Source organism: Hippopotamus amphibius, chromosome 10 (assembly GCF_030028045.1).
Source record: "Hippopotamus amphibius kiboko isolate mHipAmp2 chromosome 10, mHipAmp2.hap2, whole genome shotgun sequence".
In the NCBI taxonomy this organism is placed as follows: Eukaryota; Metazoa; Chordata; class Mammalia; order Artiodactyla; family Hippopotamidae; genus Hippopotamus; species Hippopotamus amphibius.
In genome coordinates this window covers 62,872,979-62,945,067 of record NC_080195.1, presented here as the reverse complement: position 1 = coordinate 62,945,067, position 72,089 = coordinate 62,872,979, and the positions used below count along the sequence as shown (strand labels likewise).

General features: G+C 44.7%; 2 long non-coding RNA genes across 2 annotated transcripts; one reads left to right on the top strand and one right to left on the bottom strand.

Moving 5' to 3' along the window:
• Positions 1 to 20,121: 20,121 nt before the first annotated feature.
• LOC130830406 (uncharacterized) lies at positions 20,122 to 25,303 on the bottom strand. The gene is made up of 4 exons (XR_009047787.1): positions 25,150 to 25,303; positions 21,984 to 22,093; positions 21,286 to 21,458; positions 20,122 to 20,381 (listed from the first exon to the last, which is right to left on the bottom strand). It is a non-coding gene; the product is annotated as an uncharacterized LOC130830406 (long non-coding RNA).
• An 18,876-nt stretch (positions 25,304 to 44,179) lies between these two features.
• Positions 44,180 to 71,884, top strand: LOC130830292 (uncharacterized). Its single transcript, XR_009047774.1, has 5 exons — positions 44,180 to 44,276; positions 46,821 to 46,928; positions 49,733 to 50,040; positions 52,387 to 52,427; positions 71,750 to 71,884. It is a non-coding gene; the product is annotated as an uncharacterized LOC130830292 (long non-coding RNA).
• Positions 71,885 to 72,089: the final 205 nt, after the last annotated feature.

Below are 72,089 nucleotides of genomic sequence, written 5' to 3'. Positions count from 1 at the left end.
ATATCCCACACAATGATGTGAAAAACAAGACAACAAGCCCAAAATGGAGTCACTTATGCTAAGTTCCATGTCACCAAACTAGACTTAATTTAATTACAGCTTAAGCTCTCCCAGAAATGGAATCTTAAAACCAGTCCGTCAGGAACTGCCTGATCAGCACTAGTTAGGTCATCTGCCGGCTCGACCTCACCATCCCCTAAAGGAAAGTAACGTTGCAAAAACCAACCTGATTTTTTGCCTAGTATAACTTTCTTGTAACTTATTCCTTCTGCCTACGAAAGTCTTTCATTTTGTACAGCACCACCGAGCTCCTGTCTATCTGCGAGATTGGATGCTGCCCCATTCATGACTCATTGAATAAGGCCAATAAAATCTTTAAAATTTACTTACTCGAATTTTGTTTTTTAACAATAATGATTTTCCATCTATGCATTAGGACCTACCAAATATTCCTGATAGACTGACTGCTTACCCAGTTCTAGACATAGCAGAGCAATAGCTTGGGTGGAATTAGAAAGTCAGATACTGAGGGATGAATGCTGTTCCAATAAGAATTCCCAGTCCTGCCTTCCCAGCTTTCCTTAGGGAATTCTGTGCATTGGGCACCATGATCCCTTAGCACACAGGAAGTGGTTTTGGGAAGGACATTCTCTTCCAGGCTTTCTACAGGTTCTCACATCAGATTAGATACGTTGCACAGGACCAAATAGTCTGCGAAGTAAAGGAAAGTGTACCGATGAGATCGTAATTTATAATAAGAAATATGTATTTGGTTTTCATCCACTCTTCCTAGCACAGACCTCCTAGAGCCTTTGAAATTTCCTAAGTACTGAAAGCAGTAAAGTGTCTTTTGTTACATTAATGAGGTGACTTTTGGAAAGTCCCTAGGTAACCAGAGGATGGTAGTGATGAGAGGGTTGGAACTTTCAGTCCCCCCCTCCCCAGGCCAGGAAAAGGAGGGGGCTGGAGATTGAGTTCAATCACCAATGGCCAGTGACTTAATCAACCATGCTTAAGTAATAAAGCCTCCATGGAAACCTACAAGGATGGGATTTGGAAAGCTTCCAGGTTGGTGAACACGTGGAGATCTGGGGACACTGGCACCCTTGGAGAGGGCATGGAAGCTCCTTGCCTCTTCCCCATACCTTGCCCTATGCGTATCTTCCGTTGAGCTCTTCCTAAGTTACATCCTTTTATGATAAACCAGCAATTTTGTAAGTAAAATGTTTCTCTGAATTCTGTAAGCTGCAAATTAGTTGAACCCAAGGAGACAGGTCATTAGGACCTCTGCGTGATGACACAGGTGACAACCTGGACTTTCGAGCAGCCTCTGAAGCGGAGAGAGGGGCAGTCTTTTAGGACAACCCTTAACGTGTGAGATCTGATGCTATCTCCAGGTAGTGTCAGAACTGAGTTGTTGAATGGTGTGGGAAAAAACATATCAGGGTACCAAAGCAACAAGTTTTGGACTTTTAACGTCATTTAGGCCACAGCCAAAAGAGAGGAGCAAGGGAAAATCTGCTGCTCTTGGAACTAAAAAACATAGAAATTTAGAGTCTAGTTCTGGCTTTGCCCCTCATTCGCTAAATCTCTCTGTATTTCAGTTTTTTCAACTGTAAAGAGAGTATAATATGACCAAATTGTGTTATGTTCATTTTACAGGTGGTTGTAAGAACCAGAGGGGCAATGTTTATAAATATAAAGTATTATTATTGTTTTGGTTAAAAGGGTAATTTCTTTAAGGGTTGAAACAAGGGTTCTAAATTGACTTTATTTTTCCACTTCACTAACTTTGCATCACTAATGGGCAAATTTTTCCAAATTATACTTACTATTTTACCTGAAAATTGTTGTTTTCATCTCTCTTCAGGATTCTAAAGATAATCCCAAAAGAAACCGTGCCAGGTGTGAGCCATTGGTCATCAGTCTAGGATGCTTTGGTTTGGAAACCTCCCCTTGATGGTATAGAAAGGACCAATTTCAAACAAACCACTTAATAAATTGCTCCTAAAATGAAAAAAGCCCCTTTCCACAATAGCAACCAGGAGCAAAACCACGAGTGATGGTCACTGAGTCTCCCAGGAGAGCAATCCTCTGAAAGAGAGGGAGAAAAGGAAGACGGGGGAGTGATAGTAATACTTTATGTTCATACAGATTTTTCCCTCCATCGGTTTCCAAGCACCTGGCAAACTTTAATTGGCTAATCCTCACATATCCCTTTAAGGTTAAGTAGGCAGCAGGTATTATCCCTGATTTTCAAATGGAGGAATAAAGGTACAAAGAGCTTAAGTGCCTCCCTAAGGTCAGGAACATGGGGCCCTGACTCCCAATCCACAGCCCAAACTCCAAGATCTCCCTCTGCAGAATCATTTGGGTCTTTCATTGATCTTTCTGAAGCACAATCCTTGACAATTCATTTTCCCCAAGACAAAAGATATGGTATCTTTTTTCCTCTACAGCATTTGCTTTGGATCAAAGGCAAAGACACATATTTTCAGCCATGATGAACTATTCTACAGTTAAGCAAAGCTCAATGTGGGCAGAAAAGAAGCCTTTTGTGTGTGTGTGTGTTTAATTTCCAAGTAAGACATTGATGTTCTTTTTGGGGCTGAACAACTCTTCGAATCCAACAGCGAGACAGAGCTTGCGAACAAAACCCTTCCTATTCACTTCAAACTGTAGTATCTTTGCTAAACATTCTTCGGAAAATTCCCAGCTTTGTTTAACGGATTACCAAGGCGTCTCTTCAAACTACCCAGCTGACCCCCATTCATCTAGTACCCTTGATGTTGCTGGGAGAAACAGACTGTCCTCACCAGATTAAAGCTTGCTGTGGCACATAAGACAATTTTGCATTAAAAAAAACTCCTCTGACCAGAATTGGAAAAAGCCTTTAGGTATATAAGCAGGCAGAAAATTGTGAGTCAGGAAGAACAGAATTATTTCACCTTAACGAGACTCACAAAACATTGACCGTTGAGAGCCCAGGCATTATGTGGAGAAGATGAACTTTTCATCCAGATTCCGTTCAGCTCTGAGACACATTGAGGACCTCGTGCCAGGGCCTTTATCAGAGTCCCGAAGCCCCTCGGTTCAAGGCCCACGGCACCTATGATGCTAGCACACACCCGCAAGGAAATAAAAACCTGAGTTTCTTCCAATTGGGAGTGCAGAGGAGGAAGGACGGAGGGGACTTCTTGGGGAGGGAGGAGAAAATGCAAATTGTTAACCAACAAGTTGTACCACAACAGATCGGTACTAATTCCCAAGTCTTATACTGAAGTCAAACCATGTCCAGTTTCTGCTGCGTGTACGAATACGTTCTGTTAAAAGATAAACGGAGGCGTGTGGAACATATTAAGCGTTTATCTGAGCATTCTAATGGGGCAGTGGCAAACCTGAAGAGATCAGAGGAAAGACTTATAGAGGGAAAGTGAAGAAGCAAAGAAAGGCAATGACGTGAGTCGCTGTAGCGTATACCCCAGTTAGCTGTGCGTGGTCGGTTGTCCTAGCGTTCCGATTCGGTAACCCTGAGGTGTTTCCAGGCTTAGAGGTGGGTGTGCTTACGCGGGTGGGGGCATCGGATGCCCCTCAGTCTCACAGCCTCCTTGTCAACAGGAGGGGGTGCAGAGCTCCCCGGACGTGTCCCCAGAAGTCCTGAGTGGAGGTCAAGCTCTGCCGTGCAGTACGCCTGCGACCTAGCGAGCAGGTTTCCCACGTTTGTGGACTCCAGTTTCCCCAGGTTTATCTCTGATGGTCTCTGAGTGACTAGCAGCCAAACAACCGGCCACCCCTCCCCTCCGCTGTCACGTCCTCCCTCCTGATCCGCTCTGGGCCTGAGATGAGATCGGGATTCTTTCCGTCAGGGTGCGTTTTAGGGCCCCCTCTCCTTTCCTGAGTTGCTGCCCAGAGCTGTCAAGGTCCGTGTTTGAGGAAAGCAGGGGAAGAACCCTTGAGGGAGAGGGAGGGCCGTCCCAGCTGGCGGCTCACTCTCTGCAGCAGGCCCTTCACGGACAAACCTCGTGTGCTCTTCAACCCTGAGAGGAAGATATCACTCATATCACTTTGCAGATAGGGGAACTGAAGGGCAGAAGAGATGAAAGGACTCGCTGAGATTACACAGTCATAAATATAGGGTGAGGCCTGGCTGTGCAATTTGTGGGGCCGAGGGCAAAAGGAAAGCACGGGGCCCCGTGTTCAAAAATTATGAGGAATGTCATGAGGACGGCGGCAGAGCACCGAGCCAAGCCTGGGGCCCGTCCAAGCTCAGGCCCCCCGACCGCACAGCCCGGGAGCCGGGGAGGCCGGCCCCGCGTGGGCTCGGAGTACAGACCTGTCTCCGTGGACGGTCCGCATTGTCTCCGTTTGCTGCCCTGGACCCGCTCCAGACTCTTCTCCACGTGCCCCGTGCCCTGTGCCCAGGAGGCGGACCTCTAGGATGTGCTGCTGGCTTCTGGCTGGTGTGGCCAGTGGGGGGCACGGGCAGGAGGCTGGAGGGCGGGACAGGGGGAGCTTCCTCCCCGGCGGGTGGCAGTTTGGCCGTGGCTGTGTTCTTCCCCCACTCTCCAACCCGGTGGCCCATCTCACGGTCACAGCTCCTGTAGATTTAGCTCACGGTCCCCTCCCTGCCCCTTCAGGCCTAGGTTTCCTCCATCCCGCGCCACGGACCATGCCTTTGGAAAGAGCCCTCTTTTAAGAGTGTCATCTTGTTTCCTGTGGGTTTTCTGTTGGTTGACTTGCCTGATTCTGCCTCTTTCTTTTGGGAACTGCAACCTGCTTTTTCTTGGTAGAACAGTCCTGCCCCCCAAGAACCCAGGGGTCATATGAAGCAAGCCTGGTCCATCAGAATCCCTGGACCTCTCTTGCCACAGTGACTGCCCCAGGAATTTGTCTCTCAGGGCCATTTCTGCTGGAACTGGTGGAGGGGGTGAAAAACTGTCTTTTTCTCTTCAGGAGTCAGACCATTTTTTTTTTGGTGAAGGGCCAGATAGTAAATATTTTAGGCTTTGCAGCCCACATAGAGTCCTGCCTCATAGCTTTCCTTGTTTGCTGTTTTACAAGGCTTTAAAAATTTAAAACCATTCCTAGCTTGCCATGTGTGGAGTTAGGGACGTGCAAAAACAGGCCACCAGGCCAATGATTTGCTGACCCCTTAGGGTCACACAAGAGAAAAACAAGTCAAAGAGCTCCTTGCAGCCATTATCTCTAGTGGCAAAGGGGAAACCAGCCTGAGTGTATGTAAACACACACACACACACACACACACACACAGAGAGAGAGCAAGGAGAGAAATTCCTAGAAGCATTACATCATCTCTCATTAGAGTTCCCAACACCCTGGTTCTCAACTCTCTCTTCTACCCGTGAGCCAACCAGCACTCTTCCCAGTTACTAAGTTAACCTGAGCTGGTGTGAGTTGGGTTTCTATTACCTGCAAAAGACCAACCTCTGAATGACTTTCTACTTTCAAAACCTGCAGCCAGCCCCTTCCTTGGTTCCACTGGTCTCGGACCAATTCCCATGCAGCCTATGAACTGCACAGGTCTTGGTTAAGGATATGTGATGAAGTTCATTCCTGCCGAAAGTTTCACACAGTAGACAGACATATTTTTTTAGGATAGCAAATTGGAAAAATAGGATATTTTAACCAAACATGAATTAGATCTCTGTTTGCACACATCTTCAAAGTCACCGCGTGCAGTCCAGGCAGCATTGCTGATTCGAAACAGGGTCTGCATGGTGTCACAGATGCTTGGCAGAGGCCTTGGGCCAGGAAGCTGGGTTTTAGGAGTAGCAGCTGCCTCTGCCTCTAATTCAGTGGGTCCCGATGAAGAATTGCTGCAAGAATGCAGTGTGGGTCACGTCCCAAAACTGCCGCTGCAAATGGCCCGGTGTCCTGCATGTGCAGATGTAAGAAAGGGGCACTTAATAGACAGAATCTGTGACATTCACTGCAGGGGGAGGCCAGGTGGCCACGCGGACCAGCTCCATCAGCACGGCGACTGACCTCCAGGAGCCAGGTGGGAAGGAGACAGATTCCCATGGTGTGTCTGGTAGGGACTCTTTTTTTTCCTTAAAAGAAATGTTTTGGCAGAGAAGTCTATAAAAAGCCACCATACAGCATCATCCATGACTCAACTGGGGAGGAATGTTTTGAAATAATTCTCTACCCTTTTCAGAAAAAGGAAAGCAAAATGGTTATGAAATGGAGGTTAAATATGGTGATAGCCAATCTCAATGTCAAATGTTCGGTCCCACTGTTCCCATTAGGTCAATTCATATCTGATTGGACCACGTGTCCAGATGCGGGTTGTAGGAAGACTGTTCACCACAGGGAGAATGCCGGGGGAGACTGCTCTTCTGAATAAGCAGAGTGGGTGGGCTGGCCCTTTCCAGGAGGCAGGAAGTGTGACTACTAGGCTTCAGGGCCTCTCAAACTGTGCACGTGGGAACCTCCTGGGATCTTGAGAAAACACAGATTCTGATTCCATCATTCTAGGGTGGGGCTCAAGAGTCTGCATTTCTAATAAGCTCCCAGGTGGTGAAGATGAACCTAGTCTACGGATGCGCTGTGAGAAGCAAGGGACAAGAGGACAGCAGTGCCTTAGGGCTGGGGACATCTGGCCACTAATACCTGTTCATTGTAATAGCTAACAATGCACTGAATGCTACGTATGAGGAAGAAGTCGCGGCACTAGTAAGGAAAGTTGCTAGAAGCTCTCTGTAAACCCAGGCTCTCTACCGCTTCACCCCGGCTCACTGCATATTAGAGGGGAATGGGAACCTCCGGTCCTCACAGCCCAACACGAGGTCCTGACTGCTAGCGGCCCGACCTGCCGGCAGCCCAGGGGCAGCACCTGGCTGACTTGCCGAGCAGAACCTTCTGGATGGAGGCGTGGCCTCGTTCAGTGGAAAGCAGCCCAGGGTTTAGAAGAAGTCCATCTGGCATTTCCAGACACTGGGATGAACAGGCTAGTATTTCTGCTCAGCCAACCTGCTTGATTGGGCGGAAATGGACTACCAGGATGAAGGAAAGTAGCAAAACCTCTATCTGATTGATAAACGGTTGATTCTACACAAAATACAGTAGCAAGATGAATTGCTCCTCCAGGGCAGAGGTGGGATGTTTCCCCACAGCTCACAACACTGCCTGGTGTCTTCTGAAATCCCCAGAAGATGGATCCCCAGGACGAGATGCTGACTCCCGCCTTTGCTTCCTCAGTTGACAGCTGCACATAGGGCTGCAATGAACAAAGCCTCTAGAGAGAAACTGTACATTTCAAGCGATTTTTGTCTCTGAAAAGAAGCCTGGATTCCAGAAACTTTTGTGAAGTAGGTTTATCGTCTCAGTCTTTGTGCAGGTTGGACATGGGTGACTGTGGACCTGCATGATTGGGAAGAAACACAATTAGCTTTTCAGACGTGTCTATGCCCGGAAAGCTTCACAAAAGAGTTTTTCTCTCTTTGGCTTCTTTTCTGAACCGTTTTTGTTGTAGAGCTCCAGGCAGAAGCAGCTCCGGGCAAAATTGGGACGCAAGGGAAATTTCTCTCTGACATTTTCCCACCTCTTCCATCTGGATCCTCTCTTCCTGCCCTCCGCTCCCTCCAGCCTCCTCCACTTCCAACACTGAATTGCATCCATGGGAACAGGATGACTATAATATTTGCCGGGGAGGGAGGAAGTGGAAACTACCACTTGGAGAGGGTAGTGATCTGTATTTATTTTCTACATTGATGACAAATTAGTCATTTTTTAAGTTGTCACAAAACAAATAGAATCACGAATTATGTTTTATAATTTATGTAACTGAGTTTTTGTACTTCTAAAATTTGTATCAGATTTCTGACAGTAACAAATCATTTCCCCTTCTAGAAAGATGAAGGAGCATGAGTCCCCCTTCTGCCCAGCTGCGGCCATCTGTGAGCATACACTTCCACGTGGTTCTTCCTGTGTAGTGTTGAAATAAGTTTCTTGACCCAAGGTGGAACTGCTTATGCCCAGGGTGCCAGGTCAGCAAATCAAAACTTAGACAACTTCTGTGTCCCTGGAAACGCTCCAAACACGAAGCCAGCTCTGGGGTCTCTACTTACTTCCTTGCTCCTTCCTCATCCTACAAAAGCTTCCTGACTCCCACCCCATTTTGACGTTCTCCAAAAGGAGGTTGTTCATTTCATGAAGTGTTAAATAAAGTTTGTTTGTATCACCTACATTGTCTTCTTTGATCATTTTTAACAGTGGTAATCAGTTACTTGTAACTATTAACTGATGAAAATTCAGGTTGTATGGATCCCAAAGACTATAAGGCCTGTGGGGGTGGAGGACTGTCTGGTAAGAGGCCTTGAAAAAGAGTCAAGTTAAAGACAAGACGGCCCCAGGACATTTGCATGGGGCAATGTAGAAGATCACTGAGGAAGTCTGGAGACCAAAAACCATGATATTTTAGAGAGTAATTGAGACTGTCTTCTATTAAGGGAAGAGAGAAGTATCTGGGGTGAATGTAGTTAGAGCTACATGTGCTATTAGACAAAGGTCTCTAAGCATATTGTAAATGGGGAAAATAAGGAATGCATAATTTACACCTATTTGTTTTTGAAAAATAAATATATCACTAGATATACACATACAATTTCTAGAGTAAAACAAAATATTAATAAATGTTGTTATTGGTAAGAGAAACCAGTGTCTTCAATATATACCCTTTTATAATATTTTTGCTGTTATTAATAATATTAGTTAACATTTATTGAGTACTTACCCTATGCCAGGCCGTGTTTTAAGTGCTAGGTATGTATCATTTCATTTAATCATCCAAATACCTGTAGGACAGATTTTGTTATCTTTAGTTTACCTTTGTATAAACTGAGGCACAGAGATGCCAAGTAACTTGCCCAAGGTCACACAGCTAGTAGGTGGCAGAGCTGAAACTTGAGATCAACCTCTTTATCACTTGGGCTTAATGGCTATACAATAGTGCTGCTATTATTACCTCCACTTTCCAGATGTGGAAATGGAGAGCCAGGGAAGTTAAGCAGTGAAGCCTGGATTCAAACTCAGGTAACCCTATCCATTATGCTGCATGGTCTTCCTTCTTATACTGTTTGAATTTTTACCGAGCAGATGTACCAATTTTCAGATTTAAAAAATCTTGGCAAAAAGTGGAAGATATTCTATTGTTTTAAAAATTCTCTGAGAAACTACAGTAAGTTAGTTCTATGCTAGCAATACAGAAATTGGCCTCCCTATCTTGCCCTTTAGGGCTCACAGGGGAAGGGGCGATACCTACAAAAGAAGAGACAGTATAAACACAGTAGTAGAGAGAGAGAGATGTGAGATGCTTTGGAGCCCAGGGAGCTCCAGAATTATGGAATCTCAGAATTAAAACATCTGAGCAGAGTTCTAGAAGGATAAGTAGAGAGGAGTTGGCAAATTAAGAAGCTGGTACTTGGAGCTTGTGGGACAGGGAGGGAGAGACAAAGACAGGGGCATAAGATAACAGCCACCTCCAAGAACTGCAAAGTTTAAGATGGTTCAAGAACTGCAAAGTTCAAGATGGTTCAAGAACTGCAAAGTTCAAGATGGTTCAAGAACTGCAAAGTTCAAGATGGTTCAAGAACTGCAAAGTTCAAGATGGTTCAAGAACTGCAAAGTTCAAGATGGTTCAAGAACTGTAAAGTACAAGATGGTTCCAGCACAAAGTTGAAAAGTTTGAATAGCTAGAAATCAGACTGGAGAAGTGGTCAGGAGCTAACCAATGTATTCCAACTCAAGAGCTGTCGGTCTTTGAATGGGACAGTTCTTTGGACAGAACTGCATCTCCCATTCAGGATATTCAGCATCCCTGGTCTTTTCCCACTGAATGTCAGTAACGTCCTGAACACTGAGAAACCCCAAATAACCCTAAATGAATGATACTGCTAGATCCATCTTCCTTTGAGAACCATGAGATACAAAGTCTTATGGGCCACAGGCTTCCCTAGTGGCGCAGTGGTTAAGGATCTGCCTGCCGGCGCAGGGGACACTGGTTCAATCCCTGGTCCAGGAAGATCCCACATGCCACTGAACAACTAAGCCCATGTGCCACAACTACTGAGACCAGACACTGCAACTACTGAAGCCCGAGCGCCTAGAGCCCGTGTTCCACAACAAGGGAAGCCACCACAATGAGAAGCCCACCCACCAAAGACCCAATGCAGCCAATCAATCAATCAATCAAATATATTGTTAAAAAAAAAGTCTTATGGTCCATAAGGGGTGAAGACTTTACCATAAAGGCAACAGGAAACATGAAGAGGAGCAACAATCAGATCTGCATTTCAGAACTCTTCCTCTGAAGGACTCCACATGATTTGGGGTGTGAGAAAATGGGAGGCTGGGAAAACAATTAGGAGGCTGTTGCTTAAATACAAGCAAGAAATTCTGAAGGCTTGGAAGAGGGCAGTGGGGAAGTAGGAAATAGATTGACCACTGCTAAGGAGATATTATTAATATATGTGTCTATCAAGTGGACGTGACGATCAAGGAAAGAGCAGCCAAGAAGTCTCCTGAGTAGACCTTGGTGACTTTGGGTAGACATTGGAGCCATATGTCATAAGGAATATAGAATGAGTAGGTCTGAGAAAAGGAAGGAAGGGTGATTTTAGTTGGGACATATCAGCAAATCTGTAATGAATTTGTGACATCCAAATGTGGATGTCTGGTGGGTCAGGAGAGAAGTTGGAGTTGGAGATACACGCTTGAGTCATCCATGTGTGTGCTTTGCTAAAATTGTGGAAGTTGACTTGGGGAATGGATGTGTACCCTACATTGCCTTCTGAGGCAGGAAGAACCATTAGGTGAATCATATCAAATTGCCAATACTTACCTGTTTTTTGATTATCAAGAAAAGAATTTCACATGGTTCAAACAAAGAGTAGCCCCATTTTTATATCTCATGAGATTATTTTCACCCTCTGCAATATTGCAATTTATAAGCAATATGTATTTGGTCATTTAGGTGACCAAAATGTATTTCTCATATGTATTTGGTCTTTGTCCATGGCTCCTGACTCACAGATCCCCAAACCCTTTTCGGTCTCTTGTCCTAAATTCCTGAAATTGCTTCACAGTCATAAAGGTGAGATAGGTCTCTTGTTATTCATAATAAACTCCTTTCCACTACAACTGGGTTTATATTAATGAGGTGACTTTAGGAAAGCACCTAAGGATGGGAGCTTGTTGCTAGGGGAACCAACCATGAATAGAGGAACTTTCAATTCATCCCCTGATTTCCAGGGAGGGGAGAGGGACTGAAGATTGAGTTCAATCACCAATGGCCAATGATTCAATCAGTCATGCCTATATAATGAAGCCTCCATAAAAACCCAAAAGGAGAGGGTTTGGAGAGCTTCCAAGTTGGGGAACCAGAATGCTTCCACAGGTTCCAATCCCGTGAGGACAGAAGCCCCTTTGTTTTGGACCTTGTCCTACGTCTCTCTTCATCTGCCTGTTGATTCATGTCCTTTTAATATTCTTTGTAATAAACTGGTAATCCGGTGAGTAAATGGGTCTCCTGAGTTCTGTGAGCTGCTCCAGCAAATTAATTAAACCCAAGGAGGGGGTTGTGGGGACCTCAGATTTATAGCCAGTGAGTCAGAAGCAGAGGTAACAACCTGGGCTTGCAATTGGTGTCCTGTGGATCTGATGCTATCTTTCAGGTAGATCATGTTAGAATTGTGCTGACTTGTAGGACACCCACCTGGTGTCCTGAGTATTGCTTGGGGGTATGGGGGGGAAATCCCCCAATGACACACGTTGGAAATTGGGTTCAGAACCCATAATGCCCTCCCCACCTACCATAGGGGTTTAGAGGAAACAATAGAAGTTGTGGGTGAGCTGTTGGGCAGAAGCTGGAAATCTCAAACTGCAACTTGACAATCTGGGGGGCTTGCGGGGGTCGGGCACGAGAAGGTCAGCCCACACTGAGGCAGGCGAGTGCTGGTGAACCTCTGGACTGCACTGCCAAGAAGGGCTTTCATCTTAGGGCAGAACTCCTTCACGTCTTCTGGAGAAACAAGCCCTCCGTCTTCCTTTCAGTGAAGCCCAGGGAGACAGTTAGCAAAAGAGCCATCTGTGGATAAGTCAAAAACGTTTTTGTCTGAAGAGGGTGGGTGAAGAGCCAAGCTTTTCAGGCTGGGCTTCCTCTGATTGGGGACGGTCCAGCCTCTCTCCAGGCCAAGGAGAGGAATTCATCAAGCCAGCTCACCTTGGAGCAAATAAGGGTACTCTTGTACTTCAAGTGTAAGTCTCCCCTGCTTCACGAGTCCCATTCTTCCATCATCCCTTGAGAAAGAAGGAGTTTATCTCATGTCTCCCATTGAATCATCCACTGGACAGATGTTCCTTCATGTTACATCTTATTGCCAGTCCTCTGACCACCATCCGTGTTACTGATGGTCACGGTCTGGAACAGCTGGACTCCAGTGTCCCTTAATAGGATGTCGCTTTCCTCACGTGGTCCATATAGAGGAGTAAACATGGAATCGGTCACACTTTCCTTTACTTCCCTTACTTCCATTCTCCAAAATGCTACTATATAAGGTGGTATAATTATATAAAATGTTCCTGAAGGGCTGTGCATAACGAAAGGGATTTGTACTGAGGGAGGAGGTTTTTTATCTTACCTACATGTTTTTGTTGAGAGAGAGTTCTCCATGAACATCGCACCTTTCTGAACTATCTGGGTCCTCTAAGCAAAGACATTTGCAGCTGAATTAGGGATATTTGAGCCAGCAATTCCATTCCTGGGTATTTATCTGAAGACAATGAAAACACTGATTTGAAAAAGTGTATGTTCCGCCATTGTAAGCAGCTCTTTGCAGAAGGCCCTTTGTCTTATTACTTTAGCAAAGCTATAGATATATACTTAAGTTTTTTATTGTGGTGAAAGTCACATAATATAAACATGCTATTGTAACCATATTTAACTGTGCAGTTCAGTGGCACCAAGTCCAGTCACAGTGTTGGGCATCTCTCACCATCATCCCTCCCCCGAATTTTTCACCTTCCTACACTGAAACTCTGTCCCCATTAAATACTAACTCCCAATTCCTCCTCCCCCTCCACCCCCACCCCTGGCCCCTGGAATCTACCAGTGTACTTTCTGACTCTATGAATTTGACTGTTCTAGGTACCTCGTGTGAATGGAATCAAACAGTATTTAACAAATCTATATTTTAATCTAACCTTTACACGAGGTGCCCCCATGCTTCACTAACCTCGAGCCCAAGCACACCCTTCAGATCTTTTGATCACGCAGTGCTTTGCCTAATTGTTGATACTTTTCTTAAATTAAAGAAGTAGAAATGAAGCATAAGTAATTAACAGATGACTAGATCTTTTCCCCAGCTTCCCCTCCAGCAATCTTATGAGCAAACTGCACGAACAAGATAGCATCTAAAGAAAGAGCACAGGTATTCAGCAAGTCTTCACGCGGTGAAAGATGACGAAGATTCTCACCCCCTCCCCAGATGATTAATAGTGACTAACTTCCCCCTTTCCCCCTTAAAAACTTTCATGGTTGACCAGAATCTTCAGAGTTGGTGTTGGGACACAAGTACACTTCTCCCAGCCTCCTAAATAGAGCAACCTTTCCTTTCCTAATCAACATTCATCTTTGTATTGACTTCCGAGTGGCGACCAGCCGAACCTGATTTTGGTAACACGGTGTTCTTTGTACCATTATTTTCAATAGCTAAGGTATGGAACCTGCCTTAGTGTCCATCAATGGATGAATGGATAAATGAAGTTATGGTATATATATAGACCGGTATACTATTCAGCCACAAAAAAAGAACGAAATATCATTTGCAACAACATGGATAAACCTTGAGGGCATCATGCTAACTGAAACAAGTTAGAGAACGACAAATACCATATGATCTTGCTTATGTGTAGAATTTAAAACAACAACAACAACAACAAAAACAAAATCCAAGCTCATAGATAAAGAGAACGGCTTGAGGTGGGCGATGGAGGGGCTGGGAGAAATGGGTGTAGGGGGTCAAAAGGTACAAACTTCTAGTTAAAAAATATGTCCTGGGGATATAATGTACGGCATGGTGACTATAGGTAATAATACTCTATTGCATATTTGAAAGTTGCTTGAGAGGGTAGATCTTAAAAGTCCTGATCACAAGGAAAAAACTTCTTTGTAGCTATGCTCAGTGACAGATATTAACCACATTTATCGTGGTGAACATTTTGCCATATATGCAAGTATCAAACTATTATATTGTATACCTGAAACTAATATAATGTTATATGTCAATTACACCTCAATTAAAAAAATACTTAAAATAATAAAATAGGGGCCTCCCTGGTGGCACAGTAGTTAAGAATCTGCCTGCCAATGCAGGGGACATGGGTTCGAGCCCTGGTCCGGGAAGATCCCACCTGCCGCGGAGAACTAAGCCTGTGCGCCACAATTACTGAGCCAACGCACCGCAACTGCTGAAGCCCAGGCGCCTAGAGCCCGTGCTCCACAATAAGTGAAGCCACTGCAATAAGAAGCCTGTGCACTGCAATGAAGAGAATGAAGAGTAGCCCCTGCTCTCCGCAACTGCAGAAAGCCCACACACAAAAACGAAAACACAATGCAGCCAATAAATTCAATAAATAAATAAATAAATAACATTTAAAAAAAATCTTGTTAAAAAGAAATAAAATAGAGAATATTTGTGTAAGGAGACATTCTGGGATACTGAAACTTAGCCACATCTCTTTCCCTAGAGATACTTCAAGGTAGGAAAGATAAAGACCTCCTTTCCTGTACCCAAAGAAGAGTAGCTTAAATTCCAGATTAAAGTTAAGATTTTTCTCTTTCCAGAGGAGAGGATATGCAGGCCACCAGTAGCCCTCTGATGCAAATCAGAGTTTCCTAATTGTGGGAATCGTCTCTAATAATTCATCCTGCTGCATGAGTAGCCCTCATTTAGCCCTCACTGCATAGCCCTGTGGGCGCTATTGTACAAACATCACACTGCTTTTGCTGAGAGCAATAAATGGTCTTTGTCTCTGACACAGAAGTCTCATTTTTTCTGTGCATATGTGTAGATAGATATATATATATACACAAATACTCACCTATGTGTATACAGATCTATTAGATTTATATATATTTGTGTGTATCATAAATATTTAAATAAAAATATGCATCATGGTACACATAAATAAAAGTTGGCAGGCTTCCTTGTTAGCTTGCAGGCAAAATAAAATCTCAGACCCTTCATAAATTCTGACTTAATAGTTTTATGTGTAGATTCCCCTTAGGAAATCCTTCCCCACTTAGAAGGATTATCCTGGCCTGGGATCCGTCCCATCTTTCCCTCAGAAAATAGTGGGAATAGGGACGTTTAGGATAGTTCAGGAAGGATTTGGCATCCATGTCCAAGGCTCTTAGTGCTGCTCCTACAGGTGTGAATTGTCTTATCACTACTCAAGGTCATCCCAAAGGTAATCACTGGATCAAATACATCACACTTTCAAAGGTAGTAAGGCCTTCGGACAGTCATTAATACTGACAACAGCAAGCCCTGGACCTTACTGAGGAGGAGACCCTGTTTCCTGATGGCATGACCAGCCCTGCACAGCTCACACTCCATTGGGAGTCTGAATACTTGCCATCTACCTCGAGCACCTTCAGAAACTCTTTGTTTCTCTTCCAGCTTCCAGATCAGGCCTTGGGGCCTGCAGATGTCAAACGGAGGGCCTATTCCTCAGGCAATACCCCTTCATAGTCACCTCTCAGCTACACGAAGATCTGGCAGCTTTGTATGTGTGCTGACGCGGAAAAGATTCAGCAGCGTTGAAATGAGTGTCTGCTTATTCAGAAATACTTTTTAATGACCACCTGGCTTCCCCTCCCCACCTAGAACATTCTGCAGCTCCCAGCAACTCTCAGCGCTCACCGAGGCCCAAGCAAGTGAGGATTATTAAGCTCTATAAACTTTGCAGGAAAATCGACATCTGTTTACATCTTCCCTTTCATGAGGCTGCTTCATGGACGTTCCCCCGATTTTGCAATATTTAAAAGCAAACAAACCAAAAGCAGATAAGGCTTTGCAGCAGGGCTTCACGTTTCTGATCAAGGATCCACTTTCCAAGCACCTGCATTATTGCCCCCGCCCCCCCGCCTCCCCACCACGTAGTTGCTCATCTCCAGCCAGTGAAGCCAGTCTGGACCATGTATTGAGATGGTAGCCAGTAGGGCAGATTCCACACTGATAATCACCTCCATACTTTCCTCCAGGATGAAATTCACACGATTCTCCCAGTTGTCTGCCCTGTCATTCACTAATAGAAAAGATTTTGTGCTAATCCTCCTTCTTCCGTCCAGGAAGGAAAAAAGAGCTCATCCAAGCCCTGTGGTGCAGTACCACCTGCCCATCTGTCCACAGCCAAGTAATGATGGATTTGGAGCTGGGGGACGAGTGGGAATTGTGTTTGTTTTATGAGCTGCAGAAAGTTGGCTGGGGAACCCAGTGGGAGGCTTAGCTGGAAAAAAAATGATTTGAAATTATGCTGTGTGTCTTCTCTTTAGAAAAACACACAGCATTATCCTTTCTTGAGAATGGGAAAGAAAAAAAGGAAGCCATGTTCTCCAAATACTGGGTTCAAGGTCTGAGTAGCTTACAGACATAAGCTTTTCTCTGCTTTCAGGGAAGCTCCACTCCAGCTAAAGCCTGCCTGCCCAGACTGGGTGCCGGCGAAAGGGAGAGTGGGCCATGTGGGGTCTGGAAGGGCCCTGAGAGAGGGTCCCTGGGTCAGTGCTCAGTGGCCTGAAGAGGATCCCACACTTGGGGCAACTTTTTGGATGGCAAGGAGGAGTAGCTGTCCTCAAAAACTGAGTCTTTTCCTCATGGCAGTATTCTGGCATGCATTCTCATGGAAGTCACCACAGTTACCTTAGTGAGAACTTTGCTAAACAATTTAATACAGAGCAGCTTTGGAGGATGTTACGAAGAAAAATACCATGCTGAAGTCTTTCCTTTTGGTGTTGATTGATAGGTGGGAGACAGTTTCTGGGTTGCCTTCTTGCTAAAGGAGTTTCCTTGTTTCAGTTTGTACAAAGTCCGGGTTAACTTGGGTTTGGGAAGAGGGCTTTGGTGTGGGTATTTTAAGAAACATCTTATTGGCAATTCCTGGCTTAAAAGCTATCAGGGAGGAGAGAGAAGAAGAGGAAAAATGGTATTAGTGAGGAAAGTTTCTTACTACTGAAAAGAAATAGTGCCAACAGAGTCAGAGCCAAATGGGATTTTGTCTTTGTGTAGGCATAACCATATGTCTCATTTCTTACTATGTCTTTTTAAACACTAATTAACTTAATTAATTTGTAATTTTTATTGACATATAATTGACATATAACATTATATTGGTTTGAGGTGTGTAACATAATGATTTGATATATGTATACAGCTGTCCCTTAGCATCTGTGGGAGATTGCTTCCAGGATAACTCTTGGATACCCAAATCCATGGGTGCTCAAGTCCCTTATATAAAATGGTGTAGTATTTGCATATAATCTAAACACATCCTCTTGTACACTTTAAATCATCTCTAGATTATTAACAGTACCTAATACAGTGTAAATGCTCTGTAACTAGTTTTAACACAATGTAAATGCTATGTAAATAGTTGTGTGGTAAATTCAAGTCTTGCTTTTTGGAACTTCCGGGAATTTTTTTTAAATAAAAAATTTTTGAATCCAGGGATATGGAACTCGTGCATAAGGAGGGCGGAGTGTATGTTGCGAAATGTTCAACACAACAAATTGAACATTTTGCAACATACCTCCATCAACACACAGTCACTACTTTTATTTTCTTGTGATGAGAACGTTACAGATATACTCTTTTAGCAGCTTTCAAACACACAATACAGTATTGTTAACTACAGTCGCCATGCTGTATGTTATGACATCCCAGAACTTCTATCTTATAACTGGACGTTTGTACCTTTTGACCCCTTCTCACATTTCCCCCGCCCCCAGCCTCAACCCTTTGCCTCTGGCAGCCACCAATCTATTTTCTGTAACTACGAGCTCATTTTCTTTCCTCACTCTTTTCACGCCACATGCGAAGAGGCTGAGCATGACAAGGCAGGAGAATACAGATGGAAGTTGTTTGGGAGCACGAGAAAGCAAAGGAAAGCTGTCCCTTTGTGTTGCTCTAACAGCCCAGGCAGTGGGTCCCTGTCCACGCTGGGTGAGCCGAGTGCCACTGCAAACCCATGCAGGGCCTTCGTTCAAGTTAGAGAATGGCAGTGCGGCTGGGTGAGCAGCGCAAGGGCTGACCTTCAGCCTCTCTGCACCCCACTGGGATAGTGCCTTGAACACCCACAGCACTGGAGAGGCGCCCCTGCGGCTGAGGAAAGGCCCATGAACTTGGATGTCTTCCCTGAGGTCAGTCTTCCTGGGAGTCCCAACTCTCCAGCCTGGAACACAGAGCCAGGACTTCAGGGTGAGCCAATTAGATGATGGCACATGTCACAGCCCCACAGTGCCTTTCCCCCTCTTCTTCTGTAAGAAGCCCTTTCCCTTCAGAGGCCACTGTCATTAACCCAAGAGAGAATAAGACATCCTTCTAGTCAAGCAAGAAGGTGCTGTCATGGTTGACACATTCAAACGGAAATCCCATTTTCAGGGATTTCATGTATATGTCCTTCCGTGTGAAAATCCTTATAGGTGATGTTAAAAAAAAAAAGAAAAGCCATATTAGTATTCCATTCTGCCTCTGCCCCGTCCTCCTGTATCCACACCAGATCTAACAGTTCAGTAATCTATACGTAGGAGCTGCTCTGCTCATTAAGGAATCAGTCAATGACAGTCCCGTTTCCTGAGCCAGAGTGGGTGCAGTGCTGTGAGCTGCTTTGTCTAAATGCCACAAATTGTTATAGTTTTGCTCTGCACTTCAGTGTTGGCCTCATCACCCTTTAATGGGCCAGAAGGCTCTGCTGTAACATTCAAAAGGAGTAACAACATTCTTGGTCCCTGTCCAGTTTTCAATATAATTGTTTGCCAGAATCACATTAACCTGATGTATGACAAACCCATAAAATGGATTCATTTAGGTCTCCAGGAGTCCTCCCTCATTAACTCTGATATTTATAGCTATGGCTTCGATGCTACAATCCCTCCTCCTGTGAAACATAGAGCAGGGATGTCAGATTTCCCTGACACTGTTGGGGCGGTCATTTGTTATCTAGTACTGCAAAGAGGAGCAGAAGAAATCCGGCCTCGGGTCCAGGCCCCCGTGAATCTTGATTGGCTCCCCTGACGTTTCCTCTCTTTTCTGGGAAGGGGGAAAAAACTGAAACTAAACACTTGCACACAAATCCTAAAGGTTTAATAACTTTCCCAAGGTAATGAGGCAGAACCAATGACTCTGAAGTATTCAGAGAGCTGGTTCTGTAAATCAGACTTCCTGGAATCATATCCTGGCTTTACCTTTTATCATACTAGCTCGGGCAAGACACTGAGTGTCTGTAGACCTCAGTTTCCTCACCTGCAAACCTCAGTTTCCTCATCTGTAAAGTGGGGGTTGTTGAGGGGATCCAATGAATTAACACAGGGAGAGTGCTTAGAACAATTTTTGGCCCATAACAAGTGCAAAATAAATGTTACTTAAAAGTATGGTTATAATAACTATTATTACCTTAGGCCACAGCAAAACTGAGTTTTCATTCTGCAGATCTAGAGTCCAGCCTAGTCGCTTTCACACCGCGTTCTAGGGAGCACTGGGCTTGAGCAGGGGTGACTCAGGAACCCCAGAGGTGGAGGTGGGGTAGGGGTGGAAAGTGCAGAAGCAAAGGCCCATCAGAAAGGATTCCCCCCATATTGGTTAGTCAGAGCCTTGACGCTTGCACCCATTTCAGGTATTGGAATCCTAGATGAGTTTTCATTTAAATAACTGGGACTGAAATGAAATAGACTGAAAACGGCAGCTCAAGGTACTTGTGGCCTGTACAAGTCCCCCAGCGAACCCAAGGGGCCCTATGAGCACTTGTCTCTGCTGCTCACCCCAAATTCATAAAACTGTCATCATGAGGCCGTTGGAAGTTTTCTTTTACTTTTAATATTTTGGGAGTGACAGGGCTGGGACTTTGAATTCCTGGTATTGCCAGAGGCTACGGGTGTTTCCAAGGGCTTGTGGGTGGCTGTGTTGGAAATGTTGTCCGTGATGACAGCCAGAACCGTGAGCTTTCATTGCATCAGGGCTACCAGAGATGAGCTGTTAATAATGACGGGGTCTGAGTTCACGGTGGTGTTTCTTTCGTTGCTGTCTTCATGGCCGAGCTTGTTGCAGGAATCCAAGGCCCAGTGTGTTCTCAGACTGTCCACCTGTCTCCTGGCGACCAAGCATTAGGCATTTGCAATCAGCTCATGTTCTCAGGGAGGGCCCGGTTTGACTCCCTCAAAGCCCTTTAGGATTGATTCATTAATTCTAAACAACAATGACAATGCAGTGAAGCCTTTTCTACTCATTCCAAAAGATCCAAGTAGACACCAATGTCTTCCCATGATCTGTTTCCTCGGAACTTTAGTTTCTCCCCTGTTAAGTCTGTTGGATAAAGTTCAAACTCTTCAGCCTGACTTCTGGGCTGAACTAACCCAAGGCAAACTTTCTGATAGAGCAGATAAGATTCATCACCACCCTCCATGCCATCTGTTTCCCACTCTGTCCACCTTTCCAAAACCGATACATTGTTAAAGAACAATCCCTGGCCCCTCTTCTGTTCTGAGCCTTCTCTTGACTACTCAAGACAATTTCTCCCTTCTTTGATCTACAACTGTGTGTTTGCCTGCTTTGCTCACTTAGGCCATTATTCCATGATGGCAGTTCTAGGAGTGAAATGATGATGCATTAGAGGCACCATCAAAGAAGGTCAGTTGCAGTTACCAAGACAGGATCCCAAAGATTGGCATCTGGCTTGGGAGACGAAGTACCACTAACCTGACTCTCCCAGCACTTACCCTCATGTGTAAGTCAGAATGCTCATTGGAAAGACACACAGCCCATTCACATGAGCAGAATGTGTGGGTCCCCTATCCTGGGCTCTTTTCTCCCACCATCAATATATGAGGGAAGCTTAGTTGGTCATCAGGAGATTGACTAGACATTTCAGCAAAGAGGGAAAATAGCTTTGCGGACTATTTAATAGGGGTAACAGTGAGAACTGGCTAGCCTCCTCTGTTCTCCAGCAGGAATGGCGACCCCACTGACCAAATGGTCTGGCCCCCAAATAACTTACTTCACTCTGTATGACAGTCTCTAGGTCCATCCACATCTCTGCAAACTGCACAGTTTTGTTACTTTTTATGGCTGAGTAATATTCCGTTGTACATATGTACCATATCTTCTTTATCCATTCTTCTGTTGATGGACATTTAGGTTGCTTCCATGTCCTGGCTATTGTACATAGCTCTGCAATGAACAATTAGGGTGCATTTATTGTTTCAAATTATGATTTTCTCTGGATATATGCCCAGGAGTGTGATTGCTGGATCATGCTATTTGAAGTATAATAATACTGAATTATTAAAAACCAGTATGAGTGAGGTCAGCTTAATTCTGATTAGTCTTTCTTTCCTTCAATGCTTAGGATAATACCCATTCCCTAGTAGGTTAGGTGTTCATTATATGTTGTCCTTATTCGTTGTAATTTGGTTTTTATGAAAATAGCCATATTGCTTATCATCTGATTGTGGAACATGATGTTTCTAAAAACTGGGCACATTTTGGAGGGTCTAATAAGAGATGCTGTGGGCAGTTAAAAGAAATGAACAGCAAAGTTCGTTGCTTCAAGATATTTACACTTTTAGGTGTGTATGTACAATATACTCAGAAGACTAAATGACTTTATTCATACACATGGGACATTAGGACTCATTTGATCTTGCTTTGGATGCCACACTTTAGAACATGGAAGAGGCATGGTTGATACAGCACCTGAGATGTGAAATACCTAAACAACTCTCCCAAGGGACAGCTCCATGCTGGGTTTTGAACTCAGGCAGTCTGGCCCTGGAGCCTGGCTCTCTTTATCATTGGAGAGTGACCTAAGAGAAAAGGAACATTTCATGGGTAAAGAGGGAAGAGTAGAAGTCTGGAACTCTGACCCTGAGAGAACCAAGGTGAGCATATAATTCTGCCTGACCCCAGAGTCTGATGCAGACACAAGTATGTCTCCTTTAATGGGAAAGTGATGGGAAGGTACTAGAGGAAGAGGAGAGAATCTCTGTTCTGCATGTTCTTTACTCTTCTTTTGTTTTTCTTTCTTCCCTCCCTCCTCCCTCCCTTCCTTCCTTCCTTCCTTCTTGCTTGCTTCTTTTACTTTTATTTGCATTAATTTTTTTGCAGCATTTATTCCTGGGTCGTAAGTTTTGTTTCTTCAGTTTCTTCTGGGATATCGTTGTCTTCTGCGCAACCTCCCCAACAGTGAAAATATCTTCTCTTTTCTCCCATTTTTCTAAGCTCACGAGGCTTATTTTTTCTCTTCTATGACTCATTAGCTTTATCCTTTTATTCAAGAAGTATTTGTTAAACATCATTACTATGTACGAAGTGCTAGGAATATGAAAGTGAACAATACCCTGGATACGTCCACACCACTGGCTTTACTACAGTCAAGTTTGAATAAAGATCTGAAAGGCATTCTCTCTTTTTAAGGTGACTTTGGTATATGAAATCTGATTCATTTAGGCCTTGATACCAGAATTCTGCATAACACCATTACCTGACTTCGCTGAGTGCATAGCTTATTGCCGCAACGGTATTTCAAGTTTCTAGAAGGCAGAGAACAGCTCAATATTTCTCACATATCCCTTATAGTAGGTAGGGTATGTTCTACACATAGTAAAAATTAAATATTTGTCTCTTTGCAAGAGACGCCATTATTCTTACCAGCCATAACGGAAGGGGTGAGGGGCAGTTTACCTAGTTTTATTTCAGAAATTCCCCACATATTAAATCCAGCCAGCAGATATGTTTTATTTGGTCTATAGACTGTTATTGTTTGTTTTTTTAAATTGAGCCAACATTTAAAAAAATTAAGATCTCTGACGCACGTGCGCGCACACACACGCTAGAATTCCAAGCTCCTTTGGATTTTCCACTTCCTTTGAAAAACTGGAAGACCTGCAACTCTTGGCCTCGTACCCATTGAACGAAAGTGCTGGCAGGAAAGTATGCAGGACCACTTCAGAGAGCAATCGTTCCCGGTAGGCCGCAGTCCCTTGTCGCTCTGTGTTTCATCACACTTGGCCTGCCTCGCTCACATAACAGCCAAATCCTGAGACATTTGAGTCTGTGACCTCTGTCTCACACGAAGCCAGTATATTGGGAAAGGGGAGCGGAAATGGCCCCCTTGACCCACAGAAAGAGAACAACTCTGAGCCGACGCTGAGTGTCCTGGCGCTCCGGACCTGAGGACAGCCTGGCCGCCGGGCCTGCCCCTTGGCCCCGGGCCTTCCTTCCAGCTAGGCTTCTCTGGAACGTGGGGGCTCCCTGCTGGGGAGCCTACTGGGGCTCCAGATGGCCCGTCTCATGGCATCCAAGCTCCCTGCCTCCCAGGCCCTTCTCCAGCACAGCCTGGACCCATCCGAGCAGTGTTTTGGCTCGTGACTTGCTGACTACCCTCTAACCCTGCCAAGGCGATCTGCTGGCCTCACGGCCCCCTCCCCAGGGCCCGTCTTTCTCATTTTCTCCTCAGGAATCACGGAGCAGGACGGTGCTGTCAGGAGGAACGTGAAAAAGGGAGGAAGGAAGAAGAAGGGAGAGAGAAAACGTTCCGAGAGGCGGTTTTGTATACTTCATCCTATTTGATCTCAGATTTATGTCCAGAAAGATTTTAGTCATGTTTGTGGGTGCGTTTGTGTTCATGTATGTTGTATATATGGGGGGGGGTGTGTGTGCATGTGTGTGTGTGCAAATAGACCCGCCACTATTATTCAAGCTAGAAAAAGAAAAGCAATAGGAATATTGAACTTGTAACATAAGTGGCAACCATTGTGCAAGAGCACGCTGCTTTCCTGTCAAGGTACCAAGGGTGTGTGTGCCCGCACATGTGCACATTAGGAATATACGTGCAGGTGTGCTCACACACACATATGCATTTCTTTTTTTTTAGATTATAACTTAATTACTTGCTTATGTAGAAATTTGGAACATAAATCTAAAAAAGAGAAAGAAAAAGGAATAAAACTCAAACATAATCTTATCACTCAGAGATAATTTTTCATCTATTTCCTATTTCTACGCATAATGCATGTTTTATATAGCTAGAGTTTACATTGCATATCAAAGTTTACTAGCTTGCTTTTCCCTCTTAAAATTATATCATAGGATAGACCAATGACATAAAAAACACTTTGGAACTACCATTGTAGTAGTTCCATTACATCCATAGTGAGGATCTTCATAATTTACTTAACCAATTTCTAATTTTTGAGCATTTAGACTGATAGAAATTTTTTGACTTTTGTAAATAACATGATAATAAACATCTTCACCCCAGGATCTTTGCATTAATTATTACTTCTTTAGGATGTTTCCAAAAATGGAATAACTGGACAAAGAGTAAAAGTACCTTTAAAATTCATGCATAGTATATTGTTAAATTGCTTTCCTAAAGGTGATACTACTTTATCTTCCCAACACCCTAATTTGAAAGTAGGCCCTAGAAAGCTCACAGAAGTGTTCAATTAGATACACCTAGCCAAGATGTCTAACAATACACAAAGGACTTAATTTATTGTATAATTTATGAGTTTCAACAGAATATATCATTTGAGAATATCAAAGCCACTGGCTGAATGTGTGTTTGCCCAGGTGACACAATTCAGTCTTTCTAAGAGAAATAAAAGAGTAAATCTCTTCTTTGTCCCCAGATACAACTCCAGGATGTTCATCCTTCTCTAACCACCCCCAACCCCACCCCGCTTCATTCCAGGGCAGACCTGCATCATGTCACACAAGTGAAAGTGACAGAAGTCACATGTTCTCCACTACTGCCCACCACACTACTGGCCAGCGGAAGAAGTCCCTCAGCTCACTGCTGTAGAAGCCCCTGCAGAGCCCGTGGGGCCCCATTTCCCTTTACCCCTCTCTTCCTTACAAATTCTCTCTGGAGCTCCAATGTGTCACCATTGCTCTTTCTCCTTCCCACTCCAAACTTATCTTCTGAAGTGAAAGGGGAGAAATATCCCTCCAAAGGATACTTTCAGGTTTCACAACGGTGCTGTCTTGGGCTGTTAGATTTTTCATGTGTGTGTTTCCTTCTTCTTATTTTTAATTATCATTTGCTCTTTGTTGTAAGCCCTCATTCCCTGTAACTTGCAGAACCAGTCTAGCCAGGGCTGGCGTGGCTCCAGCCAGAGGGAGCTCTAAGGGCAACTCTCCTGCCCCTGCTTGGAGAGAACTTGGCGCCATCCTGGAAACTCCTCCGGCCAGATGGGAGGAGAATATTGAAAGGTAACCTTTGTTTTCCTCTTCCTTAGGGACTTTAAGATCCAGCATTCAGAAGTCGTCCTCAAAATGTCCAGACAATTTTCTATGACAGGAGGCTCCCTGGTCCCCCATGTTAATAACTGCTTGAAGTTTGCCCGCAGGCCTACTAGGCATCCTAGAAGTTTCAGCTCGTGTAGAACCTAAGCTTTTACTGGGAACCTAATTACAGACCATTCAACATAAAAGACAGTGAGTTTCTGATGTTAAAATCCAATCCTTCCTCCTAAGAAATAGTAAAGTATCTCTGTCTTCTTTTTTTCTTAGGGATTGTCACCCTGATGCTCTATCTTCTGCCAGTCTGCTTATATATTTTCACTCAGATAGCAGTCTGTTTCAAAATGGTCATTTCCTTAATCCCAGGAATTTTTATATTAATTACGAAAAAATTCTCAATCTCTCTGTCTCTGAGCTTTAACTCTTTCTGAATTTCCCAATATGTGAAAGGTTTGGATACTTCCTCCTTCGCTGGCCAGCAGACAGCAACTGGCAAGCCTGAACACGACCTGAAAAAAATTTCCCTACTGCTCACAAATTATAGATCTATGATAAGTCCTGAGTCATAACATCAATCATTTTCCCGGGCTCTCTGAGGATTTTACTGTTTAAATGAACTGATTCTCAGGGAGACAGGCTCTACGTCCCCGTCTGAAATTCTGGGTTCAGGTTGATAGCAGTCCCACTTCTTGTGCAAAAAAAAGCACTCATCACTGAAGGTAACTCACCTAAATCTTTCTTGCTAAATTAAAAAACCTGCTTAATAGGCTTTAGAACTAAATCCAACATATCTATTTTAAATTTTTTTCCTCATGTTATAAATGTAATTCAGGTTTATTATAGAAAATTTAGAAAAATGAGTCAGCAAAAAAATTAATAAATAGATAAAAGTCAATGAAAACTACCTGTAATTCACCACAGATTTTTAATTTTTTGCATATATCCCTCCAGACATTTAAAAGGAATCTGTTAAATGAAAATAGGATTATACTATTTGGTAATCCTTTCTCTTTTGTAGAATGAATAATGTCTGTGTTGGATTTGAACATCAGAATGGGAAGTGAGAATTCTTAAATTTTCTCCACCGTAAATAAATTTTTCCTGAAGTCAGGTGAAAATAAACCAAGAATAAATGCAATAGCTTGTAGCCTAAACTGTATGCTTGTTACACTACTTCTTTTCCTCATTTTTCTGGTTTGGGTAAACAAAAGTAAAGATGAAAGGACAGAGAAGAAAGCTACCTATGTCTGATCAGGTCATTGTGCTGTCTCCCTCTACACTGGGTCTTAAGCTATTTATTTTTAACAAGGAAGGAGCCTCCTCTAGGTAACATGACAGGTCTTATGCAGCTAATGGTTCCTGGGCAGGCAACAGTTAATGGTGACATAATTCTGCCATGAGAAGTGGCCCATGACCTTGCCTCCCACTGGAGTGCCCTATTTTGACTTGCAAACACTCAAGTGGATGTGACTGTGACATGGGAGATGATGGCCAGAGTCCCTACCAGGGTGGGGGCCCGTCCTCTTGATCCACTGATGATGGCTTCTTCTTCTCTGCATGCATGTTCGTGCTGTCTCTTCTGTATGTTGAAATCCAAGACTGACAGACATTTTTAAGTAAGTATTTCAGTTATTTCAGTTAATGTCCTTCTCTTCTATCATCTTGAAAATGAGTCCCTATGGGACTCCTGCGCATAGAAGACTTTCTGCTTCCCCCATTCTTGTTTATTGGAAATAGGCTTCAGCCTCCATCACTTCCCCTGCATTCCAAAGGGCAGGTTCAAACAATTGCTAATCAGGGAAGGGAGGTGATACAAAGACAGGGGAGGAGAAGTCAAGAAACACTAGTGCAGGGCTTCCTAGGTGGTGCAGTGGCTGAGAGTCTGCCTGCCAATGCAGGGGACACGGGACTGATCCCTGCTCCAGGAAGATCCCACATGCCGTGGAGCAACTAAGCCTGTTCGCCACAACTGTTGAGCCTGCGCTTTAGAGCCTGTGAGCCACAACTATTGAGCCCATGTGCTGCAACTACTGAAGCCCATGCACCTAGAGCCTGTGCTCTGCAACAAGAGAAGCCACGGCAGTGAGGAGCCCATGCACCACAACGATTACCACAACTAAAAGAAAGCCTACGCACAGCAAATAAGACCCAACACAGCCAATAAAATAAATAAATAAATAAGTAAATTTATTAAAAAAAAAAGAAAGAAAGAAACACTAGTGCAGCCTTAAGGCAGGGTCCTTGTTCTGCCTCAAGGCATACACATGACAATATCTTTGAGCTCTTTTGCAGAACTAAAACTCCCAACGGAAGAGAAAATATTAACTACTCAATGAAGCATTCTTCATTCCAGAGAGAAGGTCACAGTTTGATAACCTCAGGAACTGCAGATGCTCAACAGGAAACCGGATTAAAGGAATGCAGGCCCTGCACATGTCCTGATCCTCATCAGCAACCCCGCCTTTGAACCTTTACTATAAAACTCATCACCAAACCCCACCTTCCTCCCCAGGGTTGAGACACACAATTTTTGAGGTCACAACCGCTGTGTCCCTCTTTGCCTGGCAAAGCAATAAAGATATTCTTTTCTACTTTATCCAAAACTCTGTCTTTGAGATTCAACTCAGCACCACTGCACAGAGGCTTAGTTTTCAGCATCAATCTTAGGCAGTTTATAGAGGTGAACTTGTTATAATTTCCTACTTTATAATCATCATGACCCATACTAAGAAATATTTCCACAGCTGTACTGTATGAGATAGCGCTTACCTTTATTTTGAAGGCTAATATTTTCAGACAGTTTAATCACGACATTCATACAAACATAAAATGAACACATGCCAAAGATTTTATTTAACTCACTAATTAATGAGAAAGTCCATAAGATGACACAACGGGTTCAAAGGAGAATGCAGAGCAGGTGTAGATATATAGGTATGCAACCAGAAATACTGAAATGAATAGTTGAAAAACTGATGGTGACCCACGAAGCAATAATCAATTGCATTCAAGTAGACACCATTTGTCTGCAGTTCTATGGATAATCGTTTGCATCACTATCAGTTTTCTACAACTTGCAGAATTACAAAATAGCTCAAAGATAACGAAAGATGGAGATGAGCCCTAGACTGGACGCAAAGTAGTCTTTATTGCCTATTTCAAAATTAGTCACGTTTCTAATTGGAGTGTGTGTGCCGCTGCTTTAGCTGCAATCAGAAACATGAACGATTTCTAGCTGTGGCCTTAAGCAAGTCCATGCGGGAAAGGAGGATGCAATACCCAGTGGGGAAGCTGTCCTCGTACATAAGTCTGTTGCCATAGCCCCTAGATCATCAACTGGTCCATGGGTGATTGGGGAGAAGAAGGAGAAGGAGGCTGCTCTTTGGGGGAGTTCCCTTAGTGGCAGCAGAGTATCTGAGTGGTCAGCTGGGCCCCAGAGAACACAGGAGACAAAAATGTGAACCCTGTTCCTTCAGATCCTCTTCTTTCAACCGCCCTGGGTTAGGATCTCCTTTGCTAGCATGAAACTGTGACATCAGGGTCACCTACGAGACTGAGCCAGAGGGTGACTGCAGGGCAAAATGGACCAAATTCACACCATTTCAATACACAGCTTTTACAGCCTAAACAATTTAAATGCTTAAAATATTTAAATCATTCCTGCCAGCATAAGCTTCACTGGGATTGTAACATCATCTAATTTTAACCACTACATTAAATGTATTTTCAAACAGTCCTACCAGTGCTCAATTTAAATCCTCTCTTGAAAATATTGTGTTCACAGAACTACTCAGCCTAATGAGTGGTCTCTGGAGAACATCAAAGGGGGAAGCACTGCACTATTTCCTGTCAGCAGCAGCAACCCAGCCGGCAAGAGGATTTCCCAGGCTGTCCAGTGATGCCAGACCTCTTGGACAAGGTCCTTAAAAAGTGGCTATTTGTTTTGGAAACACCCTAGATACTCACTTGTAGTACTGTCCTCTAAATTAGTTAGATTCTAGCTTGATTGAAACAAGACACTCTTTTCTGTTTACTTTGCCTGATTGGGAGTTCTGTGTCTCCTAGAAAAAGGGGGCAAAGAACAGGTCTTCTACCATTCTGACAGCAAGAAATCTGCTTTCCAAGAGGATGTGGGTTTCAGACAGGAGTTCAGCAAGACCCTGGGTGGAGATATTGGACAGCTTCCTGGCAACTCGTGAGTCAGGTCATTATCACATAGTTTCATCATTTTGTTTGGAGAGAACTCCTAGGACTTCAGCTGCACTCACATGCCTGTGTTATGCAGAAATGCATTCTAAAATCAAAACCACAGTCACTGGGATGTGGGGCTTTCCACTCCCTGGCTCCTTAAAATCTACTAATATAATTCTAAAGGCTATTTTGGGGTCCACATTTGTATCCTCTCATATGTGGTTTGGTACACATTCTCAAACCTAATTTGTGGGCTCAATAAGCCATGTGACCATAGGCAAATTTCCTCTTGACTCCGTATGTGATTCACTCATCTTTGCACAAGGGGCAGAGTGACCAGATGGTCTTTCAAGTCCTTCCGACTCTACATGTACTTTTGCAATTCTCCAAACTAAGTCTGAGTTCCTTAAAAAGCTTGTCAATTCCTTAAAAAACTAAAAATAGAACTACCATATGATCCAGTAATCCCACTACTGGGCATATACCCAGAGAAAACAGTAATCCAAAAAGAAACATGTACCGTAATGTTTATTGAAGCACTATTTACAATAGCCAGAACATGGAAGCAACCTAAATGCCCATCAACAGATGAATGGATAAAGAAGATGTGGCATATGTATACAATGGAATATTACTCAGCTATAAAAAGGAATGAGATGGAGCTATACGTAATGAGGTGGATAGACCTAGAGTCTGTCATACAGAGTGAAGTAAGCCAGAAAGAGAAAAACAAATATTGTATGCTAACTCATATATACAGAATCTAAAAAAGAAAAGGTACTGATGAACCCAGTGATGAGACAAGAATAAGGATGCAGATGCAGAGAATGGACTGGAGGACACGAGGTTGGGGGGGGGCAGGGGGTGAAGGGGAAGCTCGGAGGAAGTGAGAGAGTAGCATAGACATATATATACTACCAACTGTAAAATAGATAGCCAGTGGGAAGTTGCTGTATAACAAAGGGAGATCAACTTGATGATGGATGATGCCTTAGAGGGCCGGGATGGGGGGGGGGGAATCGAGGGAGGGGATATGGGGATATGTGTATAAATACAGCTGATTGACTTTGGTGTACCTCAAAAACTGGTACAAGAGTGTAAAGCAATTATATTCCAATTAAAAAATAAAAAATAAAAATAAAGCTTGTCAAGAGCCCTGTGCTCAGCCAAGCCCTTGGAGGACCACAACATTGCACTTAAGCTAATTTCCCAATTAAAATAAACTAGTATAATTATTTATTTTACTTGACATCTCTCTCCCTTGCTAGACATTAAACTCCAGAAGGACAGGGTAGATTTCTTTCTTACTCAGCACCACCTCCTCAGCACCTAACAAAACGCCTGGCACATTCCAAGCACTCAGCAAGTATTTGCTGGACAAATGAATTAGGGCACCAGCGGCTTGGGTTCTTATCTGCTAGACAGTGTCAGTGAGGAAGCTTGCCGAGAGTGGGATGGGGCAAGCTTCCCCAGCTGCTCTCACCTCAAAGGCAGAAGATCGCTTCGGGCACCTGTGATCATTGTCTGGAACCTCTTCTGACTGCTTAGGCTACAGGATTTGCAATACTGCATCCCTAAAACCTTCCTAGCTGTGATTCCACACTCTGAGATGGATAGAGCAATACATCAGTTGTGCAGCTCTATGCTTGCCTGGGCTCTACCTGCAGAAATTCTGGGTGGGCCTGGGACTCAGAAGCCTGCCTCTCACCTCTCCGCCCTGGCCCAGACTGGCCAGACCAACTGTGACTCCATTCACAATGCTCACCCTCATCTCCTTAGCACTGGGTACTCTCAGTCCAATCCCAATGCAACTCAGCAAGTCAGAGCCACCACCAGGGCACCATGCCCAGGGGACAAGTGAGGTCTGAACCATGCCCAAATTGCCCTCAACAGCAGTGAGCCCTGCCTGGCCTGGGGTTTCGTCCACCAGGAGGAAAGGGTAACCTTGAGGGGTGTGGTTAGACCCACAGAGGAGTAAATTTTTAATACTTTGCACAGAGGCAGCCCTGCCAGAAGCATCTTTTCTGTTTTCTTTGAACTTGAAAGAGCTAAATGTCCTGTATACAATGCTCAGTCACTACATGTTATATTGAAAGTGCAGGATTTGGGCTGTATGTAAAGTGTAGGATTTCCTCCGCTTACGTCTGCCATTGTGTGGGCAGTCGGTAGGCATGCTTGAACTTTCTTCTTCCAGGCTCATCTCAAAAGAGGGGGAGAAGCCAAGAGAAGGCCTGAGAAGGCTCCTCTCCCCTCTGATCTTGGGATAGCATTGTTTGCCCAATGGATAGAGGAGAGCTGTGCCCCCTACAAATATAAATGTCCTCTCATCACAGCACAAAGCAAGATATTTTCACCTAATGTCAAGTTAAACTCTAATAACAGTTTTAATCTTAAAATCTTCCCTAATGGTTTCCATAAGCATTTTGTTTCACTCTTGAAATCTACTAGAGATTCCTAAGTATAATATTCAGAATTTGGAATAACAGTGATTGGGGGCACACTGGGGTTGAGTGGGGACAGATGGCAGAGAAAGAGCTCGGCCGTTCTTGGACAGGCTCATTCTTTGTCCATAGGGTCAGACGCTTCCCAGGTTGAAACTATCTGATCAGTATGCGATTTTTCCATAAACAGTGTCCGGCAATTATGATCCAAGGCAGTGTGTGCTTCAACAAAGAACTGTGAGAGTGAAAGCGTTTTCTTTCTTTCCTTTGCTGAATCGCTTCTGAGACTCACAATCCTGAGCCTTGGGGGATGTGTGATGATGTCAGCAGCCATTTTCAAATGCCCAGCAGTTGATACGTGACAGACATCTCCTGGATGCGATGAAAATGAACAAATGCATCTGTTTTGCAAACTGCCGAACAGAACTTGTAATTATAGCATGTATCTGAAATTTGCATTTAAAATATTTTTACTGAGACTCTACAGGGAAAGGGAAAATTGGATTTTAAATGCACTTGTGTGTGTGTGTCTGCGCGTGTGTGTGTGCAAACTCTGGAAAGTACAGGGGAGGGCAAAAGGAGAAGTGATGGCAGAAAGTGCCTCTTTTGTAACAAGAAGCAACAGAAACGGAGATGATTTGATCCAGGAAGCCTTACTGTACTTCTGCGAAGTCATTTGTATATTGCTAAGTGATTTGCATATTGCTGGGGCCACCAGGTCCCTGCACTGCGCTCCCCTAGGCCGTTCTTCTCCTGCCTCTTTCCCACTAGGAGGATGGTAATAATCAAGCTAGCAGGGAAACACGAGAGAGAACAAAAGATGCAGAGGCAGGAGCTCAAAGTCACCTCTCACTTTCAACTCCGTAAAGATCTGGGGACAGATCTGCCCTGTCAGCTTCTCAGGAGACGAGGCAGACATTATTTTCTCGCCTCTAGAAAGGAAACCCATTCAAGGGATTATGAATGTTGCTCTGTGTCTCGGTCTGAAGTTTAAATCTTTTCAAGCACACAGTTATTAAGATGCCAAGTTGCCTCACTTAATTATAACCTTTATTATGGTACTGAATACTTTAAATGCACTATTTATCATACCTGAAGAGAAGAGCAGTTCTGCCTTAATGGACCCCTCTCAGTGGGCTGCTATGACTATCTCTTCTGCTGGCTTAATTCCTAGCAATTGCCTAGTGAGCACTCATTAAAGGGAGCCCTTCCCATGAGTGCAGGGCTGGGGTCGCTGGGATGGGACTGGGATGGGATGGGCCTTTCAAAGAGCAGTAGCGTTTCCCTCCCTTGCTGCAATTGGAGCCCATGAAGTCAAGAAAGGGAGGCCTTGAGTCTAAGCTGGTATCTCCACCGTAGAAAAGCTGTGTTTGTAAGGGTCCACCAGACAGAGCAGAACAAATCAGTTCCTTCCTTAAGAGTTTCTTCTAATAAAGCCAACTGCACGTCATCACTCTCCCCTGAAGACCCCTTCTGGCATCGAAACAATGAGGCTGGTCTGTTGAAGAAAGTCCAGCCCCAGAGGAGGTCAGTGCTTTGGGAGTTCCTACCATGTGCTGGGTGCTGTCTTGCCTCATTTCACTGAATTTAATTCAGTCATCGATGGAGTCCCTCATTTGTAAAACCAACTTCAAAGTATGTATTTTGGGCCTACTCTTTGGATGAAGTACCTGAGGTTCAGAGAGGTTGTGTCCGTGTGCCAAGCAAACAATAGCTGGGAGGTGGTAGCTCTGTCCGATTTCAAGGAGACTTTTAGAAAAATGGCATACTGATGGTACTGATGAGAGGGACAGGAAGGCGAAATCCAGAACTATCTTTCGGTCCTTCCTGGGTGCTGGAAGGAGGTCCCAAGGGACCTCCATTCTCGTGCCCTTTTACACGTCCCATTCAGGGGACACTTTCAGCACGAGATAGAGCACGAGATAGAGCTGTCACAGCCACCTCAGCCTTTTACGAATGCACTGTCTCCTCTAATCCAGTTCCACGTGGCACCCGGTGGCTAGTGGGATGTATCTTTGCAAAGCTGGAAGGATCAGTCTGGCTGGCGCCTCTTTTCAAACTTCCCTTTCCTGTTCTGGACCAGACCCAGGGTACCGTTCCCTCCCATGACCTTCTCTTCTGAAACCAGGTGACACGCGGTGCAGAATGGGGGTGGAGGCTGTGGTCAGAGATGAGGAGCTGGCCCTGGAGATTGAGATGTTTCCAGACAAGCTGCCAAGTCAGAGTTCTGGGTTCCCACGGGGCCTCGATAAACCCAACACAAAGGTCAGTGGCGTTAGATCTGGCCTCCCTAGAACGCCTCTAGGTTTGTATTTATGACCTCTGGTCTCTCTCCTTGCATCTTTTTGTCCCCTTGTGGTATCTATTAATAACAGCAACAATAATAATAGTTTTTAAAAATATCATTTATTAAATGCTTATTAGGAACCAAGCACTATGTTTGGTGCATTATATATATTATCTTGCTTAATCCCAACGACAGCCTAATGAATTAAGCGTGATCACCTCATTACTAAGAGAGAGTCTGTGGTTGTCAGCCCTAACTACATATGATAAGCACTCAGGAGTTTTTCTTTTTTAAATGTGGTCCCATGGAGATTGTTTCAGTTGCCTGAAATTGGAGCCTGGCCACTAATGGCTCTTAACGGCAGCTGTGCATGGAAATCACTTGAAGAGCTTTAAATGTATACCGAGTCTTGGTCCCACCCCTACAGATTCTGACTTGGTTGGTCTGGCATGATGCTGAGGGAACTGGGGTTTGTAAAAGTTTCCCCAGGTGAGTTTAGTGCACAGTCATGGTTGAGCTCCATGGCTCTGGACAGAATACTTTGCCCAAGATCCACGCAAGCCGGGGAGTGAGGCTGGGATTTGAAATGGCTGAGCCCAGTTTGCTCCTCTGTTACAGCTCTTTTCACGGACCATTCTCTGATCATTCCGACATCCAGCTGGAACCATTCCTTATTGATATCGCCAGCTGGATGAGTTCTGGGAGCAGGTGAAGCCTCCTTTTACCTATTTGTAGAAGGAAAATCAGCGTATTCCACAGGAAGCATTTTAGGACCCAGAGCAGAGACTAAATGTGCCCCAAGCCCATGGGAATATGTGTTCCTGAGCCTCTACTCCCTCAACTCATGCCACATCATAGCTGTTCTCACTCTGCAGCTTAACCCTCTCTCAAGGGGTAAAAAAACCTTTTCATTCCAATTTTTTTAAAAAGTGGAAACCTTTTAATCTCAGTGCTTTAGCCGTGTGAAGGCCCCTGCTTTTGGTGTGGATCTCCCCTATCCCTGCAATCCTGACATTTTGCCCTTCGTAGTGGCCACCGCGGCCACACCTGGGGCTGTCCCGGCTGAGGGTGGGCTACCAAGCCTCCTCCAGGGTCTGCGTGGGAGGGGCAGGCTCTCGGCAACCTTCGCAGGGCAGGCTGGCCTCCGGCTGCTTGAGACATCACTGCTTCGCTGGAGACTCACACAGTCTGTGCTTCACTAGTGTAATTCTTAACCCGAGCCAGTCACTTTGGTCCCACTGGTTCCCACCACGTGTTTCTGGGGGTGCCCAGGGGTGTGCCGCATTCACGTACAATGACCCCGGTCTACTTATTTTTGTTCTACTGGGTGGCCTTGGGCCAGCTCCGTGGGGTGGTGGGGAAGAGGAGGCGCGGGACAGGGAGACCCTGGGACCTAGGGCCCCAGCTGGGTACAGCTCGGTCCGGGGGCCTTACCGAGATGTCCGTGAAAGCTGCTCTGCCTCAGGCACTTCCCATCTCTGTCTGCCTCTCCCTCTCGCTCTCACCCTCGCTCTCTCTGGGACCCAGACAGAAGTCACTGGAGCCCTGGGCTGGGGAAGAATCTGGGCGTCAGTGGTACAGGCTGATTCTGGAACTCCCCCCCACCCCCTCCCGTTACGGAGGACTGTTTGTCGTTGGTCTGATGACGCTTGCTTTCTTTTCCCTTGGGGGAAGTTCTCTGCCAGGGAACACCTCCGTTCCTCAAATAATCGGACTCCTGGCCGCCTCCCCCTGCTCAGTGCCTCCCTGCATCACATGCCTGGGCTTGGATGGCCTGCAGCTTGGGCGTGCCCAGCCCCGTCCCCAGACACACCCCAGGAATTGCCTGTGGCTGAGAAAGCCTGACAGCCCATCTGTTCACTGAGGCGGCATCTTCATCCCTCCAGGATGAAAGTTTACCGAAAGAAGAAATGAGATGGAGAAGACTTAGTAATGCCAGCTTCGTTCTTCCATGGCCAAAACCTTGGCGTTACCTTTGTCTCTCCTCCTGTCCCTTATTCCACCAGCCCACAAATCCTGAGGGTTCTACCTTCAAAACACATGCAGAATCTGACCATTTCTTGCCATCTCTGCTGCTCCCACCCTGCTCCAAGACACCATTGTCTCTTTCAAAGCTCCTGACACCGCCCTTCTCCCACCTTGGCTGCGCTGTGGTCTAATCACAGCAAAGTGATACTGCCGTGGTTAAGTCAGGTTGTCATTCCTTTGCTTACAACTTTCCCGCCAACGACGTTCTGCTGTTACCGAGCAAAGGTCTCTCTGCCCGATGTAACGTGTGTAGAAGCCAAAGCTCTGGCGCTGGCTGAGACAGGAGGCAGGAGTCACTTCTGTCTCCCTGATCTGGGGTTCGGTCACACCTTTATGAGTTAGGGGAGGAGGGCTGGGATGCCGAGGCATTGGTGGGGCAGGTGTTGACTGGAGGGCTTTGGAACCTGGCCATTTGTGGTGAGGATGGTAAAGGGCATCAGATCTTCCTGGACAGCAGATCTTTTTTTTTTTTTTAAGATTTTTTTGATCTGGAGCATTTTTAAAGTTTTTATTGAATTTGTTACAATATTGCTTCTGTTTTATGTTTTGGTTTTTTGGCCCCGAGGCGTGTGGGATCTTAGCTCCCCGACCAGGGATAGAATCCTTAACCACTGGACCACCAGGGAAGTCCCAACCCTTTGCTTTTGAAAGGGTTCCCATGTTCAGGTTCCAGTCATGTCCCAGTCCTTTGGTTCCGTGGAGGTGGAGAAACTTTGGTTCTGTGTGTGGAGGTCAAAATTTTCTCCTCTGCACATTTCACCTGCGTGACTTGTGGTTTTGATCAGTTGTCTGCGAAAAACAACTCAGTGTCCTGTTAGGGAAAGGATAAGGTCAGTTTTGGGCTGGTTCTGTGGTTACACAACCTTACCTAGAGTAAAGTCTTTACAACGGCTACAAGGCCCTGTGAGATCCCGTGACCTGGGATTTCTCTGAACAACTCGTCTGCTCCTCTCCTGTGACTCATTCCACTCCAGCCACAGGGCCTTTGTGCTTGTTCCAAATTCCTTTTCCTGGAACATTCTTCTCCCAAATACACGCCTGGCTCACTGCCTTTGGGCTTTACTCAGATAGTTAATTGTTCAATTGCTTTGCATTGCATTGAATTCTAAATCCATGTGTTTGACTTTAAGCCTTTGTTTCTCATTAGTCAGTTAAACTTATATGTAAAAGGAGGAAATTGGCCCAAATCTGCACAGTCAACTCTCCCCCCCCCAGCTCCCCCCCACTTTTTTTTTTAAAGAAAAAGAAGCTATCTGTTCATTGAGATATGACACGATAATACACACACACACACACACACACACACACACACACAGATGCTATCTTGTATTTGGCCACATGTGGGCTATATATTACAGCATATGGAAGAAATCTGTCCACTCACTAATAAGCCCATCTCAAGGGAATATCTAGATGAACCCTGGGCAAGTTCTGACAACCATTTATGACCACTGAGAACCAAGTGAAGTGTGAATTTACTTTGAAAATGGCTGTTAGTAATGAAAATGTCAAGCGAACTCTGACTTTCTGTAACCAGAGCAGATGGATTCACCTTTTCATGAAGCTTCAGCATGTAAACACAGGTTCTGATCTTTCACCAGGATAAAAACTTATTCAAGGCTATGGCTGGAAGCCCCTGGTAGCAGTAGCTCAAAGAGGAATTTAATGGTTTTTAAATTATGGCTTTGGATGCTTCTAAATTATTCTCAGAACCTGGGTAGGGCTAGCCTGACCGCTTGAATATACTCATTTTCAAGTGGGCACGTTTTGCAGGTTGGCTGTAATATGGAGATAAAAAAAATTCATATGTATATGTAAAGTATGCATTTCTGTGCCATCTCAGTTCGTGACTGTCTCTATAACACATGGTACATCTACGATTAAGCAAAAAGGAATTTAGAAAATAAGGACGCAGTGACAGCTTGAATTACTGACTCCAAGTTAAGTCAGTTTAAAACTCAAAACAAAGTGTCTTGGACCAAACACATTCTTTTCTTAGTAGTTGAGGGTTTGTTTCTTTAACTACTTATAACTCCTCAAAATCTGTACTCTGACAAGTCTTCAGAATTTGTGTGGGAAAACATTCAGAAGCCTTTCTGAAACCTTGAAAATGTTACTAAAAGTAATTAAAGTATGTGGGCCGAGCAACTAACTGGATGCAGGATGTCCTGCTTGAGCAGCGGAGGAGCTAAGGGTGCTGGGCGTGGAGACCATGGGGGCATAGGCTACCGTGGAAACAGAAAATTGACCCTCTCTGGGGGCGCAGCCCCTTCCTCACTTGCACACCTCATATCACCCTGTTTGGCCCCGGAGGATGGCTGGTTAGCCAGAGACGGGTAAGATTCCTCAGGGGAGGAACAACCTAAGACAGGCACAGTCGCAGAGGGGCCAACAGGGGTGGGGCACAGAACCCTAATCCTTCTGAGAGAGGTCTCCTGCCCCCAGGGCTGCTTTGCTCTCCAGGCCCAGCTCAAATCCGGGACCCAGGAGGCAAACAAAGATCACTGCCCCCAATCATGTGAGGCCTTTGCTTGTTTACTTCAAAGATAACCTTGATTGTGGGGAGAAACTGGGAGTGTGAGAACCTTAGGCTATCTTGCTTCTGGAATGCCGAGAGCTCAGTAAAAGCAACGTGGGATGAATCAGCGAGGCTCTTGATCCTAGAGGTCTTGAGTCCCTCGGTCCCAACTCTCTCTTAAATCTGTGTCTGTGTTTCTTTAAGCTTGCGGCACCGTCATTCAGCCCGAGTCGCAGAGCTGGTCTTGGCAAATTTGGTGCCAAAATTTGAATTTCTGATGGTTTACTTTTATGTACCAGGTGAAACAAAAAAACAACCATTCTATATGAGTATAGCCTAAAGCAATGAATAAACACTTGATTTAACTTTTCTTCACATAGTGGGACCCTATAGTTACTCAGGTATTTAATCAGCCTTACAAAGCTGCACAGTAAAAAAGAGAATACTTAAAAGCCTTCTGCATTTGTTTTATACCCTTCCTGCTATACACCCGATGTCCTTTGACATAGCTGCCAACAGAGATTTCTTTGAGAAAGAACGCATCCTGTCCTCCTTAGGATAAACTATGTTGAATGAGAGGACCAACTGCTCGCCTCTGGCTGAGCTGAAGAGAGAGGATGTTTACACTGCACTTATTTTTCTAACCTCATCTAACTCTATCGCACCTCTTTTTTTTGTTGCTGTTGTTGTTCTATATTTTTGGCTTTTCCCTACCTCTTCCAAAGATGGGTGAAAATGGGGGAGGCTTGATGTAAGCTGGGAAGTCAAAAGGACTGAAAATCTGAAACTTGAAAGAAAAGGAGGTCCGGCATGTAAATATTACCTTTCAGGTTATTTCTAAATCATCTCTACGTCCTTCTGCTTAGTTTTCTTTCCAATTCAATTAGCATCCTCATTTCTGCCACCTACCATGTCCCAGGCCTATGTGAATCAATGTAGATGTTTAACAAAATGAGACAGGACCCACCCCCACCCCCCACGGGGACTCATCATGATATGGGAGTGTTCAGGTAAGCAATCATTACGGCAGAGTAAGTCACTGAAGACACAAAATTAACACTCAATTGCATTCTCATAGATTTAAAAATATTCTGTAGTCAGAGGTAAAATGACAATTTCAACCCACTACTAAGAATTAAAAATTCTCAGCGATTCCACATTTTTTCCTATGTATATGTAACTAAAGCTATGTATTCATGAGTTGGGTGACCCCAAGGCCACTCCCAATTTCCATGATTTGCTAGGAGAGCTCATAGGACTCAGCATATGGTCACACTCATGGCTAAGATTTATTCCAGTGAAAAGATATAGAGTAAGATCAACAAAGGGGGAAGGTTCAATGGTGCAAAGTCTGGGAGAAACCAGGCACAAGCTTCCCAGTGTCCTCACCCAGTGCTGTCACACAAGCCCTGCTTAATTCCCCACAAATGAGTTGTGAAATGTTGTCCAGCAGGGGAGTTCTCTAGAGACTCAGTGTCCAGGGTTTTTACTGGGAGCTCATTGCATAGGCAGCCTGTAACTGGTATATCCTAAAATTTCAGACTCCCAGAAGGAAAACAAGTGCTTAGCACGAACCACTTTGAACAAAGAGTTTTGGCATAGTGACCCCTCTTATCTGTTGAGAATAGTGTGAACTCTCCTGAGGTCCAAGTTCCTAGATGCCCACCGAGAGCCAATCTTGTAAGCAGGACTTTCAAAGGATTACAGTCAGGCCTGCTAAGTCAAGTTTCATACACAATTCACATACACATTTTGTACAAAATGCTCTGTTTCTATATATTCTGCTGTTGCCTGTATGCAGCTTTTCTTTTGAAGATAATGCTGTCACGGACATCTTTTCATGCCGGTTCACATAGTTCTAATTACTTCTTTGTCATAGTTACATGGTCTTCCATTTATAGACAAACAATTCCTTGAACCATTCCTGTATAGGTTGATAATTGGTTTGTTTGCAATATTTGGATTATAAATTATGATGCAATAAACATCATTGTACGTATGTTCTTCACGTATTCGTGCCTAATGTTTTTGTTATACAGACTTCCAGTTTCTGCTATGTAAGTATCTGCAAATGGTATTCCTGACATCATTCAGTTTGGAAAGGAAGATCATTATTTTGGAATTCTATTGGAAGTATTAGAAGGTAGAGAGTTTTTTGGAAAAGAAGATAGAAGAGTATAAAAATGCCCAGGTGATAGTTGATTAGGGTCCCAATTAAACTGTGTCAGGAAGCTTGGCGAGGAGCAGAAATGGTGCAAATTTAATTAGAAGGCAATATGACAGCCCCTGATTGTGGATGGCTCGTGGAGAGTGAGAAAGGGGGAGTTAAAGGTGACTCCCAGTTATATGACCTGGCAGAGGGCAAGGAGGGACTATGAGACGAGAGAGCAATTAGGAGGCAATTGCAACAATTCAGGGAAGACATGATGGGGGCTCGGGTTTTCAAGTGCTCATTCATTCACACATACTGAGCATCTTTCTGTGTGTGTGTCAGCCACGCCATTAGCTGTTAGCATTGGTGCATTTCTTTTTTTTTTTTTTTTTTTTGCCAAAAACGTTGAGCTAGAAATCTGATGCAATACAGATTTCAATTAACTTGGCCATTAATTAACTTCATTGCTATTCTTTTTGTGAATGGTACAATGCTTTAAAAAAGCTACAGAGAGAGTGATAGTGGATCAGGTCCCAGATACTTGAAAAATTTGCATACACTTTAGAGTAAAACGATAAGGAGGGAGGGGAAAAGGAATTATGAAAGCAAATAAGATCTCTCTTGTGTCTAGGCTTGAAGACAGACTCCCTCCACGCACTCATTTCAGACAAATACTCTTAGGGAATGTGAGCAGGAAATCTTCCTCGCCCTGCCTGCAGAGAAACTTCTCTCCTGCACAGTTCTGAGTATCTCTTATGTGGACCTCAAGTGTGGTGTGGAAGAGAGAAGCCAGGAAGCAGTTCTTTTTATTGTTTTCACTGAGTTGCTGTTTCCTTGAAATTTGCCCCTCCTCCCTACCCCATGAACCTAAAATACAGCTTCCCAGCTCCCAAAGCCTAGACACATATAAATTGTAATTTGAATGACAAGGGGAGTTTTATTTTTTTATGCATCCTTCAATAGAAATTGACTTACTTTAATGCATTTTATTTCACAACTTGTTTGAATTTATATTGGAATCTGCTTGCTGATTAAGTTTATTTGACTAGGCAGAAAAGTCCCACTCTGCATTCATTTGCACCCAATACATGTAAGGAATGTGATTTAACACATTCTTAAAAAATTTTTTTTCATAGTCTCTGAAGCTCATATGAGGATGGGTAGGGATCACATCTTTTTTCTTCCTACAGACTTAAGTCTCTTTTCCTTTTTTTAAATTCCCGTGAGGTTAGGTTACATTCTCCAAAGAAGATACACAAATGTCTAATAGGCACATGAACAGATGTCCATCATTAATCATTAGGGAAATGCAAATCAAAATAGATGCCACTTCACACCCAACAGAATGGCTACCATTGAAAAAAAAGAAAATAACAGGTATTAGAGAGGATGTAGAGAAATTGGAACCTTTGTGCTTTGCTGACGGGAATGTAAAATGATACAGGCACTGTGGAAAACAATATGGTGGTTCTTAAAAAAATTAAACTTAGAATCACTATGTCATCCAACAATCCTACTTTTAGGTAGAATTTTTCTACCCAAAAGAGCTGAAAGCAGGGGTTGAACAGATCTTTGTACACCAATGTTCACAGCAGCATTGTGTGCAATAGCCATAAGGTAGAAGCAACCCAAGTGTCCACTGATAGGTAAATAAACAAATGTAGTAGGTATTTACATATAATGGAATATTGGCTTTAAAAAGGAACAGCATTCTGACACACGTGCTACAACATGGATGAACCCAAGACATTATGCTAAGTGGCATAAGCCAGACACGAAAGAACAAATATTGTGTGACTCCGCTTACCTAAGGTACCTAGAGTAGTCAGATTCATAGACACAGAAGGTAAGATGATGGTACCTAGGGGCTGGGAGAGGGGGAATGGAGAGTTATTGTAAAATGATACGGAGTCTCAGTCTGGAAAGATGTAAAAGTTCTGGAGATGGATGGTCTTGACGGTTGTATAACAATGTGAAAGTACTTAACACCACTAAACTGTACACTTGAAAATAATTAAAATGGTAAATTCTATGTTAGGTTTATTTTACCACAACTTTAAAAATGGGAGAAAAAAAAAAGTCAAGCTATTAGTTGCTGCCTGGGCAAACCTGTATTTTTCTCCACTGATACTTTTTCTTCACTTTGAGGGATTCTCTCTTTTCCCCATTTTTCACCCCAGCTTCCTCTCTCTGCCCTACTGCATTTTGCACTCTTCCCCATTTATAAAACTTTCTCTAAAGACAGAATCTGATATAATCAATGATCCCCTATAGGTGTTTGAGCCAATATTACAGCTTTCCCTGGTATATTTTCATTATAAGGGTTATTTCCAATGGAAGATATAAGGTTGTATTTTCTGGTGAAGATGGCCTCTGGGCCCCCTAAAATCTCTATACCTTGGCCCCTGTGCCTCTGCAGAGGACTGATGTACTGGTTAAGGATTCAGTCAGGAAAAGGAAAGTCCTTGTAGGTGTTTCAAATAGAGAGAGATTTAATATAGGGAGTGATGTTTCCAAGTGGTTAGAAGAGAAGGAGCAGAAATGCGGGGTAGGAAAAGCGGTGCTACCCAGAGATCCAGCACTGCATTCAGTCCCTGTGACGCTGTAGGAACCTGCTGGTCTCTGAGCCCACAGCACTCACAGCCCTGCTGCCCTTCCCAAGCCAGCAGGATCCTGCTGCGGCCAGCACTGCCTCTGCAGGAGGTATTAGACTGACGGCTGCCTCCCAGGCTGGAGCCAGGAAAAGAACCCCTCTGCGTCCTGCTCTCACGCAAAAGCCTCCCAAGGGCAGAATATAAACGGGAACCCTGCTGGCAGAAGAGTCTGAGAAATATAGTTTACAGGTTTCTAGCCCTTGTGGTTTGGGGAGCACAGAGAGGTAGGTGCTGAGCGTAGCGGGCGATACCCCACACAGCCCCGGTGTTGTGGGCGAGTTGAAACGAGCACCTCCACGTACGGACAGGCCGATCCCTGCAGGATGAGACATCCTCGGGCTCCCATGTCAGACAGGCCCGTCTTACAGCTCTGGGATTCTGAGCGATAACAGCAAGAACCACTCACCAGGCTGTTCAGGAAGCAGAGGGCTCTGTGAGGGGCTCTCGAACGCACACCAACAAGCCTGTAGGTAGGTGTCATAATGTCTGTTTTACAGATAAAAAGAAACTAGAGTCAGGGGAGACAGGTCACATGGTCACTGAACGGGGGAGCTGGGATTCAAACCCAGGTCCGAGCAACTCTTCTCTCGGGCTGAACTCTGAGCTCCCATTTCCAACTCACAGGCCTGCTGGGGATTTGATGAGACCCTGGATGCACACCTCTGGCTTTATGTTCCATCCCTCATCCCCGGGAGGGGGACATTCACCTCTGCCCACTGTCCCCTGTTCTTGGCCAGCACCCCTGTGGCGAGTGCGCCTGTGTGGGCACCCTTCCTCTGAAACTCGGCACGGTGGTCGGCACAGAGTGGGTGCTGGTCAAACGCACTGCTGTTTTGTTCTGGCACATGGACCAGTCCTGGACCTTCCCTGAAGAGGGAAGTCAGAAGACTAGGAGGTGTTTCTGCTGCTGGATAACTTTTTCCATTGCAACTTGCATTAGTCCCCCGTGGCTGCTGTAATAAATTACCACAAACGGGATGACGTAAGACAATGGACGTGTATTGTCTCACAGGTCCGGAGGCCAGAAGTCTGAAATCGAGGTGTCAGCTCCCTCCAGAGGCCCCAGGGGTGAATCCTTCCTCACCTCTTGCACCTTCCGTCTCATAAGGTCACCGGGCTCTAGGCTCTACCTCCGTCTTCCCACTGACCTCTCTTCTGTGCGTCCGTTTACTCTCCCTCTGCCTCACTCTTTTAAGGCGACTTGTGATGGCAGTTAGGGCCCACCCGGATAATCCAGGACGATCTCTCCTCTCAAGGCCCTTAACTTAAACCTCTCCACAGGGACCCGATCCCTGTGTAAGGTAATGTTGACAGGTTCCACCAATGAGGATGTGGTCACATCTTTTGGGGGCACCATTCAGCCCATGTCACCTCCCTCCCAGAGAAGCAAGGAAAAAGCAAAGAGGAGCTTTCTGCTTCCACCTCTCGGGAGCATATCCTGGGATCCGGGCCTTTCTCCTTCATCCTGCAGCATCTCCCTCCAGTACCTTTCTGTCAGCACTACAGAAGAAAGTCAGAAACCTTGAGGCACGTGTCAAACAGGTGGATACTCACCAATACAGCCCTGTGGTTATCTTTGGTTGGATAGAGTTAATAGACTCAGACAGGCCAGGGAGCACCCCCAGGAGCTTCCCGGGCCTCCCGAGTCAAAACTCCCGTTATGGTCCTCACCTCAAAGAAACAGCTCAAATTAACCTTTCTCCTTTCTGCCCTTCTGCTCTACACAACATAAAGCAAGAGAAGGTTCTCCAGTGCACGTATTGCCCTCGGTGTCTTCTTTCCGCATCTTAGTTCCCTAAAAAGCCTCTCAGGAGCCCCGCCTCGATGTCTGAATCTAGTCACATGACTCCCTCGCGTGGGATTGGCATTCACACTTCCTGTTTCCTTTCTCCCAGATCTCCACCCATCCCCCGCCCCCCCAAACATTCACCGCATTTTCACCTCTCGCTGTCTTCCCAGGCTGCCGTCAATGACGACCACTCAGTGACATGCTCCTGGCCCCGGAAGGAAGGGGGAGATTACTGTTGATTCCCACGCAGGTCTGGGAGAAGTGGTTTCCCCTGTCTGAAACCCCAGTGGGGAGGTGAGCGTCTGTCTCCACCCAGAGCACGCACCTGGGTCAGCATGCTCACCTCTACGCTGGGGGTCGATTCTGGGTGAAGCAAGACGTGCGGATTGTCATCCAAGTTGGCCCCACATCGGAGGCCGGGGCTCCTCACGGCTCTGCTCACCACCTGGTGGTTGTTCTTGTTCACTTTATCCTGGGGGCCTGGCCTCCCGCGTCTCGTCCATCCTCTAAGTGCCATCTGAAGAGCTTCCATTTGTATTGCACGTCCAGTTATGCAGAACTTCCCGCAGAGACTTATTTGATCCTGAAAACAAACCAGCGGCACAGCTGGCTGGCTAGCCTTGACCTCGTTGCACAGGTGAAGAGGTCGTGGTGAGAGGACTTGTCCCACGTCAACCAGCCTGCACGTGGCAAAGCTGGGAGCCCAGTGCAGGAACTCGTTTGTGAAGGCAGTTTGCTTTCTACTCCTGGCCTTTTCCTCTAATTCTCTTTTCCCTACCTTTTTTCTTCTTTCCCTTTTCATCTTCTCTATGCTCCTGACTTAGTTCCTTACTATATATCTTCCTCTCTAGTCTAATTATTTCTGCCTCTCTCCTAGACCTGAATTTCTGCACTAGCTTTACTATCGCAAAACTGCATGACCTTGGGCACATTTCTTAACCTCTCTGAGTTTCAGTTTCCTCAGCTGAACATAGTGATAATACTAACTTCCTTCCACACAGGGCCATGGAGGAGCTTTAGTAAGATTATATACAGAGAGAGAGAGAGATGAGAGAGGGAGAGAGAGGAAGGAAGGAAGTCAGTCCCTGGCACTTGGCTGGCAGTCAGCAGTCATTTCCCTCCTCCACTTTTTTAATTTTGTGGACACACAGTTAAGACTGTACACTTTTGTCCTCCATTCACCTGTGTCATCCTTATCATAGAACTGTTGGATTTGATTTATCAGGAGACCCTGGCTGTGCTTCTGTGACTATCAGCTGTGGCCACATGAGCAGTGCCTGATGGATGTGGACGGCGTGATTCATGGTGGCCTCTCTCCAGAGCTCTGAGAGTGGTGAGTGGTGCGTTGCCCCGACTCCACTTCTAATTCTGCGTTGTCACACGTGGCCGTTTGCTCAAGCGGAGGCCCTGTGTGTGTTGAGGTTGGGGCTTTTGGTCCGCCCCCACGCTGGGCCCATGCTTTTGGCTCAGAAGGACGCCAGCTCCAGAAGCTGGGGGTCCAGCCGTGAGTCAGAGGGAAGAAAGCAGATGCGATGGGACCAAGTAGGCCGTGAGTAAGAGAAGGAAAGAAGGCGCCAAGGCATCTTCACCCAGGAGCAGGGTGGAGGGGAAAGGCGGCAGCTGCTACCTTGTCTAAAACGTCCACCGCGCCCACCGCTCCACCCCAGCCTGGAGCAAGCCTGTGCTGCCTGCAGGGGGACCCTTGGAACGGCGTCACCTTTCCTGCTCGGTGTGTGACAACTGTCGCCCAGTCCGCTCTTTCTGCCCCCTTTAGCTGTTCAATAAACCGGTTCCTCATTTTCCACGTGAAAAGAAAAAAAAATCCTGGCTGCAAGCCCTGGATTTCTGGAGTCACCAATACTGATTTTCCGAGAGGAAGAGAGAAGAATCCAGGGCAGGGTTCATATCCAGAGCAGGGTGTGAGCACAGGGCGAGTGTGCGGCTGCACGTCTCTCTCTGACGGGACACAGTGCAGCACGAGCCAGACAAAGCGCAGCGAAGGCCACCTGTGCAGGTATCGCCCCTCTTCCTGCAATGCCATTATCTGCTGCGTCCCCAGGGAGAAATTCATCATTAGGACAGCATGCCTAGCAATGGAAGCGCCCAGAAGAGAGATGTGTCTCACTTTCAGACGTTCCACTGACCTTCACCCATCGTCTGCAAATAAGAAAGCATTGTTCTGGAAGCCACGCACTTACCTCCTAGTCTGCAGCTCTCCGACTGCCTTAGCACAAGGCCCTTGAAACAGAAAGAAGCTTGCGTTGTATGGCTGTCACCTACCAAAGGGAGGATTTTCTCTCCCCACCTTCGCGTCTTGAACAGTGCCGTCAGGGGCTGGAAATTAATCTTAAAACAAAGCATCCGCTGATTCCATTCAAGGGGAAAGCAACAGTGAACGTGTCTTATTCTTGCCAAGCCAGTTCTCTCTCCTTGCACAATTCTTCTGGGACTGAAATCTGTCAGGAGTGTGGACCCTGGCGTCCTGGTCCGCTCCTGATCTCAGCCTGGCACTGGAGTTGCAGAAAACCTCGCAGTTCCTATTTGAAACCAGACACTTGGGTGATGTTTCTCTTGGCTTCAACTATCAAGGCTGGTGCCCAGAGCCAATCTTTGGCAAAACAGAAGTATGACATACCCACCCCCCCAATATTCCCAGGATTCCTCTTAAACACTTCTCTGTTTAGTCCTCTTTGAGTTCCCCACGACTTCATTCTTCCTCTGGAAGGATCTGAGACATATTTTCTGTATACGTAAGTCGTTGCTAATATCTAGAACGGTGCTTCAGAGCTCTCAAGTGTGAAAGAATCTCCTGCCGTGCTAAGATGCAGATTCCCGCTCAGCAGCCCTGGAGTGAGGGCTTAGACTCTGCATTTCTAATAAAGCTCCCCAGTGATGCTGGAATAGCTGGTCTGTGCACCACATTTTGAGCTGTGTGTTGAAAAAACCTCCAGTCCTCCTCCTTGGTTTCTCCTTTACCCACACACTACCACACTCACCACACTTCTGACCCCAGATGTGGGCGTTTTCCCCACACCAAGCAATTCTGTGACCCCAGCTGGGTGTCCTACGATTTAACTCAACTCTGACACTATCAACCTGGAGAGAGCGTCAGGTCCCCCTAAGATGCCCATCACAAGTAGGTCCCCATGTTACCCACAACTTCCTTCCAACTTGCTACAAACTGAAGTTTCCCATGACCTCCTCCTCTTCCCCCTTGGATTCAGTATCTTCACAAATAGCTCACAGAACTCAGGAAACAATTACTTATGCTTACCAGGATTTATTCAAGGATATGGTAAATGACTTGGATGAACAGCCAGGTGGAGAGAGATACAGGACAAGATGTGTGGGAGAGTCCAGAGCATAGGAACTTCTGTTCCCATGGAGTTGGGGTGCATCACCCTCCCAGTACATGGATGTGTTCACCAACCTGCAAGCTCCCCGAACACCATATTTTGAGCTTTTTATGGGGGCTTCATCCTGTTGGCATATCAGTTATTAACTCCATTTCCAGCCCATCGCCCCTCTCTGGAGATTGGAGGGAGGGGCTGAGGATTCCAAGCTTCTAATGATGGCTGGGCCTTTCTGGTGACCAGTGTCCTTCTGGGACCCCGCCCAGTCTCCTCGTTAGAACAAAAGATGCTCCTAATGCTCTCATCACTTAAACACTGAAGAGCTTCAGGGGCTCTGAGTCAGGAACAGGGGTGGGGTTGGGTTGAGAGGGTAGGGGGTGGAGGCGGGGGTGGGGCAGAGACCTATATATATATATTTCTTATTATTTCACAAGCTGCAAAGCCTTAAAGCAATCCTAAAAGGAGAAAATGGGAATGGGAAAGGTCCCTCCTTTTCTCTCTGGCTCAAGGAAGTGTGTGTGTGTGTTTCCCACATTTTTGAGAAACCAGCTTTATCCTTTGCTCTCTTCAGATGCTGCATAATTATTGGTTTGCTTGATCAAAATTTTAAATTAATGACTCAAGTATCAGTCTCATTGATGCATAGCCATGATAAATACAATTTTCAAATTTTTACCTACAGTAACTCATCTTCTCTTAAAATTCCCTGATATCTCCTTCTGGTAAAAATCAATCCGTTTAAATTGAGTTACTTACAACGTTTTTTTCTACTGTGTGTTTAAAGCCAGGGGTGATGAGATGGAAGTCCAGAGATGGGGCCAGAGGAGATGGCCCTGCTTATGTCTAAGCCTCAGCCACCGCTGGGAGTCTGCCCACCTAGCGGACTGCCGGAAGAAACGATTTGCCTGAGAAGTTGAAGAGCCTGCAGATGGGAACTCATCCCAGAGGGCAGAACCCAGCCGATTAACCAGACCCAAGACCAAGCTCTAGTTCTCAGTAACACAGATGGGTCTTCATCCCAGCCTTCTACTGACTCAATATTCAGGTCCTGGGAGAAAGACGTCTGTGAGAAAACACGAAAAGGCTATTTTTGTGAGTGATTCTCTAAGAAACGAGCTTGCATGGGTACCCTTTTAGCAGAAGGAATGCATAAAGGAGGCCGGTCAGCCTCAGGGTCTCCCCACGTCCACTGCACTAGCTGAGCGGTGCCTGCAGACGGCGCTGGCCGCGTCCAGCAAAGGCGGCCGCGGTGGCTGTGGGATTTGGGAGCATCCGGCGTGGGATCCAGGAGGGCAGCAGGGGCAGGGAGAGAGGGGAACAGAGCAGAGACAGCACAGCAGACACACGCGGGGAACTGAATGATTTCATACATGAGCAACTCAGGGAAACTCTCTGGAGCCTTCCAAGATTATTAGGGGAAGAGGTGCCTGTGAAGGAGGAGTTTGCTGGGGGCTGAGGCTCTGCATCACAGATAAGGATAAAAGCCTGGGGCAACGAACCTAATTTATTCAAAATGCTATGTGTTTAGACATCCATTCTGTGATCTGTAAAACCACAGCACAGACATGATGAGCGATTGGGGCCTATACACCCGTTTCAGTCTGAGCAGCTCTTTTCCTTCTGTTCTTTCTCATGAGGCATCCATGTATGATTTCATTTGAGGAAAGGGTTCCTGGGCTAAAATCCCCGAGCAGGCTGCTCTCCAAGGGCCAGCCAGCACTGGGACCCACAGTTCTTCCTCTATGAGTTAGGAAGCAATGGTGGATGCTGTGATGAGGTTTAAGAACATGGCTTCTTGGAGCTTCAAGGTTGTGGTCCAGGAGGGGGTTCCTAGAGTCTGAGCACTTCATGCTTAAAACAGCTCTGAGTGCTGATGAAGTCCAATTCTGTGTAGATGCCAAAGCCATCAGGACAGCTGTGGCAGTGTTTAGGGCAGGGAGAAAATACTTGGAACAAGGGCTGAAATCCTGGAGAAAATGAAGGTAGGCAAGGCCCTAGACTTTGCAGGCTATTTTGAGCCAGGGGTTAAGAAGCTCTTGCTCACATTCCCAGTGTTGGGGTTTTCACATTTAGTCCCCATCACCAGGTGGGCTTAGCAGATCTCAGTGTCCCCAGGGAAGGAGGCCATTTCTAAACTAACCAGGACCCAAATCAGAGACCTCATTCTACCATGATTGAAATGTTCTGAGTAATGGGATTTTGAATAAATTAGTTATTCATCATGGAAGTGGTATTATAGATAAATACCATACTTCATTGCTATTCTGAGCTGTCCACCAGTCATCTCCTTTAAGGAGAAAAATAGAAGAATTAATGCTCTGAACAGTGATCTGCTTAATGATTTCAAGGTTTTTATCTGGAGAGGATTTCAATAAACTACGAGAAGGGGAATGCAAAAAAAAAAAAAGTGTGAAGGGCCTCTATAATTGCTGAAAGGTGAGTTCTCTAAGGCTAGAAATCAACGTAAAGGGTGATGTTAAGGAAAGATTTTTAAGTACTTATTCAGGAGAAACTAAATAGAAAATCAATCAGGAAAATAAAAAATTCATAAACCCAATTGCTTCTAATTGGCTCAGAACATAGTACAGAATTCAAAGTGTTTGCCTATGAACAGCTCTGTCTCTTGAAATTATGACTCTTATCATAGGAAAGAACATTTGGGTTACTTTCTTTTTCCTATCAAAGAAAATTCATCAGGGCCAAAGCAATCCTGCAAATGGCTCAAGCTGAAAAACTCTTCATTACAGACATTTATAGAGAAATTCCTACTAAAGGTTTACTCAAGCTTGAAAGAACATATTTTCCTTTCAAGTCTTTAAACATGTATTAAGCCCCTACTGTGTACACAGCATTAAGCTGGACCCTGTGGGAGATGCACAGATTAATGAGCTGTGATTTCTTAGTATTCCCAGCTTAGAAGCGGAGACAGGTGAATGCCTACCTAACCACAGGATAAGTAATAATGCAATAAAGGCTTAATAGTAGAGATATCGCCACACAGTATGGGAAAAACAAGGGGCATAGATCATTTCTGACTAGGGAGGTCTGCAAAGGTTTTCCTGGAAGAGGTAAAATCTATATCAAGGGGTTAGACGATATTCCACCCAGAGAGAAGACTTGGAGCTAATGTCCAGTGGAAATGTAAGCTAGGCTTGGGGAGTGCAGAATAGTCTGTAATAACTTAGAAGAGTTGGCACAAGGTAAAATCCTGAAGTACATGACAGTTATATTTAGCACCATAATCTCTGCCTCTGTGTCTCAAGCTTTGGTGGGAGCCCATAATTTGTGTGGTGCCCTCATTTCTCTTGTTAGAATGAAAATTTCCCCGTAAACACATTACACTCTTCAGTGTTACTGATTTAGTAGGTTACCTCTCCTAAGGAGTATTTGCTTTTTAAAAAAAATTAAAAATTTTTCTATTATGTATTTGTTTAACAGGTAAAAGAACTCAATATACGGAAGTATTCGTGATTTAGATGGTAAGGACAGCTTTAAGAGGTGGTCCCTTTTTCTTTATCGTGAGCATTTTTCAACATTCCAAAGCTTGCTCCATGTTTGTTTGTGAAAGAGGGGCGTGAGGAAGGAAGCACAGTTTGTTCTAAGGTATTAACCTCTCTCTGGTGGAGGAATTTCAGGTGTCAGGGTGAAGACGGTCTTTTTTTTGGGTGGGGGCGGGGTGAAGATTGACCCTAGAAGGCCTCTGGGAGTTACCTTACTGTTGTGGGATAGGCACATATTTTAGAGATACAAGTCCTGGGCTTCAACTCCAGCTCGACCTCTTGGAGCATTGAGTCTGGGGCAAACTTCTCTGCCTCTCGAAGATGAGACCTCCACGTGTGCAAGCTGGAGGTGATCACTGATCCTTACCAAGCCAGGGAGGGGCGTGACATCCCCTCACATCACACCAGGAGGTGGCCTCTGATTTCACCTGAAAGCAGAGTCACTCCCGGAACAGACACATAGGAGCGAGGGGCCAGGAGAGTCTCCAGAACAGCTGCAGTTTAGGCTGTGGGGACCTCGTGCCCTCCAGCTCTGCAGGGCCCCATGGCCCTCTCTACTGCCCTACTGACCTCTGCACCCCTCTCTTCCTAGTCGTTTCTCCTGGCTGCTCATCTTTCAGATCTGGGAGGAAAGCTGTTTCTTCCAGGAGGCTTCCTCTCACCTTCCAGACCAGGCTGGGTCCAATATCTTCTCACATCATGGCCACTTCTAGTTTATTAACATTCAATGTTTACTTTCCTCGCTAGACTGTGAGATTCACAAGGGTAAGTACCAGATCAATACAGTTTATGGTCTTCTCCTTGGTCGACGGCCTTACATATTCTTGAGTGAATTAATAAAGGAAAGGGAAAAGGAAGGACGGGAGGGAGGGAGGAAGGAAGGAAGGACCCTATTAAAATTCACTCCTTTATCACCATATAGACCACATAGAGGACAGAAGGATGGTGTGTTCAGACTGATTTGGCAGCCGCTGAGGAAGAATTAGGAGTAGTTCTGATTAATATTCTATGATCTTTCTGGAAGAACAAAAAGGCAGCACCGGGGCCCACTCATTCTCACAGATGTCAACTTTGCTCTCAGCGCTATTCTTGCGAACGTTTAAATGCCAACATCATGACCCTGGGGCCTCGTGAACTGCAGGCAATAAATTCCCACGAACTGACACTTTTCTGCTCAACAGAGAACTTCATAATATCGTTCACCTGCTTTGCAAACTGGACTTCTTTTACTAAATATAGTGGATGAATATTTTTAGACCATTTCAGGAAAATACAATAGAATGTTCCATCAGAAAACACTCTGCTTCTGTTTGCATTTCAAAATATTTTATGGGATCTAAGAATGGAGAAGTTGGAGTATTCCTTTCATTCTTATCTTGACTTCACATAGTTCTGTTAAGGGAGGGAATGAGGTTAGAGAGAGGTAGGTTATAGTGATAGGATCCTATTGGGACTTAGCATTCAATTCAATGCGAGGAACTGCTGTGAAGTACTTATTGAGTTGAGTGGTCCAAAAGAATGCCAGGTGTTAGACACCATTAATAATTAAAATGTTTTATGCAAGTATGGTCCTGGGTGATGAATTATCTCATTTAATCTTATCAGCTCTAAAGTAAATATTGTACTACTATTATCCTAACTTTACAGAGGAACCAGGCACAGAGATGAATTTTGTAAAAAAAGAAAAAATAACAAAGGAAAAGAAACAAAAACTAAACCAAATCATGCCCGGGGACACATAAACATTGAGTGGTGAGGTCAGGAATCCAACATGGGGATCAAATTCTTCAGTCTGTGTGCTTAGCTGCCACTGGGAACAGAAGAGCAGTGATAAACCCAGGAGATATTATCTCCATCGCTGGGAATCTTGCGGTCCACATATATGCCTCCGAGCAAGAACCCAGATTCCATCATATTTCTTATATTACTTTGTAGTTCTGGAGGCTTCTTTTTGGAATTGGAAAGAAGTTTATTTTACCTTGTACCTGCCATCCCTACAACCCTTTCTGTCCATCTGAACCTGCCATCCTGCCCACAGCTGATTGGACCACAAATGCCAAAAGAAAGCACTTTCTAGGCAGAGAAAAGAGCTTCTGAGAAGCCACTGAGGAAACTTTTTCCAAGAACTGAGAAAAGGGTGGCATGGAGAGAGAGAGAGAGAGAGAGAGAGCCAGCCGGCAGAGAAAGAGGAGCAAGGGGTGTGCATGGCTGGACTGAAACACATCCAGACTTGCAATCCAATAACTTGGCAGCTTTTAAAGCTTTGTTCTTTAAATATTTACTCAACATTTGTTTACATGAGAGGCTAAGCGCTGCCTGGGAAAAGGGCATAAGAGGAAGCTGTGCTCATTTATTTCACCATCCTAATTTAGCTCTGACCTCAGGCATCACAGACAACTCAGCCATGCAGAGGTTCTATGGTAACTAGCATCTTCCTACTTCGTATTGTGCCTCCCAACTGAGCTCAGATCTCGTTCTAGCCATCAGCTCTTTTCCCTCCAGCATACCCTTTGGGGGTCTCATCCTCTCCCCACCGCTCTTGAGGGTCATCATTCCCCTGCCCATACTCCCGAAGGTCTTAAAGGTCCCCAAAACATGCAGAGATAACAATTGGTGCCCGGTTGTATTTTGGTGTCTCTCATAGAGGTTGCTCCAATGGAATTGCTCCAAGCTTGTCCTTGACTTGTTTCTGAGACAAGGATAATTGAACTGGAGAGTATCAAGTTCATGATTTTACGCGACATTGACTTAAAGGTGTTGGGAGACACTGAAGGGTTTTAAATGGAGTGGTGTGGCTTGTGTTCTAAGCAGACTACCTTGGAGGCAGTGGACAGAATCCTACAGGAGCCATGATTGGAGAACTGGAGGATGGAGAACTGAGGATGGAGGGGATAGAGGCGACAATGTTAGTGCCCCTCAATTTCAAGTCTGCCCAAGCCCCCAGCTCTGTTTCTTTTTCTTTTTTTAAATAGTAATCACTGTCATCATTGTGATCACCTTCATTATCATAATTTGCAGGGCCCAGTACAAAATGAAAGTGCGGAGGCCTTCTTTTTTTTTTTTTTTTTTTTTTTTTAATAATTATCAAGAAGTTTAAGATGATGACAGCCCTTCCTAGTATGTTCTATTAGGCAACTCAGTTACTACCTTTTTCAACCTCTCCTTCTTTGACTTCTTATTGACCCTACTCTGCTTATTCTGATTTATAGTTTCTGCTGACTCTCTTCTTTCTGTATGTCATCTGGCCTCTGTCTTGCTGCAACTGATTATTTTCTCTAACTCATTTTCAGACCCTACACAAGAGAGAGTCTGATAGGTCAAAATGGATACTACCTAGCAGAGATCATTTTTGTTGGGAAGAGCCCCAACCATAATTAATCTAAAGGTCCTAGGCCGACCTTGACTCAGGTGTCCACTCCTGGCCAGGCCAGCAGAGGCATGTGGACAGAAGGCCATCCTTCTGATGTAGCCTCTGTGCACCCATGCCTGACCACATCTCAGAGACAGAGTTCTGGGTGAAGTAGAGAAGAATAGCTTCATTGCTTTGCCAGGCAAAGGGGGACAGAGCAGGCTCATGCCCTCAAAATTGTGTGTCCCTAAACTTGGGGGGATTTGGTGAGGAGTTTTATAGCAATGGTTCATAGGCAGGGTTGCTGATAAGGATTGGGGTGTGTGTAGGTCCTGCATGCCATTCATCTGGCCTCAGGAGGTTTCCTGATGAACTTCTCTTGTTCTAGTTGTTATCAAACAGTGACCTTCTCTCTGGAATGAAGACTGCTTCATCAAGTAGGTAATATTTTCCATTTGCTAGGGGTTTTAGTTCTGCAGAAATGCTCAAAGATATTGTTATATGTATCCCTGGAGGCAGAACCAGACCCTGCCTCAAGGCTGCACTAGTGTTTCTTGACTGCTCCTCCCCTGTCTCAATATCCCCTCCCTTCCCTGGTTAGCAACTGTTGAATCTACCCTTTGGAACTCAGGGAAGGTATTGGAGGCTGAAGACTATTCCCTACAAACCTGAAATGGGGGACACAGAAAGGCTTCCATGCCTGGGAGTCCCCTAGGGTCATGCTTGGTTTCACTTCGTAGGGAAGGCACAAGTGTATGAGAGATTTCTCTCCAGTCAAAAATGTAGGGTTGAGTCCTTGTCCAGGCTTTAGAACTACAACAAATTATAAGAAACTCAATAGAGTCTTTCTTCTTGTGCTCACAGGGCTTATAAACTTACTGGGGAGAAAGGAGATAAAAACCTAAGTCATGCTGGAAGGTACCTTTTGGGAACTGTGATAAGAAATGCACTGCACAGGTTATCTGTGCCCCCTGCCCTGTACCCCCAGGGGTTGCTGGGGAGTGGGATTGCCAACGTGGCATTCCTGGTCCCACCACTCCATTGTCACATGTCTTTGGATATGTTCTTTTATTTCTCTGTGCCTCAATGTTCTCAGTTGTAAAATTAGGACAATAAGAGTACAGTCCTGATCTCAGAGAACTTTATGAGATTATATGAGATCATCCATTCCTGGCTCAGTAAATGATTTGGCCTAACAGTTTCTACCATATATCTTTCTCTTCCTTTATTCCTAAATTTCTCCTCCTCCCCTTAGTGGACAGGCAAATTGTATCCCTCTCTATCCAGAAGGTCCATGCTCCTTCCTGCTCCTGTGATTTTGCTCAGAGTATTTCTACCATCTAAGTGTTTCTACCCTTCTCTTCCCTCCCACCCATCTTTTTAAGCCTGATCTATCTTCACAACCCAGATTCAGTTCAAGGTCTTCATGCAACTTTTTCTTGATAATTTTAACCCACATAGGGAAAGGGCTTAGACTTCAGAGTGCAGTTCCTCTTTACAGCTCAGGAAATTGAGGCTGACAGAGCCTGGTCTCTTTCTCCTTCCTAATCTCCTATTTACATCACTCATCTGTACTAGCCATCGTAGCACTTAACCATCCACTGCCTCTATTCCTCCTGCTTCCTGTGTTAACAGCTCCTTGTTTTAGCCTTTAGATCTTTGTTCAAATAGTTCTTCCTCAGCCTTCCTCTCCCCAGAATAGATCAATCCTATAAGCTGTCCCTTCTCATAGCAACCTGTTTTTCCCCTTGGAAGACTTCATCAAAAAGCTATTCAGGATTTACTGCTGTAGTTAATTGTTTAACACCCATATCTCTCACTTGCTGGAATGAAAGCATTTTTTAGAAATCAATTACTTATTGGGTGCCTGTTGTCAAACTCAAGTTCTGTACCCAACACACAGAGGCCAAACAAATCAAAACTTAGGAGTTTGGAGAGAGAAAGTTTTATTGTAAAGTCCAAGCAAGGAGAATGGGTTACTTGTCCTCAAAAGACCCTCATTCCCTCATAGACTTCAGGGAAGAGGTTTTATGTTTGTTTGTTTTTTGTTTTGTTTTGTTTTTCTTATTTATTTATTTATTTATTGGCTGTGTTAGGTCTTTGATGCTGCACATGGGCTTTCTCTAGTTGTGGAGAGTGGGGGCTACTCTTCATTGTGGTGCTCAGGCTCCTCATTGCAGTGGCTTCTGTTGTTGCAGAGCACAGGCTCTAGGCATGTGGGCTTCAGTAGTTGTGGCACACAAGCTCAATAGTTTGTGGCTCATGGGCTCCAGAGTGCAGGCTCAATAGTTGTGGCACATGGGCTTAGTTGCTCCATGGCATGTGGGATCTTCCTGGAGCAGGGCTCAAACCTGTGTCTCCTGCATTGGCAGGCAGATTCTTTTTTTTTTTTTTTTTTTAAGAACTTTTATTGAGATACAGTTAACAGACAATGAACAGCATGTATTTAGAGTGTACAATTTGGTATCCCAATCTCCCAATTCATCCCCCCCCCAACCCTCCCCACTTTCCCCACTTGGTGTCCATATGTTTGTTCTCTACATCTGTGTCTCTATTTCTGCCTTGCATTTCCTCTTTCATAGTTATTAGCATTTGCCTTAGGTATTGAGGTGCTCCTATATTGGGTGCATCTATATTTATAATTGTTATCTCCTCTTCTTGGATGGATCCCTTGATCTTTATGTAATGTCCTTTCTTGTCTCTTGTAACATTTTTTATTTTAAAGTCTATTTTATCTGATATGAGTATTGCTACTCCAGCTTTCTTTTGATTTTCATTTGCATGGAATATCTTTTTCCATCCCCTCACTTTCAGTATGTGTGTGTCCCTAGGTCTGAAGTGAGTGTCTTGTAAACAGCATATATATGGGTCTTGATTTTGTATCCATTCAGCCAGTCTGTGTCTTTTGGTTGGTGCATTTAGTCCATTTACATTCAAGGTAATTATCAAGATGTATGCTCCTATTACCATGTTCTTAATTGTTTTGTTTTTGTTTCTGTAGGTCCTTTTCTTCTCATGTTTCCCACTTAGAGAAGTTCCTTTAGTGTTTGTTGTAAGGCTGGTTTGGTGGTGTTGAATTCTCTTAGCTGTTGCTTGTCTGTAAAGCTTTTGATTTCTCCATCGAATCTGAATAAGATCCTTGCTGGGTAGAGTATTCTTGGTTGTAGGTTCTTCCCTTTCATCACTTGAAATATATCATGCCACTCCCTTCTGGCTTGCAGAGTTTCTGCTGAGAAATCAGCTGTTAACCTGATGGGAGTTCCCTTGTATGTTATTTGTCGTTTTTCCCTTGTTGCTTTTAATAACTTTTCTCTGTGTTTAATTTTTGTCAATTTGACTACTATATGTCTTGGCGTGTTTCTCCTTGGGTTTATCCTGCCTGGGACTCTCTGTGCTTCCTGGACTTGGGTAGCTATTTCCTTTCCCATGTTAGGGAAGTTTTCAACTATAATCTCTTCCAATATTTTCTCAGGTCCTTTCTCTCTCTCTCTTCTCCTTCTGGGACCCCTGTAATGCGAATGTTGGTGCGTTTAACATTGTCCCAGAGGTCTCTTAGGCTGTCCTTAGTTCTTTTCATTCTTTTTTCTTTATTCTTTTCTGCATCAGTGATTATCACCATTCTGTCTTCCAGGTCACTTATTCGCCCTTCTGCCTCAGTTAATCTGCTATTGGTTCCTTGTAGTGTATTTTTTATTTTAGTTGTTGTGTTGCATATCTCTGTTTGTTTGCTCTTTAATTCTTCTAGGTCTTTGGTAAACTTTTCGATCTTTGCATCCAATCTTTTTTCAAAGTCCTGGATCATCTTCACCATCATTATTCTGAATTCTTTTTCTGTAAGGGTGCCTATCTCCTCTTCATTTAGTTGTTTTTCTGGGGTTTTATCTTGTCCCTTCATTTGGTACAAACTCCTCTGCTTTTTCATTTTCTCTATCTTTCTGTGGCTGTGGCTTTCAGTTTCACAAGATGAAATACTGCTGATACTGCTTGATACTGCTGTCTGCCCTCTTCGGCAGGCAGATTATTAACCACTGTGCCACCTAGGAAGTCCCCAGGGAAGCGTTTTTAAACGCAAAATTTGGAGGGAGGGCTGCAGGTTGTATGACTTTCTTCTGATTGGTTTGTGATGAAGTAACAGGGTGAAATTCCAAGAATCTCAAGCATCAGCCTTCTGGTTCCAACTAGTCTGGGGTCTATGTGCTTGTGCTCAACCTGAAGTTTCTGTCCTCCACCTGGGTGGGGGCCTTAGTTCCTGTAGAGGAACTCAGAGATATGCATTAGATTGTTATGTTTATCCCTTGAGGAGGAACTAGGACTTTTTATTGCTGTAGTATTGTTTCTTGACTGCTTTTCCTTTGTTTCTGCATTACCTCACTTCCCTAATTAGCAACTGTTTAATTCAGGGAAGGTCTGGAAAACTGAAGCCTTTTCCCTACAAACAAGAAATGGGGGATACAGAAAGACTTTTGTATCCGGGAGAGCCCCACAGGGTCCTGCCTACTATGTGCACGGTAGTGTGCTGGCTGTTGGTGATTCAGTGGTGAATCACCAACAGCCAGCACACCAGGCATATTTGATCCCTGCCTTCATGGGTTTTATATAAAGTTACCAAATTGAGAAGTGAGAATGGGTTCTTAGAACTCATGGGAGCTCTCATGGACCTGAAATAGCTAAAGAAAATGAATAGTACTAGAAATTTTAGCCCCACAAACTGAAAAAAGATACTGAAGTTATTTTTACAATCAGACATAAGACAATAGAAATATCTCAAGTATTCTAGGTAGCACAATGAAGAAAAATATTTTGAAAATGAAACACCACCTTCTTTGGGCTAGATTCTTCTTTTAAAGGCCAAGAGTCAACATTCACTCCAGTCTTAATTGTCTAAACACTCTAATGCTTTGTGTTTTGTTGACTTTGTTTTGCAAGAACAATCTAGTTCCTTGTTATCCAAGAGGCAGAACCTTGAGCACCTGAGCAATTATCTTGCTTTGTAAACTAATCTGAGTGCAAACAAAGCCCTTCATTTGAAGGTCAAGAGTTTCTTTTGCCCTTTATTTAAAAAAAACCCACATTCTTGTGAAATGGCACTAAATTATAAGCACCCAATCCATTTAGGGTGAGACTAGAAAATTACTAGTCTTTGAATTGTCCGTTTATGGAAAACACCTTCTGCTAGTCTGTTTGAAAATACTCTCCTTAGAGATTACAATGTTCACACCATCCTTTGAATGTTAGTAGATTTCAATTGCCTAATGGGCATTTCTGCTTAGCTATTCCGTAGGCAACTCAGTATCAATAAGTCCCAAATTGAATTATGATCTGGTAACGCTTTTGTTCATTCTTAATATCTGTTAGTGGCACCTCTGTACTAGAAATCTCTTATTCAAATACGAATTCCTGCATTTTTTTATCTAAATGTCCCCCAACCCCCTCCCCACTCTCTTTCCTCCTGCCATCCCTCTCTCCCCTGCTGGCTCCCTTTATCTTTTTCACACCTTTGCTGTATTTGAACCATGGTCTCCTAATTTTTCTCAAGACTTTACTTCTGTCTTTGTGAATCTTACAGTCCCATTGCATCACAACCATCTGTCTGCAATTCCCAATTTTGTCACTTCCCTCTTTAAACCCCTTCAGTGATTTCCTATCATCACCAGCAGTTTTTCTCAACAGGGTGGGGCTTTTTTGAAAGTTTGGGAGGGACAAGAAAGTTTTCATTGGGCTGTACTGTCCATTCACACTGCAGGACATTAAGTATCCCTGTATACAAGCTACTAAATGCTAGTAGAAAATCTCTTTGTGATGAGGAGTATTAATAAACTCAGGTTCAGCTGTTTAAGTCTTGAAAGCCAATACTCAAGAGACAAGTGCTGGTAGGAATGGAGAGTTGCTTTATTCAGAAGGCTGGCAACCTGGGGAGATGGCAGACTCATGTCCAAAAACCAACTCCGAAGATTCTGCTCATCCATGAACGTTTTTAAAGGGAGAATCATCTGAGGAGGAAGTCAGAGTCTTCATTATCTTCCACTGTGTGCAGACTTCCTTCTGATTGGTTGGTGGTGAGGTCGCAGGGTGGTGTTCCAGGAATCTTGCACTCAGGCTGAAGTTACCATCCTCCACCTGAGTGGGGGCCTTAGTTCCTGCAGAAGAACTCAAAGGTATTTTGTTATATATATATATATTCCTTGAGGAGGAACCAGGACCCTATCCCACGGCTGCACTGTTGTTTCTTGACTGCTCCTCCTTTGTTTCTTTTCTCTCTCTTTTTTAAAAAAATTAATTAATTAATTAATTAATTTTTATTGGCTGTGTTGGGTCTTTGTTGCTGCATGCGGGCTTTCTCTAGTTGTGGTGAGAGGGGACTACTCTTTGTTGTGGTGCGCAGGCTCCTCATTGCCGTGGCTTCTCTTGTTGCAGAGCATGGGTGCTAGACACGTGGGCTTCAGTAGTTGTGGCACATGGGCTCAATAGTTGTGGCACATGGTCTTAGTTGCTCCGCGGCATGTGGGATCTTCCTGGAGCAGGGATCAAACCCATGTCTCCTGTATTGGCAGGTGGATTCTTAATCACTGTGCCACCTAGGAAGCCTGCTCCTCCTTTGTTTCTGCATTCCCTCCTTTCCCTGATGAGCCAGTGTTTGAATCTGTCCTTTGGAACTCTGGGAAGGTCAAGGAGGCTGAATGAAGCCTATTTCTTACAAACAAGAAACAGGGAACACAGAGAGGATTTGTACCTGGGAGGATTCCACAGGGTCAGTTCCATTTCAGGGGGAGCAGAACATACCATCACAAAATTCCTCATTTTGACATATTGATTAATTGAATTAAATTTACTTAGGAAACAGCCAGTTCAGGAAGGACTCTCTGACCCTCTTCTGTTCCCCTGAAAGCAGGAAATAAATCTCCCGTGTGAAATGTACCCTCCCTGGACCAGAAGGAAGAAAGTTATCTTTATCAAAACCAGAGATAGGAAATTTAGGGCCGAGAAGGCCATATAAACAAAACTTGCTACTTCTTTACTAATTCACTACCACAAGCCCTAATCCCTTTGTCTTGTCAATTCTTCACCAAATTATTGTTTCTTTGTCTAAAAGATACAAAAGCTGCCTGCTTTGGTCACTTCTTTGAGTCTCACATTTTTATGAGCTATTGTACATACATATGCAATTAAATTTGTTTTTCTTCCTGTTAATCCATCTTATGTCAATTTCATTATTAGGCCAGCAAAGAACCTATAAGGGAAGAAGGGAAGAGTTTTCCTCCCTTACAGTAACAACCAAGAAATGTACATACACATCATCAGACATGCGCTGGTACAGCCCCAGCTGACAATGGCCTCTAAGGGAAAGGTCCATGCTTCTTACTGTGGTCTGCAAAGCCCTCAGAGACCTGACCCCCTACCTAGACTTCTGGCCTCCTTATCGTACACTTGGTTCTCTGTTAACAGTGACTTCTGTGCTCTGCCACCTGCGTGACAGCAACTCCAAACCCCTCACCCAGCTAACTCCTCATTCTTCAAGGCTCACTTCAGGGTCTCCTCCTTCCAGAAGACTTCCTTGAATATCTTCCTTTACCTTGTTACGCTTTACCCCTTTTCTCTTGCTCCACCCCCATTCCAGCACCTACTGGACAAGAGCTTCTCCTCTGGGTGCACGCTGTACCCTGGGAATACTCTTCCAACACCCATCCCATCGAGTTACCCAGACCTGTTAATGCTTCATTGCTCCCTGAACGTTTTTGTGGACAGTGCAGAAGAGACAGATGTGCTTCCCAGGTCCTTCTTCAAGTAAACACTTGCTGTCTATATTAGTGTCCTAAGTCTGCTGAAACAAATTCTCAGGAACTGATTGGCTTAAAACAATAGAAATTTATTCTCTCACAGTTTTGGAGGCCAGAAGTCTGAAACCAAGGTGTCAGCAGGACCACACTCCCTCTGAAGGTTCTAGGGAGGATCCATCCATCCATTCCCCTTCCAGCTGCTGGTGGCTCCAGGCTTGTGTCTGTGTAGCTCTAATCTGTGCTTCTGTTTCCACATGGACTTCTTATCTCTGTCTTGTCAGCTCTTCTGTCCTTTGTATGGACACTTGTCATTGGATTTAGGGGCTACCTTTGTAATCTAGAATGATCTCATATCATGATCCTTAACTTAATTACATCTGTAAAGACACTTTTCTGAAAAAGGTCATAACCATGGGTTTAGGAGGTGGACATCCCTTCTTGGCCGGGCCATTATTCAACCCACTACACTGTCCAGCTGAAGGAGTGTGATCAGCAAATAGCCTCCAGCCATCAGCTCCGCCAACGGCCGAGGGGTCAGCTCTGTAGGAGTCATGTTGGACCAGGTTACCTGATGGTTGAAAATTGGGAGGGGTCACTGGAGTTAGGCCCCCTTGTCACCTGGCAATGCTTGGAATTACCCACAGCCAAATTCTTTCTCCTGTGCTTTCATTTCCTTATACTCGCCATGACCCACTTTCTCTGGGTTTCTTTCAACAGGAGTATTTATTGAGAATCTTTTAAACCTGTCACCGAGTGAGATGTTGAGGCTGTGACAGAAGAAGCCTAATAGATTCCCTTGTCCTCCTGGAGCCAGCCTGCCTGACCCAGAACACGGGAAGCAGTGAGAACACAGGGGGGCTGATGACTAAGTGCCGTGGTGAACCGTAAGGAAAAGGGACAGCTTCAGAAAGGGAGTTAGTTAGGTCAGGTTCCATCCGCCTCAATTTCCTGAGCTGCAAAGAGCGGCTACCCTCTGAAGTCTAAATCCTGTCAACGTCCGGTCTGCCTCCGTGAGTCTCCTGATGTGGGCTGAGACAATTAAGGGATTTTATATGAAAGCCCTGGCACTTAAGCTGGGCTGTGAAGAATAGATGGGGTCAAACAGGAGAAAGAGAAGGGGAGACAGTCCAGCCTGGACAGCAGGCAGGAGGGGTCTGGGCATGTAGAGGGAGAGGGGTAGGATTTGCCTTCCCTGTAGGAGGGAGGAGAAGTGGCTTAGGAATAGTTAAGAGGGTCAGGGATAGGGTATGAAAGGGTGGATACAATCGGGCAGCGGTGCGGGGCCGTCGAGACCTGTCTGCTGAGAGTGTGGTGTCACGGGGCCTTCGGAGGGGTTTCAGGAAAGGGAGGAGTTGAGATTATAAACGTGGCATTGGGACGTCCCTCTGCCCAGTGGTTAAGACTCTGAGCTTCCACTTCGTGGGGCATGGGTTCAGTCCCTGGCTGGGGAACTAAGATCCCATATGCCACGTGATGCAGCCAAAAAAAAAAAAGGGGGGTGGGGTGGGGTGGGGTGGGGTGGGGAGGGGGGTGTTTGTTTTTTGAAGAAAAGTGTTTAAGACACAGTTTAAGTAAGAAAAAGTGAGAGATTAGAAACTGGAAGGCAGAAAAAAAAAAAAAAAGAAACTGGAAGGCAGCTCAAGATGCTTTTGCAGTTGCTCATGTGTGGGACAGGATGGGGCTTGGAATTCAGGCAGCAGTAATATGAGAAACCTGTGTAAGTTGTTGCTTTATCAATTGGCATGAACTATAAAGAGACAGAAATCTTAACTCCAAAGTTAAGATCCCAGGAAACACCCAGAAGTAAGAACGCTTGGAAGTCGTGGAGATTAAAAAGACTGCGAGCTTGCTCTGGGCCCCGTTGAGTTGCAGTAATGTCAGGATATTCAAATAGAAATGTCTGGCTGTTTGTTAGAGACACCTCATTGCTGCCCTGTCACCGCAGCAGCATTGTCCTGTCACAGTCTGTCCTAATGGGCTGTCTCTCCATTGCTCCCGGGAAGACAGCCTCCGGTTAGCTCCACAAAGGCATTCTTGGTCTTATCTTGAATGTGACCTTTCCCTTAATTTATAATATCTACTCTTGGATCTTTTGGTGTGTTAGCATCTGTTTTCCACTCTTCAGTGGTTGAAAAAGAGGCATGAGGGGTGGTCAGGACAGCGTCTGATTTTTTTCATTGGTTCAATAAATATTTATTGAATACCTACTTTGTGCCAGGCACTGGGCATCTAAGAGTGAGTAAGACACCCCTGGTTCCTTTCGTGGTAGGAGAGATGTCAAATGAGGGTGAAGAGGGCAAGAAAGGAACGTGCAGGATTCTTAGAGCATAAAGCAGGGAGGCCTGAAGAACCCTGAGGGGTTACGGAAGGCTTTAAAAGAAGCAGCACGTAAGCGAAGCCCTGAAGGGTGCTCGGGGATGACTCAGGGCAGAGCTGCAGGGTTGCCCAGCTCCAAGGGCACCTTGCACGGTGTGCTCTGTGTGAATGGGTCCGGGAGGGGGGCAGATGGGCAAGGGCATCGCTCAGAAGGAGGGTTGGGACATACAGAAGGGATCAGGGAGCAGGTGTGGGGAGGGACTCCTGATCTGACCCCTCACTCATCCTAAAGAAACTCATAAGGCATTAATAAATATAAACCAGCATAGCTGTTTGCTACTTTTCACGAGAAGTTAAAGTATATATCTGTCACGCAGACCCGAGATGGACAGCTCTGAGGTGCTGACTCATGCTAACTAAACTCCCAAGGCATTAATATATTCAAGCCCGCACACCGGTGTGTTAATTTTCTATGAGAAGCAGAGTCAATCTGTCAAGTGGACCCGAGATTGACAGCTCGTCCTCTCCCTGCGTGGGGGGCTCCCTGGAAAGCCCAATTATCCCAGGGTTTCATGGCAAGCCTGGAATCAGAGGAAAGAGCAGTTAGTTACACGACCTGAGGACATCAGGACCTAAGGCTCTGTGTCTGATGTGTCCATCTCTTGTTGGGGACAGGCTCAGTGGGTCTGTCAGGGGAAAAGGGCGAGGTGAGCGCTTGACCTCATTGCACCCCTCTGCTGCAAAGCTTATTAACCTTCTTGAGTCTCACAGTCTTCCTTTAAATGTGTAAATGCTAACTGTAGCTTGGGATTAACCCACTTACTGCATCCCTTTATATAATCAACCGTGCTGTTGATGTCAGTCACTCACTCTAGGAGCACTCCCAGTGTTCAGGTCCTTCATGCTACGTTTCCTCTGTCCTTAGTCCATGTGTACAGGCTTATTTGACATCTTGGGCCATTGTAGTAATAGCTACATGAATGGTTTTAGGACAAACTGAATCAAATCAACCTTTAATTGGGTAAAAAGCAAGGTGACCTTGGAAAATAATTGAAGCCAAGATTAGATCTCACACCTCTTGACTTCTGCTCTGTCTACCCTCTCCCTGGTGCCTGGTGCAGGCCTAGCTAAACACTGCCCCTGCCACTGGGGCGGCTTGGGCCTGACTTACACTGGCTTTTTTTTTTTTCAGTCTGGATACTTAGTGTGAAAGTCAGAATAAGGGCCCCTCAAAGACATCCACTTCCTAATCTCTGGAACCTGTGAATATGTCACAAGGGATGGACATGGTTGAGAATCCTGAGATGGGGAGATTGTTGTGGATTATCTGAACCCAATATAATCACAAAGGTTCTTATAAGAAAAACAGGGAAGCAGGAAAGTGAGAGAAAGAGGTGCAATGACTGAAGCAAGAGGTCAGAGAAAGAGAGAGATTGGCAGATGCTACTCTGTTGGCTTTGAATGGAGAAGGAGACACAAGCCATGGAACGTGGCAGCCTCTAGAAGCCGAGAAGGCAAGGCCACAGATTGTGCCCTAGAGCACGTAGAAGAAACACAGTCCTGCTGACATCTTGATTTTAGGATTTCTGAAATATAAAACTCTAAGATAATAAGTGATGTGCAATTACATCACTCAGTTTGTAGAAATTTGTTACAGCTGCAACGAGAAACGGATACACTCAGCTCCTCCTGTCTCCAGGACCTACCTGGTCACGTCCGCCCTCCTGTCTAGAGCCCCATCACCCCAGAGAGGCTGCTTGTGGGAGGCAAGGCACCCAGTGCTTGTGCATGGTGAGGGCTACGCTTCTCACACACAGTGCAGCCTTCAGAGCTCCAGCTCATTGCTGCCCACGCGTACGTGTTGATTCCATGCCCTGGGCCCAAAATACAGTTGCACTGTCACTGCCAGTGCTACGACACAGCCCTCCTAGGGCGCTGATGAAGATGCCGGCTTCCTTTGAAGCTAGTGTTTAGATCAGCTCTACGGGAGCCCCGAGCAAGATGCGGAATAGGTCCAAGATTCTCATCATGATGCAAGTTTCGTATCAAAAATGCACAATCAACCGACTGGAACAGGAAATAATTAATCAGGACATTACAGGGCAGTTAAGTATAATTAATTCATACAAAAGAACGTAAGTGTGCAGTTTTAACTGCCAGAGTGATTTTCTTTCCCTGCAAATTTAGTTCAAGATAAACAAACATCAGAATAATCTTTTCAGGTTTTTCATGACTCATGGGTTATTTCCTCCTTTCTAGTTACCAAAAACATTATTAAACTCATACACCAACACCTCTAAGTTGATCATATTCTGTAGAAAGAGCTCTGTGCTCCTGGTAAATGGGAAATTAACTCTGACATAGAAATCACTTTCTGTGTGTGTGTACACACGTGTGCATGTGTGCACACATGTGTGCGTGCATGTGCGTGTGTTTGCGTGTTAGGGCGTGGTGCTGGGTAAAAGCTGGAGGGAAATTTGATTTCTATCCAAAGATCTTAAAATCTAAGCAGAAATGCATAAAACATTTATGCTGTGAAAACACCATCTGGGAAAGTGACTTAATCCCAAGGGTAAATTTATTGATACCGTGTGGGATTTCCTCTCCTCTCATCTTTTTTTTTCCCTCTAGCGCTGGGAGTTCTTATGAGGAAAGAGGTGAAAAATGTAAGGTAATAGGAGTTGGCTGCAGCAACAGCATTATTGTTCTTCAGCCCAGTTCTTTTGTCATCATTGGGACATTCAAAAAGCCAAAAAGACAAGGCCGGCAAGCAGGGCTTTATGTAGAGGTGGAAGAATTCATCATGCGGGAAGGCTGGAGGGAATATTTTCTCCCCTTCGTGGCTTCCGCATGCACACTGAGCCCTGTCAAGCTAGACAAATAGAACTGGGGTCATGTGATAGACGATCACTGTTTGGAAGTGCAGGTCTATTACAGCAGCAACAGGAGAGGCAGGGCTTCCGCGCGGCTCCCAGGGTTGCTGGGCTCTCTTTCCCTGACAGATTTACTCTCCCCACATTAACCCGATCACAAACTACAGCCGAAGGGCTGTCTGGTCACCTAAGGTGGAACGAGTAGTGTCCTATTACATGAAAATATAAACAGGCTCCAATTTCTGATCTAATTCACGGTGTAATGGTACTCCCATCTCTTAAGCGTCTTAATTCGTACATTTGGAATCAGTCAAGCTTCCAAGAGCTTTACTCTGATGCCTTTGATCTCTGCCTTCACTGTAGGGGATGGTTTTCAAGATGAAATTTGCAACTCATCAACGGGTTTTGAAATAAATTTGGTGGGTTATAACCAGCATTTTTTAAAAATAAAAAATTAGAATAAAAAAGAAAGGATCAGAATATGTCACACAGAGTAAGGGTGACAGTGGGTGAAAATTTAGTTGGAATGATTGTGTGTGTGTGTGTATCTATATATCTATATATCAGCATATACATTCACCCCCACACTTGCATGTCTGTATGTACTTGGTTATAATGAAAAAAATTTTTTTTAATAAATTTATTCATTTATTTATTGGCTGCATTGGGTCTTTGTTGCTGTGCATGGGCTTTGTCTAGTTGTGGCGTGTGGGGAAAGAGTAGGCCTCTTTCCTTGCGGTGTGAGGGCTTCTCACTGCAGTGGCTTCTCTTGTGGAGCATGGGCTCTAGGTGCGCAGGCTTCAGTAGTTGCAGCCCGAGGGCTCAGCTGTTGTGGTACACGGGCCCTAGAGCACACAGGCTTAGTAGTTGTGGCACATGGGCTTAGTTGCTCTGTGGCATGTGGAATCTTCCTGGGCCAGGGATCGAACCCCTGTCCCCTATATTGGCAGGTGGATTCTTAACCACTGAGCCACCAGAGAAGTTCTATGATGAAAATGTATTAAACCCTGGCCAAAAAGTTTGAAAGCAGTTGCTGGATGTGTTGGGCATTCAGATGCCTGTTTCACCCACAGAGATATGCAGGGTAAAGCATAGTGAAGCTAGTCTACACTGGGGAAGAGAGGTGGACAGAGCCAAAAGGAACTGATCACGCAGAGGCACACTGATGGCGGCTCCTCTGGTCCCTGCAGTGCCTTGGACCCCACTGAGGTCTCCAGAAGGTCTGTCTGTACACTGGCTGTTTCCCAGAGTGCCTGTGAGATCCCCTTTTCCATGTTGCTCTGTGTGGACACAGACTGAGTTTTCACATGGCAAACGGGACATAATATGATTGATTAACTAGGGGACATATGCAGACTCTTACAACCAATATAGAAACAGCTTGTTCAGACAGAGGGGAAGACCTGCTGCTTGAGGTCACAACCCTTTGTGCTACTCAAAGTAATGGAAATGTGTAACAAATGCTGCACCAGTGACGTCTTAACACGTGATCCTTGAGCAAGAGCTAGAGCAAATCTCATGCTGCATTTTTATGTGTACATTTAAGTATTCCAGCAGTACACGTAAAACTATAATAATGATTATTTTATAATGATTCCTACAGTCCCCATTTCCTCTCCCTCTCTTTTTGAAATGAAAACACAAATTTGTAGGATGCTGTTTTTGTTAAGGGGAGGTTGCCTGGGTGCACGACTCTCACATCCCTGTAGACGGCTGTCCTGGAGCCTACTGTTCTTTGGGCCAAGCCGAGGGAATTGCTCTGCCTAGTAACCAACAGGACTTAGGAGAGATCGGGAGCAAGTCCAACGTCTCAGATTCTTGATTTTTTATGTATATTTTGGGGGGTACGTTTAGTAAATGGGGCAGTCATTTCAAAAGTGCTGGTTATGACCTAAGCAACAATCATCATAGCTCATGGCATCCACAGACAGAGATACTCAGGCATGATGAACCTTGTGATGCAAGTACCACAAACCCCAAACTAAGTCTGCACAAACCTCCAACTCTGAGTACTGCTTTATAAGAAATAGAGGAGAAAAGGAAGCATATTAAACATCGCTGGGATGCCATCCACAGAGCTAAACTGCAGGGAACTCAACCAGACAAAAGACCTGGGTGCTCCAACAACAACACAACCAACAGAAAAAACGCATGGACCTTGTTTGCATCCCGAGGCAAATAAACTACCACGAAAGGAAAAGGGAGAGAGACTATTTATAGGGTAATCGGGGCGATGTAGACATTATATGGATATTAGGTGATATTCAGGAATAGTTAGTACTGATTTTAAGGGAGTGCGATGATGCTGTCATCGTTGTTTTTTTTAAAAGGATAGTCTTGGTTGTTTACAAATATATACAGGTATATTTACCGGTGAAATGTCCTGGCATCTGAGATTTGCTTCAAAATGATCCTGGGCGAGGAGGGAGTGGAGGAGGAAACAAGATTGGCCTGAGTTGAAAATACTGACCCTGGGTGATGAGCGTTCACTACAATACACTCTACACTTTGGTATATGTCTGAAATTTTTTCTAATAAAAAAAGTGTCTATTTTATTGAGGTATTCATGCTTTTAACAAATATATTGAAATCATACTGCTCACTATGTATTGCGGATGTAGAAACAAATTAGTGTTCTTCTGGCTAGACGTCTTGTCACCCCTTCATGTTTCCTGTTTCTAAAATGCCATTGGTTTTAAGACACACGATTGTTTTAATTGCAGCTTTTGATGTCTCCTGACTCAAGGTCAAAGCCCACTTGGGGTGGTGGAGAAAAGACAGCCACATTAAATTAAACATTGATTTTGAGACGCCGTAATTTCAGACTATCCAAACTACGTATCTTAGAATAAAGGAAGGATGGTGATTCTTATGTTCTTTTGTTCTATAGTAAATATTTGGTTGTACAATCTGAAGGTTTCCTAGGAGAAAATATTATTGTGTTCAGGTAACTATGGTTTTTTTCCTTTATATACTTTTCTCCCCCAGGGTGTCAGAATCCAGCCATCAAGTTGAAATAGGTTAATTTGGTCTTACCAGCTGTGTCTCAGTCATCTGGAAGAATATATTGACACAAGAAGTAACTATGAGTACACTCTTTAGAAATTGTGTTTGCAGCTGGTGTAAAACGCTTCCAAGGATTCAAGGTGAATTCAACAGTCTAAGACCAAAAAATGTTTCTTCAGCACTGCCTCCCCGGGCACAGCTGCAGAGAACAGAACTGGGGCTTTGAGCCAGAAGGAACTGGGTTGAATCCTGGCTGTATCAGTTACCAGCTGAGTGACCTTGGATGTGTTTCTTACCCTCTCTGAGCCTCACATGCCTCAGG